Source organism: Trachemys scripta, chromosome 1 (assembly GCF_013100865.1).
Source record: "Trachemys scripta elegans isolate TJP31775 chromosome 1, CAS_Tse_1.0, whole genome shotgun sequence".
In the NCBI taxonomy this organism is placed as follows: domain Eukaryota; kingdom Metazoa; phylum Chordata; order Testudines; family Emydidae; genus Trachemys; species Trachemys scripta.
In genome coordinates, this window is record NC_048298.1 from 225,388,034 (window position 1) to 225,460,122 (window position 72,089).

At 41.3% G+C, this 72,089-nt stretch overlaps 1 protein-coding gene and 1 pseudogene across 2 annotated transcripts; one reads left to right on the top strand and one right to left on the bottom strand.

The window, feature by feature from the left end:
* Positions 1 to 23,155: 23,155 nt before the first annotated feature.
* Positions 23,156 to 34,497, bottom strand: SHOX (short stature homeobox). 2 transcript variants are annotated; one of them, XM_034759173.1, is made up of 5 exons: positions 34,125 to 34,497; positions 30,729 to 30,937; positions 26,607 to 26,664; positions 26,380 to 26,468; positions 23,156 to 24,180 (listed from the first exon to the last, which is right to left on the bottom strand). In XM_034759173.1, exons 1-5 carry the CDS (start codon positions 34,396 to 34,398, stop codon positions 23,935 to 23,937), a joined length of 876 nt encoding a protein of 291 aa, XP_034615064.1. In that variant the 5' UTR covers positions 34,399 to 34,497; the 3' UTR covers positions 23,156 to 23,934. The 2 variants fall into 2 exon arrangements, with proteins under 2 accessions (XP_034615064.1, XP_034615054.1); XM_034759163.1 differs by having other exon boundaries at positions 26,377 to 26,468.
* A 31,829-nt stretch (positions 34,498 to 66,326) lies between these two features.
* LOC117878810 lies at positions 66,327 to 67,322 on the top strand (annotated as a pseudogene).
* Positions 67,323 to 72,089: the final 4,767 nt, after the last annotated feature.

Consider the following 72,089-nt stretch of genomic DNA (forward strand, 5'->3'; position numbering starts at 1 on the left):
CATTGGGAAGGCAGTACCACGATGACGGATAACAGTCGTAATATACCATATTCTACCAAAAGGCAAGGGGCTGCTGCTGTGTAGCAATGCAGTACCACGTCTGCCGGCACCCAGATGACATATGGTAACAGGGAGCTGAGCTGAGTTGAGCGGGCTCCATGCTTGGCATGGTATGTTGTCTGCACAGGTAACCCAGGTAAAAAGGTTCAGAACTTTGGAGCTACACAAAAGAATGGCAGCATGCAGAGGATCATCCCCATCTGTAAATGGTGTTAAGTAGCAGCAGTGCTCTGTTAAGGAATGAATTTTAAGGAAGAAGCAAAACGAAGACAGTTTTCCTTTAAGCCTTAGGCTGTGACTAATTCTTAGCTGTTTACCACCTAAGTGAGTATGTAGCCTAGGCATTTTTTCCTAAAATTACCCACTGTTACCATAAGGAAGAGCTGCTACCAGACATAGCCCACCTTCAAGTGACCACACTCCTTTTCTCTAGCACTAAGTCAGATTCTTGGCTGGACTGAATCCCAACTCCCTACTATGAGGAGCTCCCAGCATGTGTCATGTTTCCCCTTCCTTAGGCCAGAAACCAGCAAAAGAGAAGTAGATCTTCAAGCCAGAGACTTAGAATGACCAGCACTTTGCCAGCAATGTGTACAAACAGAGAAATTTGAGGTCATTGGTGGAGGGAAGAGATGGGTGGAAAGCATGAGGATTTATTTCTGCCCTTGCACTCATTGGAAGTGAAGAGCCATTTTGGTCAGGAGAGTAGGAGAGGGTGTGGAAGGGGGAAGAGCAGGAAAAGAAGCAGAGCTCTTGCTGCAGAAAGGAAGAGGGGGATATGGATTCATGTTCCGCAGATTAGAACTTTTATGTTCTAAAAGCTAAATAGCATGAAAATATTAACATAAAATTCTGACATTGATGAAAGTAATAAAAATGTAACCATTTTGCCAGTTGGTATCAGCAGCAACAAGGGCCAGGTTCAATATTTAGGGGCTCCTCTTAACATTACAAAACAAACTGGATTGAGCTCCACTTAGAAATCTGGGAAAACTAAACACCATCCCTGGATGCCTCTAATAAGCAATACTTCCCCTTTCTCAAGAATTGAGTCTGTGTATAACAAAAGAAACATTTATTAAGAGAAAAGGGGACACAGCATTAATTTGGGGAAATGGTTCAAAAGTATACAAACAATAAGTATACATCTGCCCCACAGTATTTTGAGCAGTGTCCTTTGCCTCAGTTTCCCACCTTGCAATGTGAAAGTTCAAGAGGCAAATGTCCATTTACCATGCTGCTTGTCTTTTCCGTCCACTGCATCCCACTCACAGTTTGTTGTCCGAGCTCAGGGAAGTCCCAAAATCCAGGGGTGCATTCACCTCCCACCCTGAGGAAGAGGATGGTCAAATGATGCTTCTGTTGCTGCTGCCCCTGCTCACTGCTGCCTTTAGCTGCAATGCCATGTTCTGAGGTTCCATTGCTGAGTCCAATTCTTAGTGATTTCACTGGGTGATGGAGAACCTCACTGCTACTACCTCCTTTGTATTGTTTTCCATCACAATGTTGTCCCCCTACAAGGTCTGAGGCTAGGTCTACACTACCCGCCTGAATCGGCGGGTAGAAATCGACCTCTCGGGGATCGATTTATCGCGTCCCGTTGGGACGCGACAATCGATCCCCGAATCGGCGCTCTTACTCCACCAGCGGAGGTGGGAGTAAGCGCCATCGACAGAAAGCCGCAGAAGTCGATTTTGCCGCCGTCCTCACAGCGGGGTAAGTCGGCTGCGATACGTTGAATTCAGCTACGCTATTCACGTAGCTGAATTTGCGTATCTTAAATCGACTCCCCCCTGTAGTGTAGATGTACCCTAAGACTTAGCCCTTTAGACCAGCTTTATCAGCTCTAGCAATCATTGAGAAGAAACAAGGATGCTCCATTTAGTCTAAACAGCTCTGTCATTAAACTTTAGAGGGAGATGGTCAAATAGCATCTAAGGCACTTTGAACAAGAGCAACAAAAATGATTAAAGGTCTAGAAAACATGACCTATGAGGGAAGATTGAAAAAACTGGGTGTGTTTAGTCTGGAGAAGAGAAGACTGAGAGGTGACATAACAGTTTTCAAGTACATAAAAGGTTGTTACAAGAAGGAGGGAGAAAAATTGTTTTTCTTAATCTCTGAGAATAGGACAAGAAGCAATAGGCTTAAATTGCAGCAAGGGCAGTTTAGGTTGGACATTAATAAAAAGTTCCTAACTGTCAGAGTAGTTAAGCATTGGAATAAATTGCCCAGGGAGGTTGTGGAATCTCCATCATTAGGGATTTTTAAGAGCAGGTTGGACAAACATCTGTCAGGGATGGTCTAGATAACACTTAGTCCTTCCTTGAGTGCAGCGAACTAGACTAAATGACCTCTTGAGGTCCCTTCCACTGTTATGATTCTATGAAAGTCCACACCCTCTCTATCCCTCACTTGGGTTTGGAATCACTACTCCACACTTAGCAAGTGAGGTTCAGTTAGGGTGACTCCTTCAAATAGGGTATATTAAGTATAGTTCTGCTACCCTTTACATACAATAAAGATAATAACATTTCATTACCCCTGTATCCAAGACTTAAGTGAATTTTACAGCCAAAATTGATCACTTTGGCAAAATAGGTCTGAATGCTGATCACCTAGGCAAAGTAGTTGTGTCTATGCAAAGACTGTCTACTCCTGAGGTCTTTTCCCACAGTTCATTAATAAATGGCAGGAGACAGCTTATTCAGACCACTGGTTTATACAATTTTTATGGCCCATTGTAATCTATTCCTTCATTCATTAAACCAGAGTCCTCTAAGGAATGTTGCAAATGCTGTATTTTGCATTTGGGTCTCTTAGATTGCTAAAGTATGTGGAAAATCACACACGGTCAGACAATTCCCAATTGACTATGCAGCTGAGGAGGCTCACAAATGCTAGTTACTCCAGGAAGTGATACAGAACAAAGAGCGCTCATTGAATTTGCCTGTCTGGGATGACATACCATGAATAATTAGAGTATTATGAATAACCTCACACTTTTGTTCAATTTATTTGGGGAGAGGGGATGTACTAGCACAGATCGATTAGACCCACATATTTACCAGCCTAATACATTTCTTTGTAGGATAGCAGAAATCTCAAAAGAGCAACAATGTTGCATGTAAACTGCTGATAGCTCCTCAGATGCATAGATTATTCAATTTTTTGATGATATGCATATGTCAGTCTTAAAGCAAAATTGAGCCCTTAGGGCAAAATTCTCCTCTCAGATCCACACATCAATGGGAGTTCCACTCATGTAGGGAGAACAGACTATTGGAGTTGAGAGCTGATATGTGGATCGGAATGGACAATTTTGTATGTAAAGTTTATTTTTTAAATGTTACAATTTAAAATATAAATATAATTTGTTCTAGAAATAAGGATTTTAATGATATCTGGAGGTGATCTTTCAGCATCTCAGCAAAAATACCATGCAGACAAACATAAACCAATTTTCACTTTGCATTATGTCTGCAAAATGTACCCTAGCTAAAGCTAAAGACCTTGAATTTCAGCCTCTCTCTGAAATGGTGGATATCTTCACTGGGAATCACAGTAATGAAAAGCACTTTAGGTTAACAACCCCAGTGGTGGTGAGTTGTTTAAAGGATCAACTCTGAGAAATCCTTGAAAAAGGGACAAGTCATCACCAACAAGAACATTTCCAAATGAGAACTGTTAATAAGAGTAAATAGTATTAATACTTAGCCCTAATGTAGTTCCTTTCATTCATTGATCTCAAAGCACTTTACAAAAGAAGTTAAGTTTATATTTCTAACCATTTAAAATCTTTCACTTGGGAATATTCTAGTGATTTTAGGAGGGAGAATAGTTGTGTCTATTCTAGTTTAGTCTTTATAGGTTCTTATACCATAGTATAGCATTACTTTAGTATCTGAGCACCCTCCAGTAGCGTATTAAAGGACAAGTCTCACATCTGTCACCTTTTGTTTGTTATTTCATCCTTTTACCAGAGGGAGAAGCATGTGCAGTGGAGTGTCTTGTTTTTGGTAGAGTTTTGATTTGGTTTTGGGTGGGTTTTTTGTTTGTTTGTTTGTTTTTTATTAATATACCTGTTGCTATGTGTTTATATTACAGGGGAGGACAAAGAAATGTGCTGTACACTTGGAGGGAAGGTGCTGAGGTTTGCAATGGTCCTCAGTTCCTGGGGAGTACATTCTACAGTCTTGGTCCACCCCCTGGGGAAGATTCTCTCTCCCTAACAGAAGAGCTTTACCCTTATTGTAGAGAGTTCCATTGTGCCGGAAGGGCATATTTGACTACTAAAATCTTCATGTCAGAGCTTTTGGTCCTCTTTTAGGTATCTTGGGCTCAGGCTATGGGGTGATTTGAAGATGAGGAACAAGACCTTGATTTGATTCTAAATGCTATAGGAAGCCAGAGTAGAGAGTGGAGAACAGGTCTGAAATGAAGATAAACCATTGCATGAAGCCAGGGAGAAATTCAGCCATGAAATCTAAACTATTGTAAACCCTACTTGGAGTTTGCCAACTCCTGGAACTCCAGACTGAGCCTCCAGGGGTTCCGTCCCACCCTAGGGACTATCACAACAATGGTTACCAGAGCCCTGTGACACTATTACCCAGCAGGCTTGGAGTCAGGGTTGGGCACAGGATGGACTAGAAACTCCTGTGGAGGCCAATAGGGAGGATTCTGCACAGGGTGATGCGGACTAGCAGTTTGCTGTGCCAATGATGAGATAGGGCTGCTCAGCCCCTCTGTGGGAAGGAACAGCCTGACTCAGAAACGAAGACACTAGTTTAGTTTCAGGTTTGAACTGTTAAGTTTAGGAGCTGAAAGAGAAGCAGAATGGTTCAGGGAGTCTCTGATTAATCCCATTCCCCACACAAGGAGTCTTTGAACTGCTGTGGGATCTAGTGCATGAATCAGAGAGCTCCTGTGGAGACCAGCCTCCAGAATGGCAGGTATATGACCTGGTGTCAGCTACCAAGATCCAGCTGAGACCTCTACAGGAGTCCAGACCAGGCAGCTGCAACCCTGGTTATAGCTAGGAGAAGACACTAGCTTCTTGTTTAAACCAGCCAATGTTCACAGTGCTGCAGCGTTCGTTTCCGGATTCATCCACAGCATATCATCTGCCTGGGAAAGGGCCATGGGGGGAGTTAGTAGTTGGGATGAGTTGTGAGGGTTGGCAGTGGTGGAGACAGGTTTTGCAACAGGAGGTGGGGGGGTCATTGGTGGTGCCACCTTCTTCAGGTTTCAGAGTAGCAGCCGTGTTAGTCTGTATCCGCAAAAAGAACAGAATATGTTCCATTCTATATGCATCCGAAGAAGTGGGCTGTAGCCCACGAAAGCTTATGCTCTAATAAATTTGTTAGTCTCCTCCACCTTCTTCAATTATATCTATTGACTTTGCTTTTTTTTTTAAACAAAAAAAAAAATCCTCCCTCCTCAGAAGAATCTCCTGGTACCCCAGTACAGAAATTAATTGACCATTTGGTTTCATTTCCCAAACCAATAGTAACTGCATAGCTTCTTCTTCTAGCCTTGGTCCCATCTATACAGGGTTGGCTTTTTGAGTCCCTCTTCTCCACTCCAGTCTGTTTTGAAGCATTTCCTTGGAAACTCCACAGCTAATCAAATCCCTTTGTCTGACATCCATTTAGTCCTCCAACCCTTCTCTTACTCTCCACTTTTGAGTTTAACATACTATTTCTTATATATTGTTCTGATCTTCTTTTCAGAACCAACTAAACCTGGAGTACCTCAGCTTCTCTATAATTGGTGCCACCTTCACACTTCCCCTAATTCATTCATTCTGAACATGGTCCATCCTTGTAACTGCAAGCATTCATCTTAACATTTTCATTTCCCCTGTATTCAAGATTTGCACCTGGCTCTTCCTCAGTGTCCAGTATTCAGAGCCATATAAAAGTGCAGACCTACTTACCATCTTGTGGATCTTACTTTTCAATTTGATAGGCATTGTTCTACTGTAGATCACTCCTCTCCCATCTCTCCATTTAGTCCATGTCTTGCCTATTCTGCTTATAAGTTCGTAGCTGAGTTCACTGTTATCCTGTATTATTGTGCTAGAATTTCTGTCTCTTTAGTAATGGCTGGCTCCCCAGAGTTACAGTTTCTTTGTCTTCTTGCAGAATATCATTGAATCTACAGATCATATACTCTGTTTTATTTCTGCTGATTTTCATGCCCTTTCTTTCAAGTACACAACCCCATCTCTCTAAATCTTCTACCACATCCTCTTTGTTCTCCCCCACAAGAACCACTTTGCCTGCAAAAAGCATGCACCAAGTTGCCACTCTCTGGATGCTGCATTGCCACTATCCAGTTTTGCTTTCTCAGCTGTGACAGCCCAAGACTACAACTCTTGCAGAAAGGGCAAATGTAGATTTACAAGTAAAGTGAACAGACCTGTATGCATGCAGTTAAAGTTTTAAACACAGTGTAATCAAGTGGATTCAATGGCAGATGTAGCCCCCCTATTCAATGGGTGCACTCCGCCGCCATCACCGTCTCCTCCTCCTCACCCTACTGAGGGGGCATCAACCACTCGCAGCAGCACCCTCCACCCCAGCACTGCAGCCCTAATCCCAGCCTGGTGCAGAGATGGGGCTGGGTGGAGGGAAGCTTGGGCCACATCTGAGTGAGTGGCCTTGCAACATGGCACAGTGGGTTGCAGCACCACTGGACCTGTGTACCATGTGGCAATGCCCATAGCAGGGAGCCAGGTCTAGCCCTCCAGGACAGGAGCCTCCATTGCCAGGTGAGTGCAGGGTGAGCTGATTCTCCAGTCCTGTGGGAAAATGTGTGTCATACACTTCCTTTTGTCAAGTACATAATATGCTTCAAAATGTGCCACACATACACTTAAAGGGCACCATTAGCTCCGCCACTGAGCATTGGGAGGTTGGGGGATATGATTTGTTAATGTTTAGCACTTATTAGTTAACCCTAAACTTTTACTTCCCCACATCCTCTTTTCCTCCTCCCAATAAAGTCCACCTTTGTTATATTGTTATTTTTGGAGTGTGTCATTTCTTTGTTTTGTTGCTGTATTTTATTGTTTCATTGTGTACTGGACCTTATTCTCCTTACCGGTCTGTAGCAGTATTCATTCTCTCAAGAGACAGCACTCTTTGTGTGCCAGGCACAGTGAGGAGTCACTTTGGAGGGAGACACCAGGGGTCAGAGAAAAGAACCCAGGACCAAACCCAAGCAAGGAGAGGGGGAAAGCCACTCCAATTAGCAGGCACCACAGAGGAGGCTTGAGCCAGGCCTCAGGAGAGGGGCTATACTGTAAATAAAGAATATCCTCTCAGTAACAAGATTCTTCCCATATAGGTAATTCCTTTGTTCAAAGTCAAGAGAAATTCTTGAAAAGAAGTTTGACACTCTTCTTGTATACAGCTGTTTTTTTTCTCAACCTCATCATAGTGTTTCAGGTTACTAAAATAATCTCCTTGAATTAATATACTCAGGACTCTGTCCTACAAGGGGTTGAGCACCTCACAAGATCAAGCCCTAAGACTCACTACTAAAGTAACTATCAGCTTTCCTGAACATTTATGACCCGATTCAAAGCCTGCTGAAGTTTATTAAAGTACTTTTATTGACCTTAATGGGCTCTAGATCAGGCCTCAAAGACGGCATGGACAGCAACACAGAACTAGCTAAACTCCTAAAGTTCTATCCCACCATGCAATGGATCCAATGTATAAGATAGAATTAAGTTTTCAGGGTGGGGGGCAACGCAATTACATCTGTTGTTCCAACGTTCTGATAAAGAACCTCAGTGGAATCTTCATAGGCCATTACCCTCTCCTCCTGTACCTGAATTTGGGATTAATGTTAGAAAATTTGGATTTCCAAAGAAAACAGTTGGGCAAAGCCTTAGTTTTGTTATTGTACTTAAAGTGCGCACCTAAGACAGATCCATGCTCATTTTATCCCTAGGGGAGCCTATGAAATTCCATGTAAGACCTCAGAATAATTCTTATGTAGGATTTTAGTGGCACATAGGCCTTGTACTGACCCTCTGGATGGGGGGGTGTGATTTTCATCCTAAAAGCCAATAAAGTAATGATGATTTCATCTTTTTATGCTTGTAGCTTCATTTACTGTTGAAAGACTCTCTCACACTCATGCTATTTGGTCTCTTTCAACACCTTCTTGCTTGAGAACTTCTATATTCATTTGTCACTATCAAGATCATTTGCACTCAGCCTGGGTTCTCCGTAACTGCTCCATAAAGTGCCTTCTCATGTTTCTTACTGCAATTTTAGAGGCATTGATACTGCAGGAGGGTGGGGAGAAGAAGAGCTTCAGACACATACAGTATGAGTGTAGCAGCAGTCAGGGACAACATAAGGCTATAAAAAAGCAAAAATATTTTAAATTATTAAAAACAAAGAGCTAAAATAAGCAACACCGTTAACATGCTTGTAAGTACCATGCACCCCCAATACAAAAGTTTATGAATTTTTACTAAACATTTAGGTACTATTTAAATAAATAGCTATATCCCTGTGATGGGGTGTTTGCCTACACTTGCCCAGAAAGGGTTAAATCAGAGTGACCAGGTGGCTAATTAACCTAATGGGTGACAGCTGAGGGGAATCAGGTGGCCAAATAATCCCCTGAGTGAGTGAGGGAGACCAGCTGAGGAGGAATGAGCTGGGCTGGACTTATAAAGATAGGAAATTTGAAGCAGAGGGGGCTGCCAGGAAAGTCTGCAGTCACTCCCTGGGAGAAGGGAGATGCATTTGGGCTGGCAAATCCAGAGAAGGGGGAAGCCAGGAAGGTAGGATGGGGCTCAGGCAAAGGCAGTAAGATCTACCAGGGAACAGACCTTGACTGTAGGCTAGAGAGTCCCTGAGCCAGAACCCAGAGCAGAGGGCAGGCCCTGGTTCCCTTGCCAGTCATTGAGGGAGTGGCACTATGAGGCAGTGAATAGGAAGACTGTCTAGGACTGCTGGCAAGGAAAGACTTTGATACTCCAGAAGAGGAAGCACGCATATGGTGACCTGACTGGAGAGCCAAGTCACAAAGAGACAGCAGCATCTTGTGGAGGAAGAAATGGGCTGCAGATCCAGAAAGGAAGGCGGAGGACAGCATGCAACCATGGGAAGGGGTGTTGATCACACAAGCTATTCCCCAGAGTGACCAGGAGGTGGTGCTAGCCTAGCGGTGAGTGGACCACCCCGTCACAGTTTGGTGGGGAATGCTGGCAATGATGGTTGCCCCTGACACAAGGGAGTTTGAAAGACTGTGCGGGTGATTGCCCTGATACAAGGGGGAGTCTGAGAGATTAAGAGACTCTTTAAGATAGCTGCCCCTGATATAAGGAGGATGGGAAAGGTGGTAGAAGAGACACTTGAGTAAAGAGAAAATTGAGTCATCATGTGCAAAGGTCTTCTTTGCGGAATGCAACTGTACCCTCCCAAGCTCTGCCACAGATTTGCTGCTCCCAGTGAAGGGAGCTGATGAACAACAAAGGGGGATACAGGCCCTGATGAGACAGATTCTAGAGAACCAGTGGAGACACTGGGAGGCGCAGAGATACTGCCTACAGTTGGTTCAAGAACAGCTATATTTGTTCAAGATCCTCCAGAAGGTGAGCCAGGGCCAAAGAGTCCGGGGCAAGAAAAGGGGTCCCAGGGTCAGGAGGCCAGAAGCCCAAGCAAGGTGTTTTTATGCCTGTGGGAAGAGGGGAACCAGGACATGTGAGGAGGCAGTGCCCTCACAGACAGAACAATAGTCCAGGGAAGGGCAGAGTCCTGATGAGGGAAGAGAAAAAAGAGACAAGCCAAAAGAAGGGTAAAAGGTCCAGAAAGGACCAAGAGGAAGTGCCAGATACCCAGAGGGGGTGCACTAATGTGGTGGAGAAGACCAAAGGGGCTGGCAAGGAGAAGAGAAATGAAAAATTGGAGAGAAGTGTCTCTCAGAGGTTAGGGACTCATACAGAGACTAACCGGGTTGAGATAGGGATTCAGACCCTGGGAGAAGGGGTGCTGAGAGAGCCTACACTACAAGGCAGTGAATAGGAAGACCATCTAAGACTGCTGGCAAGGAAAGACTTTGATACCCCAGAAGGGGAAACACATATATGGTGACCTGGCCAAAGAGCCAAGTCACAAAGAGGCAGCAGCTCATGAAGCAAGAGGGGGACCACAGATCCAGAGAGAAAGGCAAAGGACAGCATACAACCATTAGAAGGGCGTTAACCTCACAAACTATTCCCTAGAGTGATCAGGAGGTGGCACCAGCCTAGCAGTGAGTGGACCACCCTATCACAATCCTATTTCCCCTCTGGACATTTAGTTGGAAATTTCTAGTATTTTGCTAGACTAGACATGAAAAAGTTAACACCCTATTTCCTCTTGAGAGACTTCAAACTTTGGTTTTGTTAAACTGGTCTCTGGGAGATGTATTTTTAAGACATTTCTCTTTAACTATGTTTTAACAGGCTTTTTCCATAATACTCCTTAATAGAAATAAAATGTTCTTTGAGTATCAGTATTAAATGTATCCCATTGATTGCAATGACTGTACTTTTTAATTTGCTTTGCAAAATTCGAGGTATGCATAAATCAATAGTTGCAGTAAGTTGTTCTTTTCTAACTTGGCGGCTGCTCATGTTTCCCATTTGAAATACAGTGAGTATGTGTTGCCATAGTTACATGGAGTTTCTGAAATAAACTTTATTTCATCATCATTCTTATATCCATATGCAAACAGCTGAACTCTGTTTGCTTCTTCGGTTCCAAGCAGCATAGGTCCAGCGAGTCAGTTTAGCTAGTTAAAACAAAATGACTGTATTTTCACAAAATGCAGATATTTAAAAGTGCAAACCCTATGATGGATAATAATCCTCAGACATTGCCAGTGATAAGTGCTAACACAACATTGCATGTATAGATAAAACTTTCATAGCAAAAAGGACCATTTGGAGTATTCCCATAAACAATCTTGGAAAATATGGTGATGATGATGATTTTAAGTTAGCAAGAAATTTTTTTAGAAAAGCAGATTCTTTAAAGTTTGCTTGTTTTGCAAACCTAAAATCTCTTGTGAGCTAGTCCAATGGGAAAGTGGGTAAGTGATGTTTCAAAAGTCAGAACAAACAGCTGAGAAGGGAGTACATGCAGTGCTACAGAGGAACATACAGTTCCTGGAACTCAGTACAGCTATAGTCAAGATGACAGAGATGTGATAGTCTCACTCTCCAGACTGGAAGTGCATTGTTGGACAGGACTCATCTCAACCTGCTGGATTTAGCCAGGAACTTAAGCTTCAGAGGATTCTTCCTTTTGCTGATTGTATTTTGGGCAAAATGTGAACTGCTGCTCTGGGACTGATGATTATAAGCAGGATGACAATGGCATCCCAGAATAGAGATGGATAGAAATACACTTGAGGCCAGATCATTCTCAGAAGCCTTGGTAAAGAGATGTCTTGCATCATTCCTTCAGAGACAACAGACTAGAGCTATTTTGGACTAATGCAGGAAGTAAGTTCCACAGTTGAGGAAATTCCCTGCCAGCAGCTCACCTCTCTTATATACCAAGTAGAGTCCAGCTCAAGCACCCCCACTGACCAGTAATACACAGAGTGGTCTCTGAGGTAAGTAGATCCCAAGCCATTAAGGACTTTATACGTTGAAACCAACACCTTAAACTCCAACTGGAAAAAAAAAACAGGCAGCCAATGCAGATATCACAGAGCGGCGGTGCTATGTGCTGCCAGCAAGATATACAAGCTTCCATTTCTGAGCGGATTTAAGTTGTAGCCTCATGTAGAGCACATTGTAATACTAGCAGTCAATGCTCCATCTTCTTATGAGTGGAGGACCATTCAGCTCAAGATGGAGTCTCACATGCTGAGACCTGTAGTCTCCATAGGTCATAACTCCATGTTAAAAAATAAGAAAAATAAGGCCTGCACTATACGGCGATGCCCAGCTGTGGAATTAGGTGAGTGATAGAAGCATGTGTGTGACCCTTTTAAAATAAGACATCGGAAAGAGCAGACATTGAGAGGTGAAGCCACCTGGGTGGAGTCTGGTGTTAGCAGAACAAAAGGATATTGAGTAATTGACAAGGGAAGAAAAGTTAAAATAATTAGATTAGGATCAAATGCCAGAGTCTGGGGGGTTGATTGTCTCTGCCTTGTAGCTACAAGCAACTTCAGTGGAATTTACTCATATCTGGCAAGGAGAGAATCAGAGTCCAGACATTTAAAGGAGATAAGAGAAACTCTGGTTTGAAGAGCTAGCCAGGAGATTATCCTCCTCTGCTATCACCTTCTTCTAGTGGCTGGTTCACATAGGCTATGTCCTCCTATCCACTAATGCAGTGATTATCAGCCTTTTATCATTTGCAGCTCCATCAAAATTTCAAATGGAGGTGCAGACCCCTTTGGAAATCTTAGACATAGTCTGCGGACCCCCAAGGGTCTGAGGACCACAGTTTGAAAACCATTGTTCTATGGTAACAACATTTTGTGGACCCCTTAGACATAGTCTGCAGATCCCCAGGGGTCTGTGGACCACAGATTGAAAACCACTGTACTAATGCAATGAACTTTGTATTTCACTTGGTGACCGTCTAGATTACAGTACTGAAGGTTGAGGGATCAAACGATAGTGATATGTGCTGGGGTGGAGGTTTTGCAGGGGTGTGGAATAGAACTTTGTTTTTCCTTTTTCTTTTATTTATAAATAAAACACACACGCAAAACTAGGAAATTACACTCACCAAAACAACAACAACAAACAACCCTGTTTATAGAATTCCATTACGGCTGCAAAAGCAAGCACTCAAAAGTTAAGAAATGCCAGTATTGAGGTTGACTGTGCAATCTTAATTCTGCCTCTTCTCCTTATGCATTATGATACAGTCTTTAATTACATGATGAGTCACATACCATTTTGTCCACAAGACCACTGCCTTTTTCAGTGCACAGTGCTCAGTAAATAAGACAGCTGTTCAATATTTTTTTTTTAGCCTCATGCTTTATTTACTGCACATCATCCAACCATTGCATTGAAGACAGAGCTATTAGTTACCTCATGGGTTTTGATATGGTGCTCAGCAATGTAGTATCTAAGTGTATCACAAACATTAATTTATGTATTGTCACAGTCCCCCTGGGAAATAGGAGAGTATTGTTATACCCATTTTATAGATTGGGAAACTGAGACAAGAAGACAAAGTGACTTGCTTAAAGCAAGGCAGTAAATCCATCACAGAGCCAAGATTAGACCTCAGGACTGCCTGAATATAAGTGTTCAGACCTCCAAATCACACTGCCTTACTACTAAATGTATCGAACACCCAAAACTTTGGTTGACTTCAGTTTCAATGGTGAGTGCTCTGCACTTCTGAACATCAGACCCCAGGTGTCTCAGGTCAGGCACCCAGATAATGAAGAACACATGTTTAGTGACCACATGCAAAAATTTTGGTGCCAACAATTTGCCCAGAAGCACTTAAGAAGTCTGCGGCAGAGCACAGGATAGAACCCCCTCCTTCTGAGGGAGGACGGGGGAGGGACATTCTCAACTGTCTTAAGCACAAGACCAGCCTTTATTTTTCTGCATTAAATTTGCTACCTGCTTTATTCTCTACACATGCATACCTTCCATTTTACAGTGAATGAGGAGGGGTCCTACAGAAAACAGCACAAAACCTTGACTGAGACCATTCTATGCACTGAATGAGGCAGAGGTCCTGTGGAAAAATATTGTGTAATCATGTAATTAAAGACTGTCATGATGCATGGGCAACCGTAATTCTATATTTCATTTCCAAAGGCACATATAGTCCCCAATCAGAGTTTTCTATAACCAAAAAAGAACAGAAGATTGCATCAGGTGTCTTAGAAACCTAGCTATGCAAGTCTAATTTACCTAGAAAATGCTTAGATACTGTAGTGGTGGGCTGAATAGAAACCCAATAGATAGGTAGACAGATCTTCCTTCCATGTACCTGCATAGGAAACAGCCATAATTTGGTTGACTATGCTCCCAGAAGACACACTGTGAAGAACAGCCAGAGCTCAAAATGTCATTCTCAGCCCAGGAGAGTAGCATCCGCATCAACTCCATCACTAATTTGTGTCTGCGGAGCCATGCTGGAGACAACATAGTCTGTTTGCAGACGGGCATAGTAAATTCTGCTGCTGGATATCTCATTGCCCCCTAGGTGTATGGAAGCATTATGCCTACTCCTAGCCTACACAGCCATAGTGCCTCCAGCTAACCCCACTGGAGATGTGTACTTCCTCCTTCCTCCCTAATACAGCTCTGTAGTGGTCCCTCACTCTCAAGTCGTGAGGGAGGCCACTGTGCCTCACTGAGTCAAGCAGCAGCACTCGGGCTCCAGTCCTGCTGGTGGGGCCACGCAGTAAGCACTCTACAGTTCATAGCCTTCTAGCAGAGGCAAACAATTATTAACCGCCTGGAGCTCTAGTCCCCTTGGGTGGGGCAGAGCAGTAAGCAGTCTTTAGCCTGGAGTCTCCCAGCTACAGCTGCCACCAATCAAGAGTCTAGGGCTCTGGCCCCCTAGGCAGGGCAAAGCATAAGCAGTCATTAGCCCACAGCCTCTTAGCTGGGGCAGACAGCAATTAACGGTCTATAAGGGAAGCTCTGACCCTCTGGGTAGGGCAGAGCAGAGAGCAGGCTATTGCCTACATCTCCTGGCTAAGGCAGCCAGCAAACATACAGTCTGGGCCCACAGTCTCCTGGCTGAGGCAAGACATGAGTAAAGCACAGGCCTTCTGGCCTAGGGGTGAATAGGCTACCACCCCAGGGATGAGGTTGGGGGCAGGGGATAGGGGACCCAGGCCCACCCTGCTCCACAAGGTCCCATCCCAGGGCCCTAAAAGTGGTGAATGGTTCCACCATGGAGTCAGCGGGTTTCCTACCAAAACACACTGACCCATGGTCCAGCAACAAAACCTGACTAAAGTCTGATTTCCCAGGGCTGCTTCCTACCAAAGTCTGGGCAGGGGCAGGGGGATCCATAGTCCAAGAGTCCTGTCTCCTCGGCAGTACTGGCAACCCCTCTCCAGGGTCGGTCTCCTCTGGAAGGGCGCTGCACAGCTCCAGCATTCAACAGTGGGCTGGAGAGGTCTGTCTTCTTCCTGACTCCACTCAGCTGAGCTGCAGGGCCCTCCCTTTATACTTCCTGTCCTGCTCCAGTACTTCCAACAAGAGGTGCGGGATGGGTATGGCTCCGCCCACCAAGGGGAATGTAATGGTCTCTCGCTGTCAAGTCTGGAGGGAGGCCACTCCACCTCACTATCAGTTCTCACCCTTAGGACACAATCCATCTAGCCCTGAAATCAATAGGTTCTTTCTATTAATCTAATGGGAGTTGGGTCGGCCTTTGGAGACTATATTTTTTACAGCCAGGCAGTAAAGTTTGTAAAGCATTTTGAGAGTCAGTTAAATGAAAGATATTATGTCAGAGCAGGATTATTCCCCTTAATGATATGGTAATGAAGTCTGGGTATTTGGTTTGGAAAATGGAAATAAGGATTCCATACATTTTTCTTTGTTTTGGTACTCACTCTATACTCATTTGCATGTGGTACTTGAGCTCAGATGATCTATCTTTTCTAGGCTGATCCTGCATATCTTAAATACTCAGATCTCTCATTGACCTCAGTGGGAGTTTTAATGTGCAAGGAATGCAGGATTGGGCCATATATGTGTGAGTTTTTCCATGTTTCAGATGTACTATGGCCAACAGCTACCCCATCCCGTTTCTTCTCTCCTCATATGTTCATTACTATATTTCTGTACCTCAGGAAAAAAAGGCTGAGAGAGAAGCTCCTCAAGAAAGAAAGAAATACATTTTTACTGACAACTTTTAAGGACTTTATTTTGTTGCTGTGTTTATTCTTATCCAATTCAAATTCTACAAAGAGAACTAGAGACAGTATCCAAAAATGCTAATGGCAATAGGTCAAACTATAACTTTTTGGAACTGAAAATAAATTCTCACTTAAAGCAGAAGAAAAATAAATACAAAGTCGGGCGGGAAATAACCCTCAAAACTGCCAATGATTTCAGAAAACAATCAGACAAGTAATATTTGAAGGAACGTACTTATTCTTCTCAACAAAAATGGAGAGCAAAAGGATGAAGCAGTTGAAAATAAATCACTTCCTACAGGCCAAAGCTCCAAAAAAAAGTGTAATTGTATTTTTTGACATTACAAGATTTCCTATAACCATTGTTTTCTTTAGTTCTCTTTTAAATATTTTAGTTGAATATGAATAGACTCAAAAAGAGAATTAAAAACACTTATTTATAAATTGCTATGAAATTATCTTCTGCAGGAGCTGCTCTTTTAGCACAAAGTTATGTAGTTTATATTTTGCCTGATAGATCCTATAGTACACATTACTGATCACCATCCATTGTTTGAGTGCTTTCAAGGAACAGAAAGTAAAGATTTTTTTTTCATGATATCCCATCTCTTCCATAGTTACTGACTTCATAGTATTTTTTAGGAAAAGCAGGATATCAATGAGTAGTATTGGCTGGATGTGAAACAGGAATTGAGATATGTAGTGACGGCACTCTAACTATATAACAAAGAGCAAATGTAGGAGCCTCAAACAGATCTAGGCACTAGTAGAAAGAGTAGGATTACAAAAACCAAATTCTTGTTCTGACTTCAATTTACATAAACTGCTACAGAAAAGAAATAAAATAAATATGGCTCTAAGAAAAAGGCACACTGGCAGGAATTTGGGGAGTTCCAGTATAAGGAACAACCACTCTTGTAAGGCTGATTAAGCTCAAATACAACAAGGATATCATGGACTGTAGTTCCAGAGAGATTAGAAGTATGGTTTAACTCTTGAATGATCTCTGAATTTAGGGCCTGGTCAAAAGCGCATTGAAGTTAATGGAAAGACTCCCATTGAATCCAATAGATTTTAGACCAGGCTGATAATGAAGTTATGCAATGAGCAGCGGCAAGAAGGTAAATTGGGTATACCTTTCCACCTCAGGGTGCTGGGTTTACTGCTAGCAGGGGTTAAGTTCTGAGAAAAAATTGCATCCAGTATACAGACAGTGAGGGACATGGCAAATTTCTTTGTCCCTGGCCAAATGAGCATGACTTCAATGGGTTTTGGATCAGATCCACATAGTCCCAAAATGGACATGCATGCATAGTCAATTGTTTAAAGGGATGATGCTAGAGGAAAAGTTAGCAGCCCTAAAAAAAAAAAAAAGTCATAGATATAAAAGTAAAAGCGTAAAATTGTGGCATCTGTTCATCATCGCTGAGCCATATCTTGCTATCAATTTCTATGAAAAACTTCCATTGACTTCAGTGAACACAGTCTGATGGCAGGGTATAGCATATTGTATTCGTTCTCTGAACAACCCTAAAGAATGAAAAATGGTAAATAAATGAAAAGCTCTGTGTATGTTTAATGAAATAAATGGTCCACTATTAAATAATCACTTTGGCATCAGTTATTTTGAGTATTCTTTAACACATGATTACAAATGTTTATAAGTTTATTCATATCTCACTTTTACAAGATGTACATTCATATCATGTGATTCAACATAATACATTCTGGAACCGGAACTCAACGTGTCTGGTGAATTCATGTAGGAGCATGCTGACATAACCAAAATCTAAAAAAGGTTTCTTCCACAATAACAGAAGGGTACAAACTTTAAGACCAGTTGGTTTTGGAGAGTTTTTCATTTTAGCAATCCCTGAAATGTCTGTAAACTCAGACATACTATGTATACATAACCAAAACAATGCAATGGTACTGTAAACCATACTGGCTTCTCATAATTTTGCAAAAGCAACAGGTTTAAAAAATATAAAAATAAATGCAAAGCATTGTCAAATTTACACTCAACATAATTAAAATATTACAGATTTAGAAATTTTCAAACAAAATAATAAATAAAACATCCACATACATCAATACAAAGAAACAGAGATATTTACCTGTCTTTGATGTAATTAATACATATCATAGGCCTAGATTCATGAAAGTATTGTCTTTCAATAAATATCTTCAGCTTCAAAATTTGATATTTTCTACATTCTTCAACTGATTTTAATTAAATATCAAATTTCAATAAAATGTGTATGAACTGCATCAAGTTTTAATCTTTACTGAAAATCAGCAAATTCTTAGGCTGACTTTTAATAAATTAGGCACCGGCTGATAATGCAAACCTTGTCCAACGGACACCCAATATTCAAGGGACATTAGACATTGTACCTCTTTTGAAGAATGCCTCGAACACAGAAGTCCATGGCCTATCATTGACCTTGTTAGAGAAGCCAACTGGCAAGAAATAACTGGTATAATATAAATAGCTGGATTGTGTCCATGTGACCTGGGTCACAGCTTTGCAGGAGGGAATAACTCAAAAGGAGGCACCATTTTACCAACAAAGTGAAAGGTTATATTTTCTTCTTGGTACATATAACTCCCATTAACACTGAGCAGTGGTTCAACTGAGAGGGTATGTATTAGTACAGCATATAGGGCTTTTTTTTATTGTCTCCAAAGAATATCAGGCCCTAGTTGATTCCACCACATCCTCCTGCAACCATTGTATGTTTTTCAAGGTACTGAATCAGAGGTTCTTCCAAATCACTATATTACCACTGCCACTTGGAGTTGTGACCACTTTGGGAATTACATGCACACTGAGGGAAGAATGCAACATAAAGGATTTACCAAGCTACTTACAGAAGAGGAGTGGGCACGTCACTGTCTGTTTTAACTGTCAACAAGGAAGATCTCCAGCCACGTGGATTGTGTCACTTTACAGAGCTGAAGATCATTAGTGATTCAAGGATAGTAGATGTTATAAAAATAAGTATGTTTATTCAGAAATATGTCATTTATTTTTTCTGCTTTTTTGTAAAATGTCCTCAGAAAGAAAGGGGAAAGGAGGATCCTGCCACTGCCATAGTAATAATGTCTCCATAAGTTGTAACTATCTATAAAAAGAAATGAAACAATCCTTTTGCCTAGCATAATTTAAAGAATAGAATGCATATGTAATTTCTCCCACCCTCCAAAAAATCTGTGTTTATCCTTATTGTCTCAGATTTCCACAGGACTGTGTGTACTAAAGTATTTGAACCAATGGCCCCAATGTGTCAACTCAAAATTATGTTGCTAGGGCTTTTTTTTTTAATCATTTCATGGGCAAATGTAGAAACAAAAAAGGGCAGAACAAGCACGCAAAAGAGTGACATCGGGGTGTTTAGTCTGTGTGAGAAATTGTTAGTAGCTGAGACTGGCAGTCAGGGTATTCTAGTGACTTGTGCATGTAATTAGGCGCTAGGAAATTCTGAGTTCTAATCATATTTCCACCACACACTAGAGATCTGGGATGAAATGCTGGCTCCACTGAGGTCAAAGGCAAAACTCCATTGACTGAAAGCGGCTTTCGATTGGGTGGTAGCTGCATGGTCTTAGGAAAGCAAATTAAGGCTTCCTTGTCACCCATAATCATGCTGAATATTACCTTTGGAGTAAGGTACTAGACCATAAGCTCTCTGGTGCAGGAACCCTTTTTGTTATATGATTGCACAGTGCTCAGCACAATGGAGTCCGATTCCTGATTGTGGCTTGTAGATGCTACCACAATACAAATAATAGTATTCAATATGATTATGAATGGTAGAATCTGGTCCTTAATTTCTATGCCTTAATTTCTTCCTCTGTAAAATGGGGATGATAATTCTTACCTACTTCACTTAAAGGGCATTATATAAGTGTTAAAGGTTATGATTAATAAACCAAAAGATTACTACATCTATGGCCCTACTAAGCCAAATAATCTGATCTCGTTGGTTTCTTTCTTGACTTTCCCAAGTCAATAAAAACTGAATTATGGAGTCAGCTTCTTATTCAGATTGATACAAATACTTAAGCATATTCTGACACTTCAAAAAAAAAATCTGTAGCTGAGTTTCATCTTTTGATTACAAAGGGCTGTGTGTGATTAATTGGGCCCTGTTTTGAATTTTTATATACTTGTTTCTAGGCAAAATTATTTATTTTGAGGTGGTTCAAGTTATTTTCAAAATAGCATGCCCAACTTTTGAGGAAGACCTTTGCAAGAAGCCAGTTCACACTAAATGAAGACCTACACCAAGAGAATTCCATCCAATGCACATTGTTCTGATGATCTGTGGAAAGCTCTCGTTTCTCAGAATGGGAGATTATGCAAAGACTAACATGGCCATTGAAGTCCAATAAATGAGGCTCAGGCTATCAGTGAAATTAATTCAGTAAAGATAATCTTTTAACTTTACTAAATATCTCAGAACCTTAATTGTCTTATCTTCAACCACTTACCTGTTGAAGAAGTTCACGATAAAAAGAAAGAAGAATAGACCACAGCAGTTGAGATAGAAAAGAGACTGAGGTCCAGATCCTCACTATGTGCAGATCAGGGCAGTCCCATTGAGGTTAACAGAGCTACACTGATTTACACCCACTGAGGATTTGGCCCTTACAAGTGCCAGCTGAAGCAGGAGTTCTCACAAGGCCAGGAAGAAAGAAGAGAAGGCCAAATGCATGTCCCATCCAAAGCTGGATCCAGTGAGCCTTTTGGACCCAGTGTCACTGCGACTATTCTGCTCTTGAAATAAGAAAAGTAGAAGCAGTTTTGGCAGCAGCACCTTCATTCCCTTGTCAGGATTGCATCTGGCATGTGTGCTACGCTGAATGAAATGCAGGAGCAGCATGTAGCTACAGTGAGGCATCCTGCCCTTTTCCCAGGATGATCTATTGTTCCTACTTCAAACCCTGCTAAACTAGTAGCTGCTGCCACTTGCCTCCGGTTCTCCAGTGCAGTTTAGATCTCTCCGAGACATCCACTGATATGACTTACCAGTCTTAAGAAACTGGTAGAGTTTTCAGTAATGCAAAAAAGATGAACACCAACCCAGACAAATTTGGAGAAATCTGACTGGCATATGAAAGTTCTTACTGTGCTGGTATTCAGTATAACACCAAAGGTCAACTTGTTAGTAGGCAACTGTTTTCAAAATGTAACCAGATATATTTTATAAATGTAATACACTTCAGGAAGTGCAGTTAAGCAGATAACTTCATTTCTAAGATGGTTGAAGGCTCTCAGGGCCCAATTCTTCCCCTCACTTGAGAAGTTTCACTGAAGCCACTGGAACTATTTGAGGGTGAAATTCACTCCTGTGTAGAAGCCCAGAGCATGGCTGATGACCACTCAAAATAGGGGCTTAAATGGGATGTGAGTAGTGCATAAGCTTGTCCTGGCCCTCTGCACAAAGGTGAGTTTCTATCCAAGTGAATAAAGGCTGCAGGATTGAGCCTTTAGCCATCAATATTGTGCAACATGTACCCCAAAGTATTGTGGGTAGCCAGTATAACTGCTCATCTGTTAGAGGTTAGTGCCTCCTTATGGTGAAATTCCCAATCTGTATGTTAAAAATATGGAATTGAAAATGCAGCAGTTGTTGTGGGGGAAAGTATTTATTATTTTCGTTGTAAAATGTGATATAATTAACAATATTTGAACTAAGATCAAACTTTATCTAGAAGTATAAACTTTATACTATATCATTACTATAAATAACATTTATACATTCTAGATAAAGTTTGGTCTTAGTTCCAATCTTGTTAATTGTCTGGGTTTATTCCCCATGTCCCTTTACAATGGTTAATGTTAGATTAGCATTATGGCCTTGGTTTAAAGAGATATTAGGCTTTCACAAAGAGGTAGCAAAGACAGGTAAAATTTATAGACTCTAACATGTCCAAAATATAACCACTTTTCACATAATAAATAGGTGGAAAATGGCAGCACTTTGACATTTCAGAAAATTTGCTTGTTATAAAGTATCAAAATTCGGGGAAAAATGCAAATGTCTAAAACTGAAAAGATCTAATGCATTACTTTTTGCCCTGTGGAAATATTTGGATTTGATAAATATCAGCAAAAGCCAAAATTAGTAATGGATTACTAGATGATAAATACACTTGAGAAAGAAAAAACAGTCTTACTGGCAGTACTATTGAGAGGATAAGCTTTCATGAATTCAGGCCTTGATAACAAAGGCAAAAAATTGAGTTATCTTGTTAGAAGTAGACAAGAGCAGTATTTGTTCTAACAAACAAACCCACAACATAATAAATTGATTAGAAGAGAATTACATAACAAATAAAAACATGGGGGGTTAGTAAACCCAGACACTTTGGTAATATAATTTCAAGGGAGTTTCCTCCATTTAGACTAGCTATGCTGCTTAGACAAGTTTGTATTTGGTGTCTACATAACTGGAAAAAAGAAAAATTGGCAAAGACTGAACTTGTCCACCCCTACAAAACATTTACTTTTTTTGTTTTGTTTTACTTTAAATGATTGCAAAAATGTCATACAGGCTTTTCATCTTACTTCCCAGAAATATGGCACATTAACTTGACTAGAAATCATAGTATCTATCTTTTTCCATATGTGATACATATATTTTTATCCATTCCTAGAAGACCCGGACTGTCATTTTGGCACTAAACTGCAATGTACCCAGTCTGAGCATAAAGGACTTAAGTTATGGTTCTTGCGGAACTGGTTATTAACAGAATAAGAATGTACGGCTATTTTTTAATCTATAATATTTACAGTATTGCACTTTACTGCACTTAATTGCATTTCACTAAAAGTAATGCTGCATCAGTATTATGCCCTAAAACCATATGTCCATCTTTGTTGTGTGAGTCATTCTTTCTATATCCTGTAAAATAGCAAGATTTCAATTCAAAGATCCAGACATTAGGGAGAAAAAAATCAGAAAGTCGACCTGCTCCTATGGCACAACGCATCTCAGCTAATTCAGGTGATTCTGGATAAAACAGGTGCATTCATATTGTTCCCATCATTCAAGTCACCACTAATGGTTAGTAAATTCTAGTCTGTCTCTTTTTTTTTTCTTCCTTCCAAAAGACTTTTAGCCATTTGAGACACACTTTTTTTGTTATTGCTGCTTTTTTTTTCTGAAAAAAAAAAAAAAAAACCCTGCCTCGCCTCAAATCTGAAATTCCACATTTAAATTCAAACCAGTTCTTCAGCAGCAGCTCCTCAGCGATGGAAGATATTCATGGCAGTGAAATAATACTGTTGGCAACAAAGAAATGTCATCTTTAATGGAGACCAGCCCCAAGGATCTTTTTTATGTTTTTGTTTGTTTTGTTTTAATAGATGTTAGGATCTTTAAAATGTGTTGAGTTAGACACATGCACATGGTCGCAGAACTGACGGCAGCCGATGACCTCACGCTGATGTGATCACTTTTGCCAGGGTCAAAATCCACATGTCCCACTGTTCACAGATTAGCATAATTTAAAGATTTTGTTCCCCACCTACTTTATCCTCCGGAAAGTCTTTGCTTTTGTGTGTGTGCGTGTGTGTATGTGTTTAATCGGATGACTTAAGTCTGATTCGGGATGGTCTCACCCTACCATTGCATCTGGGGGAGCAGTTTTAACTGTGGAGCGCTAGGTGCCTGAAAAATAAAAAAGGACAGGCAACTGGGCCCCCTCAGTCTTCAGATGAACCGGGTCGGGTGCGCAGGCTTTGAGCGCGCAGGGGGAGAGAGGAAAGCCAAACAGAGGAACTAGGGACAGGAGGGAGCTGTCGTGATCGTCTTTAAAAGTACTCGCAGGCCTTCCAAAAGCCAGCGACCCTTGTTCCCCCGCAGGCCTGGGGCCTGCAGAGAGTCACGTTGGGGTGGTGCGGAGGGCAAGAGGGAGCGGAGAGGGAGTCCTGGCCACACACACAGGCACACAGCACGGCGGAAAGTGTCAGAGCCCCAGCGCCTCGGCATGTTTCCTGGCCTTGAGTCGCAGGTCGGCGATGCTGGAGTTTTTGCTGTTGCTCTTGGCAGCAGCAGCCACCACCGCAGCGGCGGAGGCGGATTCGGCCAAGGAGGCGATGGGGAGTCCGAAGGGCGGCGGGGGGAACATCAGGTAGGGAGCGTGGGCGGCCAGGTGCGGGTGGAGGTGGGGGTGGGCGTGGGCCACGCCTTCCAGCTGCAGCTGCGCTTGGACCTGGGAAAGCAGAGCGAGGGGAGCCGGGTGAGAAGCTGGGTGCGGGCTCGCCACCCAGCGCGGGTCAAGAGCTGCCCTCTCCCTCCTCACCCACCCCTGGTAGGGGATTAGCAACCTCCCGGGGCAGCAGCAGCACCCTCCACCTCTGGCGGGCGGGGTGCGTCCTATACGCTGTCAGCAAGCCACATGCTCCGAGGGCGGGAAATGGACTCGGTTTATGAAGCCGATCCACATGGCGCCCAGTCACCTCTCGCTACCCACCGTCCCTGAGCAGAGGTTTCAGTGGTAGCCATTTATTTGCCGTTTCCTCCACTGCCTGCCCGCCGACCCGGCCTAGTTTTAGTGCGGTTCCACCTTCGGCTGTCTCCGCAAGGGTGACTGCGCATTGGCGACAGAGCCGCTCGCGTGGTCTGGCAGCACAAGATGTGAGCTTGTGGCAAGAAAGCGCAGCAGGGCTCGGCGGGCCAAAGAATTCGGATCGGCGCAGTTCAAGAGGAATACAATGTCCACAGCCCTTGGCCTCTTCCCCAGTCCACAGCAGCGATTGTGCAGGTCACTGCGTGCTCAGGGAAAGGACTAGAGCTGCAACTGGGAAAGAGGGGCTTGTGATTGGAGTCACCGATTTAACCCCTTGCACGCAGCAAATGCGGGGAGCATGAATAAAGGAGACAGCTAGGCACTGGTTTGATTTAAACAGGTATGGCAAAGCTGGACGAGAACTGACTGGTTGATATTAAACACTCCGCTCAGCACTTACACAGAGAGAATAGAGGCATATTTAGGCCTTCCAGTATTTACAAAAATGAGTTGGCCATCGCATGGGCGCCAACAAGTGCTAAATAGCATTTTTCCTAGGGATGTTTATTTATATCTTTCTAAAAACTCTTTAACCTTGGAAAAGGGACCAGTCGCCAATGTTTACTTTGGAGCTTTCTAGACCTACACAAACACACTGGATTGACAGAGAGATCTCCGCCTCGGGTGTGGGTTTTCTCCCCCAAGATATGTGTTTTTCAAAAATCAGTAGCATTAATCTATCTCTTCTACCTAGTTTGCTTTTGGGAAACCGATTCCTCGATCGGTTATGTAAAGACACAAAAAGGAAATGCCACAAACTGTAGCTTGCGCTGTTAAGTGGTATCTGGGCGGGTTTGCCTCTCTTCTCCATTGTTACCTGGGTTGTATGCCAGTGTAACTCCACTGACTTCAAGGGGGTTGCTCCTGATTTACACCCATGGAGCAGGGAGCAGACTTAGGCCCAATATATATAGACAGAGTGAAAGGGAAAAACTTTCCCCCACATAGAGGTGCTGGAACTAGAGGTGTTGAAGGGGTTTCCATTATATACAGGGTTTACAGTTTGATTCAACATGAGCGCCCAGCGCTTGAACTGGGAGCAAAAACCAGCGCGTTATCACCCCCCGCGCCCAGGTTTTACTAAGGAAAATGGACGCAGGCAGCTCCAGGAGCATTTTTGTTCCCTGGACTCTCCGTGGTGGAGTCGATTTTGCAGGGACGAGGCCAGCTCCGGGCGAGTCACCTTCCCTGGGTTTGGACTTGGAGAAGGGACAGCTCCTAACGGGGCGGCTTGTCTTTGCCACGTCTCGGCCTAGCGAGCTGGCTGCTGCACAATGCACAAGGTTTCATCCTTCCGAGGGCGGCCAGCGCCAGTAGCCCAGCCCACGTCTCGCCAAGGAAGAGGCTCCCCACCTTCCCTTACTATTGCCCTGCGTGCGCTCTGTCATCATCAGGGGACCGCGAGGGAGGATGCTGGGCAGGGCTGGCCAACCCTTCCCTCTCCTAATGCAAGGGCCGGATTCGGCAGCCAAACTCCCTTTCGACTGAACGTAGGAGACTTGAGCCTCCAGGGGGGTGGAGGGGTTTGGCTGGGCTGCTGACTCCTTCCTTTGCGCATCGGGGCTCCCACAAGGCCAGAGCACACCGGGAAAGGAGGGGCAGACCTACAGCCGCCTGCCTCTGCCTGAGCAGGAGAGGCGAGAAGGGGGGGGGGGTGTTTGGAAAGAGGCCCCTTCTGAAGTTTTACAGCGTGCTTTTAATACGTGCCAACTTCGCTATAAATGGCACTTGTAAACGTGTGTCCCACTTCCTCCTTTGGCGGTGAAAAAGCAGCAGAGGAGGAGGGCAGGCAGGAGCTCCAGACATTGGGGCAGGGGTTTAACGGGAAGCAAAACGAACTACCTGTTGGAAAGGCATCCTCAGGGCTCCCATATTCACATAAGGGGCTACTCGGCAGGCGTCTAAATGGCTGGCAGTTCCCAGGATCACACCTGCAAGAAGAGACATGGTACGGTCAGCCCCGTGGGTGGCACTTTCCCTTCATGCCATCCGCGGCCTTCTTCTCCAGCACTCAGTGACCAATGACCATCCCACCCATCCACTCCCTGAATCCGGGCTCTCAGACCCACCTTTATGCATCTGATTCTCCTGCTTTCGGCACTTTGCTCTCCTGTTTTGGAACCAGACCTGCAAAAATAAAAACAAAAAGGGGAAGGTAGACAGACAGCTGTTGAGAAGCGGGACTAGCAAGCGGAGGCCAAGCAGTTCGTATAATTTTAATGATGTGTATAAAATAAACACACACACACACACACAAGGCTACTGAGTGGCCACTGCGCGTTGTGTGAGTGATTATGGCTCTTACAGTCCTGTTAGACTGGCTTAGAGAACGTGGGACCGACACCAAAAAAACAATCAACATTCGTTCTCCTCCTTTTTTGATTGCCAGTATATCGAGCCTGGCCAGCACATCAAACGTTACCGTAAAGCCTCTACAGTCCTGAAAACAAACACTTCGGAACCGTGGCCCTCTTTCTAAACCCACGGCCCCAGTATTCCCCAGGCTTGCAGGATTCAAGGCTTTCACTCCCTTGTGCCACCCATAGAGGGTGAGCACTCGCGATTATTAAAGCAAATACCAACATTGTGTCCCTCACAGATTTTCCTTCATGATGGATCTATCAGTCTTTTTCTCGTCATATTTAAGCCAAACCAGTAACATTTTACATTTTGTCAAACTTCAGTGCTCGATTTCTAGCCCATAAAATCTGTTACCAATTGGATTATCTGTTCCAATCCAAAACTTCAGTTGTATGGGTTTTGAGAGATTTTAAGGTCTCACATAAAATAATAAATCCAGACTTGGGCAAACGGACTGAATTATTCTCCATTACATTAACTTTTTATTTGTTTTAAATGTTCCTGCTGACGTTTTAATGTTCTTACTTGCAGGCAATAACAGACTCTTTCCAGATTTGGATTTAAGGAATTATTTATACTACCACCAGGAAAATATCTATAATCCAATAATCCTCATCTAATTCCAGTTATTATAACTGTTAAACAAATGCAAAAATCCAGTTGTCATTGTTTCTCTTTGACTTCTGTTCGAGAGTATTTCAAACGTTTGAGTTTATTGTTTTCTCTCCCTTCTCAGATGGCTAGTTTAATAAAGTGAGTTGAGTTGATTGTCAGACGCTCAGATTCAAATGTTTTTGCCCAGTTTTATTCTTACGCAAAACCTACCAAATGTGGACAAACATTGGCTAGCGGTGCTGATAAAATCTTGTAGCTAAGAAACACCTTCAACCTTTGATGTTCTTACACTTGCCAAGTGATCATACGGTTAATTAATACTAACTGCACTTCCTACATCAAGTTTTCCCTTCAAGCTTTCTTCAATTGCCTTAATGATGGTCATTTACAACGGAGTAATTAGTGCAAAGAAAGGCTTCCAAAGGCATTAATTACCCAGGGTACCTCAGTGATTTTCTTAAGTAGGAATTGGCCTTCTCTACTCTGGAGCGCAATTCTTTCTGCTCAGGGTCGCCAGATGATCGCGTCAATAATAGCTCTTCAGCTGAGCAAACCCTGAGCTACGGGTCTAACTGAAAACAGTAACCTGGATTTTTCAAGAGCACGACCTTTCCGTGTGCTAATAAAGTATCTGCCTTTCAAATTCGTATTATTGTCACTCTGCTTTCTTGAACTACAGACTACTGAAAAATCGTATTTTTCAAACCAAAAATATACCCCAATACTAACATTTAAAACTTTGTACCAAGCTACTGCAATTTCGGGTGAGGACCCGTGATGCAGCGACCACAATGTATTTGGTACGGCTGTGATCGTTGCATGTCTTTTTTTGGGGCGGGGAGGCGAAGGAGTTTAAATCGTCATGAGGAATTTAAGCAGTGTGTAAACAACTTCCCCTGCAAATCAGAATATCCGTCAAACAAAAATTATATTTAAATCTGCAAAACGAAGTGCCCTTTCCCTTTAGCTATGAAAAATAAGGTTAAGAGGAATAAAAGTGATGAATTAGCCACTGCGTTAAGCGATAATAAATCAGGCTTGGTGTGATTCACGATCAATTCCAATTAGTCATGAATATGCTAAGTAAAGCACAGTACACTGTTTTAGACAGTTATTTCTTCATTAAGGATCACTCAGTGATTTCTTTCACAAATGCTCTAATCTGATTTCCTTTTGATTTCCATTAGAGACAGTGAATAATGACATTTAATTTAGCCCTGCACCATAAACCCAAAGATATTTGTTGTAATTGAATTACTGCCTGCTCCTCACTATGGTCTCATAACTTTCAATTATAACCCTGACAGCTGGGTGATATGAGTTTCCAGTACAACACTAAAAATAAAAGGTTAATAAGGACTAGCTACCATAGGAGCTTCAATTTATTTACAGCAAATTTCCACACTAAATTGAAACTATATCCTTTAACAAGGGACAGGCGGTGCAGACAGGGATTATAGAACAGTTCTGGAAGTATTAAAATATCTTTCCTTTCCTCCTTTCTTTTTTCTACTCCCTCTTTTTAACTATATTGCGTCCTCTGATTTTTTCTAATTAATTATCTTATCTAAACGCTTTCTCTTCCTATTTCCCTTTTTTTACATTACTATTACCAGCCTTTTTCATGCTGTCCTCTTTTTTAAAAAATAAAAGAATTAAATTTTGTTTTGCATATAACTCCCACTTGAATCGATATCATCATTTTTAATTTTTTTATATTTTATTTTTGGTGTGGTATTTAAAGATCTACAAGCTCTTGAAGCACCAATTTTGCTGTAACTATGAACATCCTGTTAAGGTGCTGCTACTCAGTAATAAACTACTTGAAAGAAAGAGTGCAGAATTCAATTACAAGTAATTTATTTTTATAGAAACAGTACATCAAGGCCCTGGAAAGATATTACAGAGCCAAAGCAAGAAGATCTGGGAAGATGACATAAGATTTGATGTCCCCTTCAGCAAAAGTTTAATCTTTTCATTAATTTATATGGTGCGGTTAGATCAATCTTCCAGGAGAATGTAGGCCACCAACCCTTTCAACCCCTACAATATTCCCCTAGAAGTCTCCCTTTTTAAGGCATATGGTCCACACGACAAGATCCCTTCTCCAGCTTGTTTTATACAGAAAGACCCCACAGTTGAGAAAAAAAAACTAGCCACAGTATTTGTATCGGGAAATGCCTCAAGGAGGTACTTATTTAAAGCTAGATAGCCACTTACTCAGATAAGTACTGGAAGGATTTGGAAGGCACAGATTCTCCCTCTTTGCTTTCCAAAGACTAGATGTTTATAATATTTAACGGGGGAAAACAAAGAGAATCCCTCTGCCATCCGAAGCCTAGTGTGTATATTTATTTACATATATATGCATATATACATATATTAATTTTTCTTCAGAGAAACTGATGTGATTAAAAGGTAAGAGGATGTATTTCCTGTGTAAGCCATGTAGAGAATAATAACCTGATAAGAGTTTTTCTTTAAATTTCTTCGCCCTGTGCTCTTGCTCAGAGATCCACAGGTTGATCTTATTAATTCTTTTTTACGTGACATTCGCTTTTGGAGTGGATTCCCTAATTATTTCTTTTTTTTTCCCCGCCGCCGCTATCAAGGAGAAAATTAAAATATTTTTTTAAAATCGATTCGAAGACACAATGAGCAATTCTGCAAGGTTTTGATTGCCATATTTTGTGGCTCTGTCTAAGGATTAAAAAAAAAGGCGGGGGAGGGGGAAATATACCAGATGGGGTGCAATGAATTCATATGCTTGCTATGCGAGTCAGATGGGAGCACCTTACCCCCGGCTCTAGATAATCCAGCCCCAAAGCACCCAAACCGTCTAGCCTTATCCATGACAATTGTTTTCTGGGTTTTTTTTTTATAACGTCCCCATAAAAGGAGAGCAGTGCGAAAGGAAAAGATGGGGATTAAGGGAGAGGTTATTGAGTGATCAGATGAGTTTGCAAAAGCAATTCATTATGTTATTAGATAATTACTAAAAACGTGCCCATTAAAGGCAGCAATGGAGGAGTTTAAGAAATATATTTAGCAGAACAAGTACACCGGAAATACAAACAGCTTCCCATCAGACGTGTCGTTTCTGCTTTCACCTCCCCTGCTTTGAATGAAACAGGGCACTGTGCTAGAATCCACTGGCAGACAGGAACTGAGGTGAGGACATTTCCAGGAACATAATGCAAGAGTCTTTCTCTTACCTGAACTCTAGCTTCAGAAAGTCCCAACCTCTGGCTTAGTTCCTCCCTCATGAAGGCATCTGGATAGTGAGTCTCATCAAAAAGTCTTTCCAGCTCATTCAGCTGCTCTAGTGTGAAATTGGTTCTGCTTCTCCTCTGTTTGAGCTTGGTCTGTCCATCTTCATCCTCTGACTTCACGTCTTCCCTCTTCTCTTTGCACTCGTAGATCCCTGCCGGGGGGGGGGGGGGGGAGCGGGGGACACAGAGCTTTGCATTAGTATCTCACAAAAGTTTCTGTTGCACAGGAGACTAGTTTCTCTTTTCCTCTCCTCTTCCCTAACCTGATTCTAAACTAGAGGAAAGTGCCATTAAACAGAATCACTCCCATGTTGTCGCGCACAGAATTTTTGCTTTGGGGGAGAAGAGAGGGCAGATTTTTGTGTCTTTATAGGGAAATATTATTTATTACGTATCCCCATCCCATGGCACCGTACATCTTCTAGCACTAGCTACACCCTGCCACCCAACTAGAGCAACAATGTAGGGAAAGCGTAAGCAATCGATTGGAACAGAAAAAAAAAAACACCATTCCAGAGCCATGTCAGGGATGTTACCCCAGTGGACTACAGTGGAAGTTATGCCTGAGTGAAGACTGCAGCATCGGGCCCCAAAATATAGCTGCACTCTAGGGGAATGCTGCAAAATATTTGATCACTGGGGACCACCATCGCTCGTTTTAAATAGCAGGAGGGTCTGAGCCACTGTTTCAGGAACAGCGAAGGAGAGGGAAAAGAAGTGGCTTGGGTTTTTTGGTTAGCTGGTTAATTTCGCCATGCGAGGTCCATTTAAAAACAAGTCACTAACCAGCGCCTGTTATCCGCTGGTAACTGCAAATGAAGGAGGGTCGCAGACGAATACTGGGAAATCATTCTGCTAACACGGTGTAGAGCCAGTGGAAAGGAGCGTGGGGAGGGGGAGCTCTGTGTTGCTGTTTTCTTTAGAAGTAAATGATGTTATGCAGGGCATTGCCCACCGCTGTTGGGGTGAAGGCAAAACATTTGCGTGGTAAGATAAATTGTCCATCGTTTAGTTACACGGGCCTGGGCCGCTTCGCCAAAAATGGTACCTGGGGAAACCTCGAACTCCAAGCTGTTGGCATGGGCCGCTCATCTTTCTGTGTCGCTGGAAGAATCTGGCCTTGTTGCATCAGAGGGGGGGGGGGAGCTGACCCCCCTCCCCACCCATCAAGGAATAACTTGTGTCCTCTCTAGCTCCTCACCCCTATCTTGCCCGGCTTTGGGGAAATCGCTAGAAAAGAAGGTGCCCGGAACGGAGTAGCCTTTATAACCTGAGCTGATGCATGTGGAGATTTACACTGAAGAGGGGAAACCATAACGAGGCCAAAAACAACCCCCCGCGTTTTCTTTCTGGAATGTTTTGGAAAAGGGACCTAGAGCGCAAATCCTCTTTTAATCATCATAACGAAAAAGACCAAAACCATTAGATCAGCAGAGAGTGTCTATTTTAATCACGCTTGTGCCAGCCAGCAGCATGCCCTCAACCAACCCTGATTGAATAGCCTCGAAAAGATTCCCCAGATTGTTCCATCGCCGCGCTATTTAAGGAGTCCCAGCAAGTTCTTTATTTCTTTTGTTCTGATCCACCTCACAGCCAGTGTGGGGCTGGGAGTGAGAATAAATATTCAGAGATAATGTTGAATTGTATTTCTCCTCCCCCCCCCAAAAAAAATATGGTGACTAAATGAAAATATTTGAATGAAGTGGGGGTCTGTGCCAGTGGAAATCCAAGGGGAAGGGGGCACAAGAACCCAAATGTTTGTTTTCACTTCTTCACTTAAAACTACAACAGTTCAAATCAATTCACTGCCCCCTCCTCATAGACTGCTGTTCCATTGCTTAACACTTTCACGTGTGCGTGCCCTTTGCCGAAAACAGGCGTTTGGCCCGCATTCCTCATTGTAATGTGTGTGGTTTTCATGAAGCCGTATTTAAATAAGATATTTCTGACTAAATGAATAAATAAAGATGAGCCCTGTAGAAAGATAATCTGCGTCTTGTGGTAGATGCATGCTCTGCAGAGAGTCAAGCGTGCCCACAGTGTATACAAAATATTGGATAGTCAGATCGGTGGGACTGGAATAGCATATTGAAATTAGACCGAATCCTTACCTGAACAGAAGTTGTCACAAACGCCTTCATCTTGCACAACTCCGCCCTCTCACCTCCACCCCACCCCTCTATACATAGACTGATTAGATTAGATAAACACAGTCTAACATTTATATGCACAGAACAAAAAAAAAATGGGGGAGTTTTGAACAATATCCAGGTTTCGTTTTAATAAGACTTCCTCTTTGGATCATTTCTATAAATGGTGTCCATGCTTTGTAATCTTGATCATTAAAAATAAAAATAGCGAAGTGCTAAGTGAAATATACGTCTGCAGAAATACATACCTCAAGTACATTATAACACTTTAAAACATTAGTTTTACTTAAAGAATTATTCTAAAATTTATTATATGGATTTTTGACTGTGAATTCAAGTGTCTTTCAGTCAGCGTTTCATTAAACGATTTTTTTTTTTTTTAATGAAAGGTTGGTTGTTGTTCACAAACCCATTGAACGATTTTTATTATCGCCAGGTAGCTCCCTGGACAGGTCAACCTGTCCAACTTGCCCGGAGACACTTTCTCAGCTTTTTGTCCCCCCCATGTTTTGTGTGTGTGAAACTAGTTTGACAAAGGTGAGATTGCCCGACAGGACTGAATGTCCTGAACCTGATGACAGCATATGTATACAAGGCTTGGAATGTTTCTCTGTCTCCATGATTATCTGCCCCTTCGAGTACACGCACAGCCATGCTGCTTTATGACTTCTCACTACCCACATATATCCGAAAACAATCTACTGCCTGATCTGTGTTCTGAAATACAAAATTGTCCAAAGGCAGCGCCTTAAGGTCCAGCTTTCTTTCAGAAGAAGCAGCATCCTGATGGCCCGGAAACAGGAAGAACATGTCTTCTGTTACATTAAAACTCCCTGGACAAGATTTCCTCATTTTCCTACACATGGAACTTCTCCCCCGCATTGTTAAGGCACCTAGAATCTGTCCTATTTCCGATTTAAATGAGGGGATCTGGCTAAACTAAAGTGACTACTTTACCTTTCACTGTTAAACCAAATCTCTCTCTCTACACGCACACGCGCGCACACAAAGGCATGAAACTGATGAGCTTGTGCTCTCATCGGGACGCATCGGTTTCAATTAATTGAGTTTCACCCCTCATTTAAGGCGACCGGCAAAGCTGAAGGGCCGCAGTGTGGAAAGAGGGAGAGGAAGGCTCCCGGCGTGGAGCCGGCTTTGCAGAGGGGGCAGCCGCCTGCACAGTGCTTACCTTCCGAAGTCCTGCCCGTGCTGAACTCTTTCAGTTTGTCCTTGTCACTCTCTACATGGTCTTTGAAAAGATGCACTGGGCAATGGTTGCTGCTCTCAGTAATGTCCTGCAGGTTAGTGTCAGAGTTTCCAAGCTCCCTAGATCGAGCCAACCCACTCTCCAAAACTTCCCTGTACGTGATAGTCTCCTTCTTGCTGCTGCTGCTACTGCTGCTGCTGCTCTCTTTGCTTTTCTGGTCAAAAGATTTGGATACAAAAGCTGTAAGTTCTTCCATAGCTGCCCGGCGATCTTATCCACAGAGATCCACTTGTTTTCAGTAGGAGATCTGGCCGTCCTCTGCACGCTTTTTTTGCACGTAGACGATGGGCTGTATAGAGTTAGATCACTCCTGCTGTTATTTATGCCTTTCAATTTGAGATCACACTATTTATACATGGCTACCTCAGCCCAACCCCCAGCTTTCCCTGTCTCCAGCAATTACTGACTGCTCCATAGTCGCAGGCGGACTCCTAGCAGCTATCTCCCCCACCTCAGTCCAGCAATTGGCTTTCTTTTCATTTCATCACTGTTTGGCATCTTTGCACCTTGATTTAGGGAGGCAAAGAGCACAAGCAAAAAGAGAGAGAGAGAGAGAGAAATAAAAGGGGGGAAAGAGAAAACACAAAAACAGGTATCTGCATTCTGTAAATGGGTTGCAGAAATGAAAGTCAAGGAAGACTTTATTGATTGTAAGGACATCCTAAGCTTACCAACACTGTGAGTAAAAACGGACCTCGCTAATCAAATAAATCTGTTCTTGCCATTAAATGTATAGATATCAATGGGAAAAGAAAATGATTGTCCAATAAAAAGGTAATTAATACAAGCTGGATATGTGCATTTGCTATAATATTTATGCTTCGACATGATGACGATTTTCTGTTTTAATTAAAAATTGTCAGATTATTCAATGAACAAAAATGTTGTTTTAAAGTGTTGTCTATTACGGAGAAAAACATTTCTTGCAGTGAAGCCGGTTGTTGTAAATCTCTGAGATCCTTATCAGTTTTTGCCTATAGGTACAGGCACCTCCAGATGCGTGTAAACATTACAGGATCAGTTTTCTGGCTAATGCTATTATGTTGCCCGAAGATGTTGTCCGGGAAATTTAGGATCTAAAAATGTCTAATTTTTGTCTAATGCAAACCTGTCCTGGTGAGTGGTATTGAAGGATGATTTGTTAGCAGGAGTGGTCCTGTTTGTACACATCAAATAGAATATTAGATTTGTCTACATTTTTAAAGCTAAACGACTATTGTCATATTTAAGATGGAGCTGTCACTAATTTTTCCATCTTATTCATGGTGGGCGGTTATTTTTGTTGTGCACCGTGTCATAATTACCACCCTGTAAGTTGGAATAACCGCCTGAATGTAATGTCCAGATAATAGCAGTGACATTTCTAACTCCTCTCTGCACAATTCGATCGGAATATAAAGCTGACTTCTCCCCCCCCCCCCCCCCCCCCTTGGACTTAACACAAAGGATTTGGCATTTGGGGGAATTTCTAGTTACCATTGGCGTTCATTTTGCATTTTCTTGTGTCGGGTCCTCAGCGCGAGCATTAGTTAATCAAATCACATCATCATGCCCACTCTCTGCTCTGAATTTTATCCAAACGAGATCTCCTTGCGTGAGTCAGGGACCATTGTTTCCATTCCAGGAAAGTGTGCGATTGCTCTGAAAATTAACAGAGCATTAAAACAATACAAATGTGTTTAATTAATCCAGGGGTGCACACCTTCCGCCACCCCCCACCCCACCACCACACACACACACACCGGAGTTAACACCTCCGCAGGAGGAGAAAAGAACATCGAGGAAACAATTAATAAAGCACTTTAAAAAAATCAATTCCCCCTGTGTGATTTTAAAATGATTATCAAGGGGACAAGGATTGATCGTTTGATCTTGGCACTGCCGATATCCCTGACATTTATTGTATTGTTGCGTCTCAGTAGCCTCCTACCTATAGAGTTCATTTAACAAGCGAGGGAGCCAACTGAAGCCTTAGAATTTAACAAACAGATCTTGTCTTCTCACAAGCCAATCAGATCCAAGGTCCTAATATATATCACACGGAACCCTGCCAATAATAAATGGAAATTACCTATTTATGGATAAAAAGATATAGTCAAAATACGTTTATTTTATTTATATGTGTGTGTGTATCATATATACATATATGTTGCTAACATATATAGACCCACTTTTTTTTAGATTAGGTTTCTAGTAAAACACACACAAGTACCTATTCGAATAGATATTCCGAAGTTAAACTCTTATTTATGGGAAAGGAGAGGATTTGGCCAGGATGATCTTAGAACGCAGTTTCCACGTGTCTTACTGAGCCATATGAACTTTCCTGAGCTGCAATTTTGTACATCAATGAAACTTTCCAAACCCCTCGACTCCTTAATTATGGATTCCCCTCCGCATTAACAGACAATTTGTCTCTCTCACTGTCTCTCAAATGAAGGGTAAATAGTTGGGGTAAATATTTGTTCCCACACCCTCCTTCCAGTTTCAACGTGGTGTTTCATAGCCCCGGTCTCCCATAGTTCTAGCTTAGTTACATTATCTCGGATAGTTTGCAATAATCCCCCCTCTAGCCCTATTTTGACCCTCGTGTTCTGTTTTCTTCCCCTGGCTCTGAAGGGAAGGATGACTTCCCGGGATAGTAACCTCCCCCCCCCCCCCCCCCCCCCCCCATGCGTTTTTCAAACCCACCAGGTCCTTAGCTGGCTCCGTCCTTTACTGGGCAAGTGGCCCTGGGTTTGCTTCGGGCATTTTCACAGAAATGCAGACCTGGATGTGGAGTCAGTCCCACCACAGCCAGCTCCTCAGTCCCAAGAACTCGGCAGTTTTCTATCAGAGCCCTTCTGAAATAAACCGGAGGGAGACAGTCCATATTGTTTCCAGTGACACGTTTTATGAGCGTCCCCTGGAACACATAGTTTCGCTTACTTGCCCCACAGATTTTGACGTTGTAAAGTATGTGATGCATTAGGTAATTAAAAATCTGCATACGATAAACATGTGCCACTATTTCTTTGGGCTACTTAAAGTCAGTTTAACTATTTGACCCAGCATTGGCAGAGAGGAACGTTCATCATACAGCTTGGGAGTTTGTTAGTCTTTCTGAACGTGTGGACTTTCGGAAAGTCGACGCGTTTGACTTTTAATGGGGAAGCGCCAAGTATTCTGTGCATTGCTCCCACACAACATCCCAGTCCCCCAGACAGCCAGACGCAGCAGCTTTTGAGAAACATTGGCATATATGCCTGTTGAGAAAGAGCTAATCTCCTATCCGAGACATGTTTTGCTGTGTACGCCTCTATGCTCGCCAGGGGTACCTAAACACATCCAGTGGGTGCACGCACACACGATCCTGTTCTGACACACTGCACATTATCTTGAGAGCATAATATCCTCTCAAGTTGTTAACTGCTACTCAAATTCAAATCTTACTAATAAAAAGTGGGTGACATTCCTTCGCCCAAAAAATAATCACTTCCAATGGAGTTAAGAATAATAAAGAGGCGAAACTTTGACTCCATCACAAACTTTTAAATCGCTGCAAATTCAGAAAGAGAGAGATTTTATTGCCACACAAACCCCTTTGCCTTATCAGGCACTAAACTCCCTAGACCAGCCTGGAAACAAAAGAATCTAAACACCGATTTAACTTTAAATTAGGCATTTTGAAACTGACCTGAAAACTCTAACAAGTTGTGCTTTCTGGATATCTTGGTGTCTGGACGACTGGGATCCCAGGGCCCCCGTCCCACAAAGCACAAAGGAGGGCAAATCTAAAGCACCAATGCGTTGTACCCCCTGATTTAAGCTTTGACCGGGAGACCAGCAGAAACCGGGAATTGTCAGGTGATAAACTGGACATTTAAAAAAAAAATCTTTGTTCAACAGGGTTTTTTCAGTCACTTCGGAGCATTGCCCTAAATCACCTGCACGGAGCAGTCACCTTAACCACCTCCCACCCCAATGCTCCGGGTTAAAGGAGTGAGTCATCTATCTCCTCTGAGCTAGGATGGGATAACTGTGAAATGAGACTGCTAGCCATGCTCTGGTTCCTGTGTAAACGGGATCTCACTTCATCTCGCTTTCCTCTCCCTCCCCTTCTCCATTAGACATTTCTCTCTCTCCCTCCCCCTCTCTCTTCAGAAGTGGTTAAATAATTGCTAAATTATTCTCTCTTGCACTCGCACACGTTCACGCTTAATAACTTTTTTTAAAATTCTCCCCCCCCCCCCCCCCCTCCACTGGCCCGGCCTTTCAGTCTCACCTCAAGAGGCCAGCGCGAGCGAACGCAACTCGTTTAGGTTTGGGACTTTGTCCTGTACCCAGGAGATTTCACCTCCTTCAAAACAGCTCCCCCCGTCCCCCAGCCTACCCTATTCAGAGGCATCGAAGAACTAAGGAAGAACGTTAGCTCAGGACAATGACAGTCGTTGGGGTTTCTTTGCATCAGGGCAGCTGGGTCAGAGTAGTACAGCCTTTGCGAAGAACAACGTTGAAGGGGAGAACTAGGAGAACAAATATGTCATGATTATTGACACAGGCTCCTCAGTGATTGCAGGCGGTCACTATTGTTTTTTAAGGCATTGTACTAGAAAAGTGTCTGTCATCATCACTATAATGATCCTGAACAATTAAAGTAATGCTTGTCTATTGTGAACAATAGCAATAGAGAGAGAGCATATGTTAATTACACAGGCATACATACGTGAAAATATAAATATATACATATACATACGTTGTATTTTATGTGTGTGTGTGTGTATATATATATATATATTGCTGTTAGTTACATGACACACACACTGGGAATATACTGGACATGAATCCATATAAACAACATAGTTTGTGCATAAAATGCAGCAGTGTTAGACAACAGCTTCTGAAGGGGTATCACAGAAGAGCAATTATTTATCATAATATGTATATCTATATATTATTCTTTTTCTGCGTTCAGAGGGACCTCACGATCATACAGCGGTTTCCTTTAAGTAAATCAGGAAAATAATTATGAACGAATAGTTCATAGGTTTAAGTATTTCTAAGGCAAAGTGTGTCTGCTATTGAATTTAATATTTACAAGGGAAATTAACATTTTCAGTATCCTTTGTATGACTTTTAGTGAAACTGTTTTTAAGTCCCTTCCAGTCCTGTGATTCTATGATTTCTGGTCAAAATGAAGTAACTAGCCCAAAACTGTTTTATCAGTTTAATCCACACCTTAATTAGCCCTTAAATGAAGCTCAAGATTTTGCACAGCAGCTACTGAGTTCTCTATGTGCTCGTCTCTCTTTCTCTCGTGATTAATTCAGAGACTGTAATCATGGACATTATACATCAAACCTTTCTCCTCATTCTACAGATTCCTGTAGATTTTTATTGGTTTACATGAAAGCGAGTAAACATATTTCAGAGGATGCCCTTCAATCTGGCTCCATTTTCACAGCACATAATTCCAAGGACAATTTGTTTTGATAATAAGAATGGATGCAGTGTTAATGGTTTTCAATTTGTGTTTTTTTAAAAAAACATTAAATATTTATAAGTATCGATCGAGGGTTTCAGGATTTTACAGACGTCTTAACACATTTCATAGATGGGATTTTTTTTTTAATTTAGAAACCTGCGTCGTATTCTCTTTTATGCTTTTTATTGATTTAAGCAACATCCGTGTCTCAAATGAGGAGCTAATAGATTTTCATTAAAATAGGCTCTCTTAATTCTGATTGTGAATGGATATGATTGATCCATCCAGCACAGTACACATTTATAATATTAATAAAGGACATTATTATGGCAGGCTTGCATTTCCCTCATCAACGCACTTTTTTTCCCCTATGCAACCTTAAAGATTTATTTGGGGGGCATAAAATGGCCCACAGGAGGGAAATGCATTGAGATTAATACATTTTTATATTAGAACATTTTTGGTTGATAGCTTCAGTGAAAAGACTTAAAAAACAAAAAACCCGCAGTCCACTGTGGGTACATATGGTGAAAATTAAACTGTTTCCTCGCAAATTTAATCTTAAAACATTTATGTTGAGCTTTATTTTTAGAAAATCATTTTTAAAGGGAGAGCAAAACATTTTAGATGAAAAGCAAAATAAAGAATATTTTAAAGGCTCCCGTTTAAACTAATAGGTTACTTTCCAGAATGAGCCTGCTTTATGAACTATCCTACTTGATGAATATATTAAGAAGCTCTGCAGACAGCAGTTTCTACAGTAATTAATAGAGAGTGACATAAACGTTAAGGGCTTAATTTTGTCTTTATTCAGATTTCTAAGATGGTAGCAAAAGAAAGAAGAATTAAGCCAACACAAAAAATAACAGAGAGAATCACACAATCTCCCTTCTCTGTTATGGGCTCATTTTCTGGATATATTCATTATTCATATCGTCCTTAAAAGGAAGCGAGGTATGTTCAAATCCATCCTTTTTGAGAGTTCTGCAAAATAAAATACAGTCATCTATGTGTGTAATTCATTGTAGTAGACTAGACCAAATCCTGCTCGCCTAGCTAAAGAGACTAAACTTCAGCAGGACTAACTCGAGCAGGATTTGGCACAGAGACTGGCATAAAAACTACACCAAAAAGTTCTGGGCTGCAACGTTTGTACTGATTTAGCAACACACCACACAGAGAGAGATTTGTTTGACTTCTTCAGTAATATGCTGCAATGTTGAACTCTGAAATAATGATTAATAAGTCAAAAGGGCATATATCTCTTGTATGGTATGCAGCGCTCAAGGGAATATTATTGTATGTCTTTAAAACGAAGTAGGAATATTTACACACATGTGTGGAGTTAGCAACAGCACAAAAAAAGAAAAAAACACGAATATTTCAGTGACCTATTACATTTTTTTCAATTATTTCCCAATGAGTATTTCAATGAACTGTTACATTTTCCCAATTCACAGGGAAGATTTATGGGATTATTAAGATTTCTAGTGGAAATATTATACAGTGGAAGTTTATCGTCTCTCAGGGATTGTACACGATTTGATATCAATTTCCAGATGTTGTGATCTTTTTCAAAAAATAATTGAGTATATTAACTTCTTTCCTATACGAGAAAAGGTATTTAGTTATTTTTCTGTCAAGGACACAACTATCTTCCTTCTTCTTCTTCTTCTTCTTCTTCATCTTCCTTTCTTTCTTTGGTGGAGTGAAATCATTGAAACATTAGAGAAAAGTTGAATCAGATAATGATTTAATACCCAGGGGAAAGAATAATTCATTTATGGATTTATTACAAACATAAGCCTATGGATTTATCTGTATTTTTATACTATCACATTTGGAAGATACAACATAAGATTACATGTCTGTAGATTTTATTATCGAGAGGTGCGTGTATATATAAATGACTATAGGCTATAAATATGTGCATACAGAGAGAGAGAGAGATGGACAAAGGTGTACTCAGCTTTGCTAATTAATTACACTTTCACTTTCCGCTTTAGAGAGTTGCAAACAAAAAGTAGCACTGGAGCTGGATGGCTGGAGGTGAATTTTTTCCGCCCTATTTTGCATCTAAATGCTGCCATTGCCTGAACTCGGTCCCTGTTCCACCAGAAGAAGGAGGCAAAAGAGCTGGCACCGAGCAGAGGCAAACAGGGCTGAAAGGAGGGCTGCCTGCCGCACTAATAAGAATACCGGGGGTCCATCTGCAGGTAGGGGGCTCCTGGTATCTCCTGGTATTGGAGAGGCTGACCGGGGAGGGCTGTCTGCTCTTCCTGGCTATTTGCACCCGCTGCAAAGCCTCCTGGCCTGAGGCGAAGCTCAGGGCTAAAAGAACAGCTCGAACCGGCTGGACACCAGCCAGCCGCCCACTTTGGTGCACAGGGCTGCCCTTAAAGCACAATTTGCCATCCAAAGCGGCTGGGGGAGGGGGCGGAGCAGTCTGTCAATGAGAGATTGGTATAGGATAGGTGCTGTCGAGCGAAGGCACAGAGTGGATGCTTCCCATCATTGCAGACAGCAGAGTGGGGGATGGGGATGTTTCCCAGCTGTTTTCCTGGTGCTAAAATGGGCAATCATTCCCAAACTGTTAAAGGGGCAGGGCTTTAAGAGGCAGAAGGTGGTAGCGATTGCGACAGCTCTCTGTTACCTAAAACCAAAGGTCTCGCCTCCGAGAGAAGTAGGAACGTTTCATCTTCCCTTCAGGCTCCAGCCCCTGTGTTCAATACACTCCCCAATGTATGCCTCTGCGTCTAATCCCCGGCTAAAGCAGGAGAGTTCACGGGGAAAGGGCCGGATCCTGCATGTCCTGGCCCCCCAAATGCCCAGCGGGAAGGTCGGGATCGGGCCCAGTCGCCCCCAAATGCGGTCTTGATCGCACACAAACTTCACCTACAATCGACATTTTTGCCACCTTGCTTCTCAAAGCAAAAAGACACTCTTCCTATTCGCTACAGCAAAGAAAAGAAAACTCCCGTGCTCGGTTTGCGAGCAAAAGTGCCCTTCCTTGGCCAGTACAAGACCTGCTCTCCTCAGCTGTGTGTGCACCTCAGACCGGTAGCCTGATGGAACTGCTCGACAGCCTACTCCAAAAGCCACCACGCCAGCCCAAGGGTTCCAGTGTAGGCACTGAGCAAACAGGCAATTTGCTGGGGAGACCGGGAAACAAAATGCCACCAGGTAACCTGCCATTAGAAGAGCCCCTTCGCCTTCCGACCACCCCATCCCCTTTCAAAAGAAAGCCACGCAGGAACAAGGTAGTGTAAAAACATCACGAAGTTGTTCAGACTCTGCTATCCTCTAGGTATCAACCTAGGCCTGGTGGCCACGTTCTCTTAAGAGGCATGGAGCTGAGTGAGTAGGTCTTCAGAAGGTCTTAATTATAGAACAAAGAGGCGGAAGCCAATTCTGTAAGTAGCTATACTCCACAGGTTGGTGCGCTGGGCATCAATATCATTGCATGCAAAATGGGTTCATTTTAGTGGAAGCCGGGAAAGAGGGAAGCACACTTTCCACAGATTACCTCGCTTTGGATTTATCAAGCCAGCTGAGAAGAAAATCAACTTTAAGAGTCCCATGGTTTAAATAACAGCCTTTGTTGTTTTGACAGTAAAATGGCAAACACTTAGCAAGAGAAAAGTTTTAAAGTCGGAGGCTGGCAGCGTCCCTAAATTATATTGTCCTCCTTGTTGCTTCAAATTGGACCCAGGACCTTATAACATTTGCCTGGGTCTTTAGCAGCTGCTTTGCTGATTGCAAAAACATAATTGTATCGTTTTACACCAGTCAACGAAGCAAGGGCCAGTGGAATAAAATCCACAAAGTACACACATACCAGCTCTCTGGCTAAAGAAGTCTGTTCCTTACAAGCTGTAAAGGCCTGCAAATTAAATACCAGTTACTGGAGGCAATAAAATGCTTTTTTATTGCATGAAGTCTACTTAAAACAGAAGAGAATAGTTCTTTTATTTTCAGGAAGGGAAAGAAGGGTGGGTCACGAAGACATATATTGGCAAAGAAAAGAATACATACAGTGCCTGAATAGAGCCATAGTGGAGAAATTCAAACGCCTTCGGGAGACAGGTTTTTCTGGTGTTATACAGAGGCGGTGTTATGCAGAGGTGGTTATGATGGGGATTATTACAGGTGAGATTATGAAGGGTGGGGAGTCAAACGACAGTAGTTCTATGTAGGAGAGAATGAGTGGTATAACTGCAGAAACTCTTCTGACGAAACTGTGTTTTAACCCCCTTAACAAATATGACTCCAACAGTTTCATGGTCACTATAAATCGTGAGGATGGTACTATAAATTGATTACTTTCACCTGCCAAAGTATATTCTTTGGAATCTTGGGGAGGATCTGGCTTCAGTCTTTCAGTCTTTTGAACACTAAAATAAAAATAAATGTTAATTTTTCCATTCAATTTTTCAACCCACTGACCCCCCTGGGAGGCGCAGAAGGAACACAGAATCGGGAGTAAAATCAATAGTGATCAAATCGGCACTATCCTCTGATAAGTGCTGTCAGTATCAAAATCTTGAAAATGGCTACTAGACGGCTAGATTTAATATGCAGAGGTGCTTAACTTTAAGAAAGCAAATAAAAGTGGCAACTCAATCGAGAAAGGGCAAGTTTACCTAGATGAAAAATAAGGCTTTGTTTTTGTTCCTTTATTATCATCTATAAGAAAGAAAGAAAGAAAGAAAGAAAGAAAGAAAGAAAGAAAGCAGGCCTGGGTTAGGTGATACGAGGAACTTTGTATTATTCTTATTTTCTTATCTAAATGTCTCTCTTAGATTTTACCAGATTTATCATTTTGCTAGTCGTTCACTCCTTTATTTTATTAGCCTGGAATATCCCATCATTGTAGTTTCCCTCTATATATGTTTCACACACTTCAATGTTTCAAATAATTCTCTAGCACAATCGTTTTGTGGGACATACTCTCCAGTGGTAATACAGTATAAGTAGTAGTGTCCTCTTGTGATGTTGTACAAATGTAAGGGAGCTTGTATCCGTCACGTGTAAGCATTTTTTGAAGGGCGTATTTTATTTTTTCCAATGATAGTAGCATTTGAGAACTTAAAAACTTGTTTTGTAACATGACCCCTGCATAATTTCACTACATTTTCGTACTGACTAGGATGTATTATACAGATCCAAACTGCTGCAACAAAGAACTCTTCCGAGCTAATTATCTGCAAGAGGAGAGGCTTTCTGTAGATGAATTAGGCTTAGAAATGTTTGAAGATTAGACTTGGAAACAGGCAAAACTGAATCTATGCCATGTGTCCTACAGTTATTTCAAAGGTTTCTTTCTCTTGTCACACCAATTCGAAACTTCCAAAACAATCGTTTGAAGGAGGGTCCATTTTTGTTTGCATATGAAATTCTGTTATTAACAGAACGCCACAGGCAGGGCACTTTGGTTAGAGATGATGCACTCCATGAATCACAAACATTAGGCAAAGTTGCCTCGTTAAAATGAATAATTGCTCTAATATGTTCTTCATTTTATGGAGCCATTTGGCAGGCATTCTGATGTGCCAATGCGATTCCAAAAAGCATCAACATGACAGTTTGGGATGACGAAAATGATGGCTCCAAAATACTATTGATGGAAACCACAAGTTGTAAGTGAGTAACTGCTGATTAAAGGCCATGTGAATATGTATCCCTTCGGAACGAGGGGTGACCAACCTTTACACTCTGAAAGTGGTACAACAAGTTTCAACAAGCAATGACTTTTAATGAAATTTATAGAGGGGAACCTGTGCTCAGAGCTTCTTCTTGTAAATAGGAGCTAATATGGAGAGAGTAGAGAAGGGGGACTGAGGTTGGGAGAAAGATCCTAATAACATTTATGACGAGTAGTGAGTTATCCGGTGTCTCATCAGAGTGAACATGATGGGAGAACTAAATGTATGTTGAAGGGGGGTGGGTTTGCCTCTTTTGTGTGTGTGCAGGGAATGATTCCGATGCTATCGAGGGATTTTCTTAGGTGCCGTGCAAGACAAGACAAGAACAACTCATTGACCTCTGTTTGAGAGCGAGAGGGGCTGGGCTATTTAAGGACCCGATCCTGCCCCCATTGAAATCACTGGACATTTTGACAACTGACTTACATTAAGGATCGGAGCCTAAACTATTTTCTCCCTTCTTCTGACCTGTCGTTTTCCCAGATGAAAAATGTTCCCGCTTTTCCCGTCTGCTGCAGTAGTAAATGCCATTGCAGTTATTCTGTGATTGGTTAAGTCTCAATGCTCAGGTTGGTTAGGCGTGTGTAGACGGCGGATTTCAGAAATAGTTGTGGTGTCTCTTTATCAGCTACAAGGAAACTGAGGCCTCAGATTGCATTTCCAACTCCCTCATTATAGTTAATCCCTCTTGATGTCATTAATTCTGAAACGTTGGGTGGGGTGGGGGGGACGTAGGAAGAAAACCCCGCCACTTATGACATACCAATGTCAGCGCTGATGGGTGTTGCAGACCAGCTAAGGAGAATTGTTCCAAAAGTTAGCTTTGTAATAAACGTTTACAAATAGCTGGCACCTCCTCACTTAAACTGTGCGCAGCCGGTACACACACATACAGATCGTGCGGTGTACACAGAACCAGTCGCGTTTACATTCTTCTAGGTACCTCTACACTATTCCCCCATTCTAAATGCCAGGGGGATTTCTGGTTTTTGTTTAAAATTGGCTGTCTGCAGCCTCTCTTTGGTTCCTCGGCGAGCAGCTGGGGAAAGCGGTAAAGCTAGCCAACAGCCCTTGTAGCCCCTACAGATGTCAATTAGTTTCTCTCGGGCTTCCTTCGGATTCACTGGGGTCTCGAGACCTCCGTGTGCTGACTTATTTGTACAGCGTGCGTCATTCACCGACTCCATGTTCTTAATTAGAAGATTATCAGCTCTCCGCGGTTAGCTTGTCTGCTGGAGAGACGCTAGCGCAGAGCTCGGTTAAGGAGAGTGTCAATCGGTGACTGAACCATTCGAGGGACAGGAAAGGGCTCGCGAGCTTTCCAGACCCGCCTATCCCGGCTTAGTTGCAGGTGGCTGGTAAAGGCTAGCCAGCTGCTGGTGGAGAGAGTCCAGGGACGGAGGCCAAAGGTCTCGTGCAAACGTGCAAAGAGCCAGTGTCAGGGTTTAGGAGAAAAAAAATCCTGCCTAAACCCCAGTGGCAACTACCAAAAGACAAGAAGCCGGACGCTAAAAGGGCCAGGAGAGAGGGAACAGCTAAGTACATTGCCTCTAGACACCCTGGCTTTTTAAACTAGTTAAACTGACTAGACACCTCTGGGGATACGTTTTAAAGGAGGCAAAAAATGAATGCATTTTAATGTGCCTCATTTTCTTCATCCTATATATTGCTCCTCCCTATATTAACAAACCCTGGCTGCATTCCTGGGAATGCTCGTTAGTATTAGCAACGCTCAGTGCCTTTATCCAGGCTATCCCCGGGACTGTGGCTGGCTGTGGAATTCAAGGTGGGGAGGCTGCGAAGGGAAAAGAGGCTGCTTCAAATTCCCCGGTTTGGTTGTTTCCGGTGGCTGAACACATTTCAGTCTACAGCTCAGTACCAAACATAGGCTATTGAGCCAGGAACCTGACCTCCCGTAAGGAAACAAGACCTGGAGAAGCCAGCCCCACAGTAATACGAAGGTATTGGTGCATAAACAAAGATTAAGTCACCACTAACTAGAAATGAGAGCTGGATTCCATGCCTAGTTCTACCACAGCTTTCCTGTGTGACCTTTGGCAAGTCATTTTTAATCTCCCTGTGACTCTGTTGCCCATCTATATAATGGGGATAAAAATACACCTTTTCTCTATTTGTTCCTTTGTCTGTCTTGGCGGTTTTGACTGTAAGCTTTCCAGGGACTATCTCTTAGTAGGTGTTTGTACCATGTCTATCACAATGTGGTCCCATCTCTCTGGTGGTCTCTAGACACTACCACAATACATTTAACGGGTCTCTCTTTTCTGCTTCTCCAGTCTTACTGTTCATCAGATCTTGTTCTCATGTGCCAAGAAAGGGCATGTACCTTTACATGATCTCTGGGAAGTGAATAAGGTCTTACCAGGTTACAAGTAAATACACAAGTAACTAAAGATAAAAATAATGAATTATTATTATTATTATTATTGTCTAGCAAGTTGACCCATCTGAACTGTTCTGATAAGCTACCTTCTCAGCATGACCGGTAATTCCAAAAGGAACTACTTTCCTTAGCTACCCTGTCCAAAGAGTGCAACTTTGAATAAAGGAAGATGTTACCATGATTGATAACAGGTGATTCATAAAATGAGATGAGCAGTCTTAGCAGAACAAGAGAGAATGTAAATAGTTGGGAGATGAGGCAGGGTTGTTTTTTCTTTCTTTCTTTTTTCTTCTTCATATTCAAGAGGAACCTCTGGTATTGAAGATTTTGGGCTTTCAGCAGGACGTAAGAAATATTTCCCACTGGAAGGCATGGGCTGTTCTGTTTCCTCCGAAGCCCCCAATCCTGCGCAGGGATATGTCTGCACAAACCCTTGTGCCTATGCAGAGTCCCTGCCAAGAAAAAGGGACTTGGCAAAGCAGGCAGGTTCCTGTGCAGGAGCAGAATCTAGGCTGCTATTAAAACAGATCTATCTTTATTAGGTGTGACTGGGAAGAATGCAGCCCAGGTTTTCAAAAGTGGCCAGTGATTTTGGATTTCTCAGTTTCTGAGTCGTGCCCACCTTTAGACACCTGAGCCAAATTTTAAGAGGTGCTCTGTGTGTGACAGATATTGCAACCCCGTGCAGTATCTTTGGGGACCATTGTATTCATTTTATCAATGGCTTATGTATGATTGTGTTCTACACCATGGGGGAGAGTTACCAAAGCTCCTCCAGGAACTAAAGACAGTTGGGGGCAGGGCTCCAGAACAGGGGGAGAGTGGGGAGAGTGTCAGAGGGTTATATGCTTGTGTTCTGAAAATAACTTACTTTGGAAAAGATGTGTGGTAGCTTGTAATTGCTGGCATACACTGGTCAGAGGTCTTTGAGAGAAAGTAAAGTGCGGGTGCTGGCCTTTAGCAGACTGTCTTGCTGGGGTATCACAGTGTAAGGCAGGGAGCTGTGCAGCCTCGTCAGAAGGGAGTGGGACATGGGTCCCTGCCCAGAGACAGGCCATGGCTAGAGGCCTGACATCTGACTGGGCACTCCTGGCGTAGACCACAGAGGGGGGATACAGGCTCAGTTGCCCTGAAACTATGACATTGTGCCTCTTCATTCCCATTGACTTCACCTGGAGGTGTAAGTGTCCTGTGCTTCTGAAAGTCAGGCCCACAGTGTTTCATGTCGGACCCCAAAAGATGAGGCACCAAAAATTAGTGAACACTATTGGAGAATCTGGGCCTAAATTATTTATGTAAATGCAAATGATATTTGAGATTATAATGACACCAGCCAACCACAGAAATATGAGTTTACACCAGCTTTTGGAAAGTTTTGAAAAGAACATCCAACCGCAAGAGTGCCATGGCAACGAATTTACATATATGATAAGAAGTTGAAATCATTAAAATACTAACCTGTAGAAGAAGGACACCTCAATGTTAGTAGGATGAGGAAATGGACATAAGGAAGAGGGGAGAAACCCCTATTGAATATGCATGAGTCATAATGGTGTCAGGCTAACGTATTATAAAAGTTGCATCCTAGCCTGTGGGCAGTGGAAGAGAGAGAGAGCTGTAGCCCTTGGGAGGTGCCAGAAAGATGGCCACTGGTGATGATGAGGAAGATGACGGTGATGAGGCAGACAAAGACTGACATTTCAGGTTATCCTGCAAGGGATGGTGAGATTATATGGATGTTCAAATGTATAGTCTCTAGTCTCTTTATCTACCTTACTGAGTTACAGTGTTTGTAACTTTGCTAAATGTATTCATGAACTATTTGTAAATATAGAAGAGTTCATACAGTGTGAGTGTTGCAACTGTGCACATCAACATTCCCAGTTATATAGTAATTTTAATAATATTAAATTGTATAATATATATACAATTATTAAATATATTTATATAATAAAAATTAAATATTAAAAAAGCCTGATCTTGGGACAGGAACCTTTCAATCCTCAAAATGATAACTGAGAATTCTTAAGTAATCAATATAATTAATACATAATCTATAAGTCAGACTACACTAAATAGGTAATTATTAATTGAGATGGATATGTTTAGTGATAAAATATATTTTTGAAGCCTCATAAATATTCCTTGACAAAGAAAGGCCAGGAAGAGGTAAAAAAAATCTAGCTCAGTATCTTAGGGATATCTACAGTACCTATCACCCCTGATCCTGCAAAGTTTTCTGCACACATTTAACTTTGCAGATTGTGAGTAAATGCCATTGACTTCCATTAGACTATTTGCAGGATGTAAAGTTAAACATATGCATAAGTTTTTGTATGACTGGGGCCTTACTGCTGACTTAAGAATTTCTCTATTTATTAAATATATAAGGAAAATGTAATGGAGAGCTCTGGATAATTTTCTTTTATTTAAGTATGTAGGTATTTGCTCATGGAATTGTTTTTCCTGAAGAACGCAGATTTAATTAATTTTAAAATAACTTCCTAGCAACAACCATGGAAGATCTCCATGTTGTTTGTTCCTTATTTTCTAAGATTTACTAAACTCTCTCTTTTACTAGTTTCTTCATTTTGTTTTTCCAGACATGTATGTTTATCCATGGCTCAGTGATCACTGGTAAGGTTCGAAGATCCAAAAAGTAATTTCTCTTATTTAAAGAAAGAGATATAAAAAGATACTGGCCTTCTAAGAACCATAAAGTGTTTGAGAAAAAGGAAAGTTCCTTTAATAGTCAATTCTCGCATTATCAGGCAAGTTTTCTTAGACTCAAGACACTTTGGATTTGAAACCCTGACCTTAATATTTCTGTGATAGGATGGAGTTTCTCTCTCCTAGAATGGATTCAATGTGAAATATAGGTTTTGTAAATTTCAAATTTCTAAAGTTTTTGTTTTGTTTTGTTTGATGAAACATCCCTGTAAAGTTTAATTGGGGTGGGTTTTTTTGTTTTTTATGGGGAAGGAGAAAGACTTGGTAGTACATCTGCTAAACCTTAACTCCAACTTAAAAACGTTTATAGGAATTTCTTTTTTTTAAATAAATGATTCCTCAGTAATAGGGCTCCAACACTCACCCACTCATGCCAGATCCAATTTCCCCCAAACCTTCAAAACATTTTTTATCCTCAGGTTAGATGTAGGATGTAAAATTTCAGGTGGATTAGTATGGTTTTCATGGTTTTCAAGTTAGGGAGGGAGGACAAAAAAATGATCTGCTAATAGGAAGTCATCTTCAACTTTAAGAATGGATAAACAAGTGACTCTTCAAAATAATTTTCAAGAATTATGAAATTTGTTGTTTTCCAGGTGAAACTATTGCAAAAATAGTATTAATATTTTCTCAATCTATAAAAAATTTACATTTACAAATCTCGAATAACATCCTGTTCTTTTAGTATGCATAGATTATATCGCCAGTATTAAACTAAATGCATCACAGTAAGTTTCTATCCCTCATAGTTACAGAGGAAAGCTTGAAAATGTGACTGCTAAAGGCTCTAAAACCAGAAGGCAAATAAATAGGTTCCCAATTTTATTTATTTAAAAAACTTATAATTTTTAAGCCAATCTCATGGTTATTTGGAGCTTGACTATAATTTTTGAACGCTTGGAGTTAGCAATACTGTTATGTGTGAGGGTAACAATAGTACATCTATATGGATGCATAAGATAAACACTACTTTCATATATTGGGTCAAATTCTGGCCCTTTGAAAGTCAATGACAAGAGTTCATAGAGACCAGAATTTGTCCCAGAATCATTTATAGTAAATCATTCTCTCTAGAATGTTTCATTCTCTGTTATTCCCTATAAGTTAATTTACTAAAGAAAGGATTGATTTTGAAAACAGGATTTTGATTCACTGAGTGTATTTAAATATTTAATCTATTGACAGCTCTTCTTCTTCTTTTATTATTTGTATTATTGTAGTGCCCAGGAGCTCCAGTCATGGACCAAGACCCCATTGTGCCAGGTGCTGTACAAGCATAGAACAAAAAGACAGTCCCTGCCTCAAGGAGCTTACAATCTAAGCATAAGGCAAGGGACAACAGATGGAGACAGACAGATGGGGGAGTACAAGTAAATAGTGAGACTACATTGCTCAGTATCATAGGCTGTTGTCTTTGTACACCAGTAGATTAACTCATATAATAAATAAACAGTTGTTTGCTTGCTGGCTGGTTTGCCTTTCCAATAAGGAGTACAGATAAAGAGGTAGGGTGAAATCCTAGCTCCACTGATATCAGGGGCAAAACTCCATTGACTTCAATAGAGGTGGGATTTTACCCTTAGTTCTTTCCCTTTAATGAGCCCTTTGAGAAGGGAGAGGCTTAGGAGACCATTGGTGGATTTTGACTGGTTAATGGGTAGACGTGTTTGATTACAATTTTTGATTGAGTCATGTTGTAAAATGAGTATTTGTTTTCACTGCATATGCACATTTGAAAACTGGTGCATTGAACTCACTTTGGCTTCTCAAGAGCTCAGTTACTCATGTGCATGTTCACATGGAATGGTGCCTGAGGCAGTTAGTGAAAAGGAGATTTTAGGTTTGAAAAAGACTGACACAGACACTGCTAACACAAACCATTTTAGTGAAGCAATTCCATGTCTAAGGGGGAAAATCTGAAACTTTAACCAGCAATTAAAGCAATAGTGTGACAAGTACTGGCAACCATAAGTGATTTTGCCCGATAGCCAAGCCAGGTCCAGATAATTGCCCTCTGCACAAGTGAGCAGCCTTTTCCTGGCCAAAAACAAGCACACATAAATTCAGACACACAAATGTTAGACATACAGATTTGGAAGGTGTTTCTCAAAATTTGGCCCAGGTCAATGGCAGAGACAGGATAAGACCACAGGTATTGCTGGCTCCCAGTCAGTTCAACAGACACAATGAAAATAGTATGATTACACTTCAACATGACCTTCCTTCCTTATCTATTTTCTTCTTGCTTAACTGTAGGGAGATTTGTTTTGACTATTGAAATAAACTCAAGCAGGTGCAGGACTTAATTACAGTGCTTGATTGTGCACTAGGAGTCTAACAAAAGGGAAACAATTTGCACACACACACACACACACACACACACACACACACAAAGGCCTGATAGCAAGTGTTTTTGTGTTAGGGCAAATGTACTTCATAATTATTTTTGGTGTGAGTTACTAGCAACAGTTTGGAGGTAAACACAATCAACAACATCCTGAAAGTGAAAACAAGACCTGAAAGTGAAATAGATGCTTACATGATTAACAATTTCCAGGAATCCTTTTCTGTTTGTATCTCTCGAATTGGAGTTCATATAAAAAAAAGAGCACTGGAGAGTTAAAATCCAATCTGAGGATAATCTGCAGCTGGGTTCTAAGCAGTCTGATTGTGCTGAGATAGTCTCAGGTGGTTGAGGTAAAGCCTCTTATCTGACAGAAAGTGCCTGGGAGTGGTTCAAAATACATGACTCACAAACTAGAAAGCAAACATTAAATGTTAAAAAATGACATGTTTATCTGACTAATTGAGCCTTTAGAATGAAACACAACACAAAATGTTTTCAGTGATCAGATCCCTTCCTCTGGAGCGTCCTGCCTCCTTTGGTCTCACATAGACCAGTTCAGTGCGTGCTGCACACCATAGCTGGGTGGGAGGAATGGGATAAAGTGAGATGAGAAAGGAGGATTTTTATTTTTGGTGGGAATATATCTTGTTTTGGATACTGATCTATATCTATTTTTGAATCTGTTCTCGTAAAGGGTGCAAATAGCCTAAAATTTCAGACAGGCATTTCCAATAATTAAGGAGAAATAAATAAAATACTGAACAGTATCAATGCTGTAAAACTAGCCAACGCCAATATAGTTAACTTTATATAGGAAGAGAATAACAAATAAACAAGGATCACAGTCTGCTCTCATTTATATTAGTGAACAGCTAAAGTAATTCCATTTAAATCAATGGAGTTATTCCAAATATACACCATAGTAACCAAAATCACAATCTGGCCCTAAAGTGCATATTGTCACCCAGAAGTGTTAGGGGCAGATCCCTAGTTAGTGTAAATTGTCATAGTTCAGTTGACGTCCATGGAATTTTGACAATTTACACAAGCTGGGGACTGTCTTTTAGATGATAACTGCCAATGATATCAATGGGAATCGCACACCCATATTCCCACTATGCTAAAAGTAGAATACCCTTTTTAATTCAGAAATGCTATCAGTGCCCTTGAAACATGACAGGAACCTTTGAGCACGGGAAAATAGTGTGTGTTTTTCTCCCCACTTTGTACTGCTGTTCACTACCAGAATCTGATGTGCTTATCCAAATTAAAGTGAGAGAAGCTAAAGGGCTTCTTCCCTTTCCCATTTAATTTCAAAGTACATTATCATGTCAGTTAGTCTCAGTATATAGACTCTGTGGGGATAAAAAGTTGCTACCAAAGTGAACAGGAGGACCTGAAAATACTTCAGTGAGGTCAGTTTTTCATGTAAAGTAAACATAAACATTTCCCATCAGTGTTCAGAGGAGGGTTGTACTGGGATATGAGAACCAAAACACGGAAATCACTAGAAAAAGTGAAACAGTCTAATCTGTTTCCTTTATCCAAGCTGAATGAAGTGCACAAAATAAACCAACAACATAGCTGGTGAAAAGTAGAGTAGATTTTTAAATGTATAATCTCAGACAGTAGTTCTCAAACCTCAGATTTTGAGTACTTCACTTAAAACTCAGAAGTAGTTGTCACAACACCTTCTGTGCAGTTATAATGGAATCTTATTCTGATTCTATGCTAGACTCTTTTAAACTATCCCACATACGACCTGACTGTGGCCCATGAACGCCAGTGGTACACCTACCACAGTTTGAGAAGCACTGTTCTGAGAGATTATAACAGTGGTGGGCAACCTACAGCCTGCGGGCCACAGGTGGCCCGTCAGGGCAAGCTGCTGGCGGGCCACCAGACCGTTTGTTTACATTTGCACAGCCGCCCACAGCTCCCAGTGGCCACGCTTCGCCATTCCCAGCTAATGGGAGTTGTGGGCGGCCGTGCAAATGTAAACAAATAGTCTGGCAGCCCGCCAGCGGCTTCCCCTGACGGGCCGCAGGTTGCCCACCACTGGATTATAATGATTCTGGTAACTGTAGCACTGCCCTCTACTGGGTGCAATCAGAAATGCACAAGTGCATATCATCGCAGCAATACTGCTAACAGCTAACATATTTATATATATGATTTTAACTTAAAAGTGTCCCTTTGAACATAAATATTTTGAAAGCCATTTTCATTTTATTGACTATTAGTTTTAGAATTTGGGGTTACCTAGGTGGGTAAGTAATTGTCACAGACAAACAAGTAGCAAATGTTTCACTAACTGTACACTTTTACCTAAAATTCTTACTCTAGGGCAGTGGTTCTCAACCAGAGGTGTGTACCCCTAAGGGTATGCAGAGATCTTCCAGGGGGTACATCAACTTATCTACATAGTTGCCTTCTTTTATAACAGTCTACATAAAAAGCCCCAGTGAAGTCAGTACAAACTAAAATTTCATACAGACAATGACTTGTTTATACTGCTCAATACACTATGCACTGAAATGTAAATACAATATTTATATTCCAAATTATTTATTTTATAATTATATGATCAAAATGAGAAAGTAAGCCATTTTTCAGTAATAGTGTGCTGGGTCCCTTTTGTATGTTTATGTCTGATTTTGTAAGCAAGTAGTTTTTAGGTGAGGTGAAATTTGGGAGTATGCAAGACAAATCAAACTCCTGAAAGGAGTACATAGTCTGGAAAGGTTGAGAACCACTGCGCTAGGGCATTATCCAGTAACTATGGACTTCACTTATGCCTTCTGTTTTGAGATGATGATTTATATTAAAGGTAATCTTAAAAATGTTGCTTATTTAATCTCTGCTTTTGAATTTTTTTACTCAGTTCATCTCAAAGAAAGAACAAATTCATTTAATGCAGAAGGGCAGGTGAAATAAAGCATGTAGTGTAAATGATTCAAAGCAAAGAAGCTTAATCTGTATACTGTAATAATGAAGCCACAGAAAATTATAGCTAACTTCGTTTTGCAGCATAGCATAGGGCAATGACCTCCAATAAAAACTCCTCAATACAGTCCTTACCCTTAAGTTGCCAACTTGCCACTAAGGACCTGATTATCTATAAATTTATGGGAACCTGCAATAACTGGTGTTTGTCTCCTGATAATGTTTTCTGACACATATCAGGAGATTCAGCTGATCTGTGTTAGAGATTATTGTACAGAATCTGCAGTTTATACAGGCAATAAGTAGACAGAAGGTCCATTTGAGACCGTTAGTTATAGAGAAGCACATAAGGAAAACGGTTTCCATAGTAACATGCCCCACAGCTGTAGTTAGTATAGGAAAAATAGTTTTATGATTATTTCAATGAAGTTTTACCTTTTGTTTTCAGTACAAGACATATGCAAAAGGTTGTTTCATAGGATGTGCTCAGTGGGATATGGAGGTGAAATTTTACCCAGGTATGGAAGGCCCACATAAGATCCCAAGTTAAAGTCTCAAGTGAAACTTAGAGTGCATTAGGCCCTGTACAGACCGTCTGCACCAGAGTGATTTTCACTTGACATGGGTACAGCTTTGTGCAAACATTAGGAGATGGCTGCTTTTACTTTAATAAATGTACCATCCAGAAATTCTATATTAAAAGTAAATATTGCTTCATAGGGACTTGATAATCCAGGTCCCCGGAAAGCCAATGGAGAGAATCCCATTGACTTCTACAGGAGTTGGATTAGGCCCTGGTTGAGCTGGTAGAGAAACGGGATGGATGAGGAGGAATTGCAAATATTTTTGCAATGCTTTTGTCAGTTTCATTCAGATGGAAAATTTCTGGCCAGTGAATTGGCAAAGTTGGTGCTTCCACAAATCGGTTAACATGTTCTGGTTTTAACTGAGTTCTTGGTTTCACTTTTTTGCATGATTTCATTGGCATAGGCACTAGGAAGACTCTCTCTGGTGAAGGTAAGAAGACAGAATGCCCACCCAGGTCAGAGTTTTTTCTTCTTTATTTCAAAAGTGTTACAAGGCAGCAAATCTTCCATTCCTGCTTGGCATGAGTATGACATCATTGGCTACCACCAATGTATATGTGAGACTGACAGAATAATGTCATGCCTTGATTTTTTTTAAATCAACCTGAAATCAGCCCTTGATTATCCTACTCAATTTGTACGATATGTAGCAGAACCTCACTAATGCACACTAATGCCTGGGAGACCCAATGCAAACTATTGGATTTTGTGAATTAGTAAATAAACAAACACAAAAAGCGAGGATGATGCCGCACAGAATGTACTTAAATCTGTTAGTTTGTCAACTGCAGGGTAGTTTTAAGTATTTATCATAATAACACTGGTTATTTTGCTGCTTCTGTCACTATCAACAAACAGGAATCAAGTCATATCCTCCCAGGATAACTTTGTTGATGTCAGTGGATTTATAGGTATGTCAAACTGGTTTAAGTTGGATGAGTATCTGGCCCAGTGTCTCTAGAAGGCAATTTTTCCAAAAACTCACATTTCATACAATAAGTAAACTCAGGCCCAGATTTTTAAAGGTGGCATTGTCCCACTCATTACTGCAAGGCCTAAGTAACATAGGCCTTGTCTACACTGCCCCGCAGTCCTGACTGCATGGGGGTATGAACAGCAGTGCGCACCGAAGATCTGCAGTGAAACTCCACCACGTGGACATTGTGGGCGTGAACTAAAAGATTCCTACTTCACCTTAAGGTAGTCCTCTTCAAACAGGATTACATTAATGCGAACTGGGAATCTTTTAGTTTGTGCCTGCAGCATCTACACAGGGGAGTTAAAGTGCAGCACTTTGGTGCACACTGCTATTCATACCCAGTAGTCAGAACTGCAGGGCAGTGTAGATATAGCCTTAAAGAGCTAAGTCCCATTTTCAAAAGTGACAGAGGCACTTAGGAGCCTAATTCCCATTGACTTTCAATGAAACTTAGGCTCCTAAGTGAAATCTCAGCGTCACTGCCTATTTTTCAACACAGGCAACAGATGCTGTTAAGTTACATAAAGAAATTAGAAACATTTGGTTATTAGTACATCAGGGGCCTGATTCTCTCCAGTTCACACAAGATGTGAGTGGAGAATCAGGCCCAAGAAATGACAAATGGGTATATTTTACAACCAAAATAAAAATAACCCACCAAATTTCAGGCCCCAGATGGCTTGGTATCAATTAGTGGAAAGGCAGGATGGTGGGTAGGATACTTGCTGATTCTACAAAACCACCAACAGTACATTATAGAAAAGGAGAAACATAATTCACCAGCTTTTTGGGTATTCCTTTCTCAAAGACAAAACCAGTACAAGCTGGTGTCACTACAGAAGATTTAGAGACAGATCAGTAGTGAGTGAGTTTCCTAATCCACTGATACAATAAACACTCCACACATTTCCAAAGCAGTGAATAAAATTTTTCATTCCAAATCAGAGCTCAACAGTTTTGTCATTTTCTTTTCCTTTTACGGTTTAAAATCTAACTCATTTTGGTTCTTCAATAATTAAAGCAAGACATCTAGAAAATGATTTTGCCAACCACACTTGATTTGTTAGTGGGATTTGTGGGCACACCTCCAATGCACTATCAAGAAATTGACCGTTCATTGTTCGTGATAGCTAGACAGGGGAAAGAATAATGTGTCATACAGAATCCATCCATAGTGTCACCACCCTTTGAAATGAATTGGCATAATTATTCAGTGGAGATGTAGAGAGAGGGAAGAGCAGTTCAGATTCCACACTCATCTGAGGGATTAGACTCGTGCTCAGCTGTAATGGTTAGTACACTATTACTTCAGGAGATCTGAGTATCATTGCTTTCCGTGCCTTGCAGTACACCAGACTGCATAAAATTGTATGTATTATTTAAAAGCTTTCCCAAGAAGGATCCCCCCAGGCTCCTCCATTGGGACTTTGTCTTTCAACCATAGCACACAATTTTTTTATGCTATGAGCCAAATCCTCTTATCCATCTTTCCAGGTGTTTATATCATGCCCATCACCATAGGGCAAGGATTTGTTTGCTTCCCCGCTAAAAGTTTTGAAAAGCTACCACTGAGCTCCCAAAGTAGGATTTGATTTTTTAGTATGAGACAGCTGATTAGGAGCTGAGGGTAAAAAAAATGGGATGGCTCTTGAGAAAAGCTACATCATGACACAAGGAGAACAATAGGTCCTGGAAGTCTGTTCCAGATAGTGAGAACAGTATAAGAGAAAGAGTTACCATTCCCTGTGCAGAAGAAAGGATATGGAATAAAAAGAAATGCAGTTTTTAAGGAGCACAGGGAGCAAATGACTGAATAGGCAGAGAGGATGTCAGAGAAGTAGAGGAAGCAAATTCATGAAGACCCTTGAACACCAGAGGTGAAAGCCTGCTCCCGCTGAAATCAATGGCAAAACTCCCTTTGACTTCAATGCAGCCAGGGCTTCACCCTAAAAGGGAGCAATGCTTAGAAGCCAGTCATGATTTGTGAGGGTGAGTGTGATGAATACTCACGTCCAAGTACAAGTGAGATGAACTGCCACGTTTGAGCAGAAAATTAAATGTGGCAAGCTGGGACTGGCAGGCACAACAAAGAAGGGAACTGCACTGTTAAGGAACAAGCTAGACTCCTCGGTTCCTGACAAAATGGTGGAATGAAAAATTTGGCTCAAGGATGGAACGGAAGTGGACTTTGGATTGAGGAAGTCTGGGTAGAAGCAAGACATGAGTTTGAAGGAATTTATAGCTGACCCAGGAGCTAATTAGTGGAAGTTTCAAAAGCACCTAACTGATTTAGAAGCCTAAAGCCCATTGGTTTTCACTTAGGGGCTTTGGAAAATTTTACCCAATATATACAGCTGAATGGATAGTGAGAAAAATTATTCACAAATAGAGCTGGTTGAAAATTTGCAAATGTTGAACATTGGAACAAATTTCTTGCAAAAATGTCACAATTTTCTACCAGCTCTACTGTACTCACAAACATTTTGGTGACCTCTAAACAAAATCAGAAACAGAATCACTCATTCCCTTCTGATTTATTTTTCATGAACATTCACATAAGAAAAGCTTTGGTCATGCAAATGTTTGCCAAAAGCAAATTTAGGGCTTGTAGCCAAGCTTTGTTTAACCACAATCTACATATGTTTCATAGAATCATAGGACTGGAAGGGACCTTGAGAGGTCAACTAGTCCAGTCCCCTGCACTCAAGGCAGGACTAAATATTATCTAGACCATCTCTGACAGGTGTTTGTCTAACCTGCTCTTAAAAATCTCCAATGATGGAAACTCCATACCCTCCATAGGCAATTTATTCCAGTGCTTAACCACCCTGACAGTTAGGAAGTTTTTCCTAATGTCCAACCTATACCGCCCTTGCTGCAATTTAAGCCCATTGCTTCTTGTCCTATCCTCAGAGGTTAAGAAAAACAAAATTGCTTCCTCCTCCTTGTAACAACCTTTTACATACTTGAAAACTGTTATCATGTCCCCTCTCAATCTTCTCTTTTCCAGACTAAACAAACCCATTTTTTTCAATCTTCCCTCATAGGTCATGTTTTCTAGACCTTTAATCATTTTTGTCCTTCTTCTCTGGACTTTCTCCAATTTGTCCACATCCTTCCTGAAATGTGGTGCCCAGAACTGGACACAATACTCCAGCTGAGGCCTAATCAGAGCAGAGTAGAGTGGAAGAATTACTCTTGTGTCTTGCTTACAGCACTCCTGCTAATACATCCTAGAATGATGTTTGCTTTTTTTGCAACAGCCTTACACTGTTGACTCATATTTACCTTGTGGTCCACTATGACCCCCAGATCCCTTTCTGCAGTACTCCTTCCTAGGCAGTCATTTCCCATTTTGTATGTGCGCAACTGATTGTTCCTTCCTAATTGGAGTACTTTGCATCATGACTAAATGAAATTCATTTGGAGTAGAAATGAAAGTCATTAATGAAGATGGTAATAACAATAATAATAATGATTAATAATAAATAAAGGCATAAAAACAGGGAAGATTGTCATGTGACACAGGTGACCAGTCATATAGCCTGAATATTGAATAATGGATCTGGAGTATCCAAAGGAACATCACAGTGAAGAATTCACAAGCAATCACAATTTGAAATTTCTTGACAAAAAATATTGTGAACAGTGAGCAAATTTGTGAAAGTTATGGTCTGATTGTGGACAATGCACAAACAGAAAAGACAGCTAAATTCACAGAATAAATTGAACATTGGGAATTGTTCTCTGAGTTCTTTCATAAAGAGATTGAGATGGACAAGCTATGCAAAGGGCCATATCACTGAATTGCATATCAGAAATGAGCTACATATGCCAGGGTCAACTCTTGAGCTTCTGCTGGTTTAGGAAGGCCTACAGAGGGCCTATGTTTGTTCAGTTCTAGCACAAGGGGGTGAAACCTATAGGCACTACCATGATATATATGTTAAATAGCAACAACAATAATAATGATTAATAATAAATTCACAACTCTCAATCCATAGTCACCTGTACCAAATTATTGAATGTTTCTTTGTGTCTCACTTATTTCTCCCCTAAGTAATTGTCTGTTTTGCCTGAATTATTATTAGATCACAAAGTATTGTCTTTTTTCCCCCCTGGAGTTGCTGATCTGTTTTGTTTTCACATGAAAAGTATGGCAGGTGAAGCTATTTTTTTAAACTTCCTTTATGAAGTTAAAAAGAAAAAAAGTTGCTGCAGATGAATATAATGAAAGGGCACTGAATATTTTTAAAGATGCCAAAACCAGTCCACAGACTTAGCCAAAGATAGTACAGACAGAGCCTTTGCAGAAAGCAGCAGCAAAGGTGGCTTTACATCAGCCCTGCACTGGGAACCACCCTGAATGGACTAGATGACTTAGTAGTTCTTTTCTTTCTCCAAGTTCCATGATTCTGTGATTAAGTCCTGTCCTTGCATCCTACTTCAGTGTTATAGCAATGGCCCATTTTTATGTAAGTTTAAAAAATTGTGGCATTATACATATCCAGTGTGTAACTGGAGAGGATAGAGATCTCACAGAAAAACAAATTGATTTTCTACTGATGAAAATGTACTACCCTTTGGGAAGAAAGGGAAACAATTATTTCTCCAAAAGAAGGTTCTGAATGTCTGACCATCAGTTTCAGACATAGACATATCAAGTGAGGGGAGGAAACCTAAGTAATCTTGCTTTGCCAGCACAGTCTGAACAAAAGCTCATTGAAAACATTCGATATAAACTCTGAGATAGATGCATTTACTACTGTAATCAATGCAAAATTCCCATGTAATTCAATGGAAGTGGGAGCAGGCGCAGGATCCTATACTTCATTGAAGTATTAACTTCAAAAGAATATGATTTAGGTTTCAGTCGCCCTAACAATGTGGTATTTCTATTTGTCTCTTTGGAAAAACTCATCTTAACGTCACCCCTGCATAAACAGATTTTGGGTTCAATCTTGTAACCCCCACTCATGCAAATGGTCCTTGTTGAACATTAGAGACTACTCGCATGAGTGAGCATCAATCATATGAATGGTATTGGGCCCAGGATCTTCAAGATTGTTTCATAAGCTACATTATTAATGATTAAGTATTATTATTACTTATTAATTATATGACTGTAGCACCTAATGATCCAAATCAGGGATCAGGGACTCCTTTGTACTGGTCATCAGGCAAACAAGGAATACAAATACAGTTCCTGCTCTAGAAAGCTCACCATCTAGGATACAGCTCACATAACAACAACAACAACATATTGAAGCAGTCTACTCAAATCTGCTTTACTTGAAATGCTCTCTCCTAGTATTGTGCACAGTCTGGGACTCTTCAAATGAGCCTAGATCTGCAGTTGCATTGTACACATGACCTTATGAATCCTGTAAGATGGAGAAACTTTTTTGGAACGCTTGCACATTATGCTCTGATGCAGTGCTGTCAACACATTCAGAGTTCTGTACTAGAAAATCCAAATACAGTTTGCAAAACCATTGGAGGTTTTCCACAGAATGCTTGAGAGAGCAGCTCCTAATTGAATTGACCAAAATTCACATGGGTTCAGCTTTAATCCAATCAGTTCTACATCACTTGTCTTTCAACATTTACAAAATATTTGTTTTAATTGCAACTCTCTTATGGAACCAAATGAATCAGAAATAAAACTTAAATGAAAACCATTCCAGATTGTTCTACACTTTAACCTTACATCTGTGCCTAATTAGGATGCTCAATTTCCCTAAACTCGAGTAATAAAAATGGAAGTAATCTGTGGCCTGTTTGTCAGTCATTATAGGGCAGCAGACTTGCAAATCAAGCCAGGCTCAAGTGCACAGGGTCCTGTTCTACGTGGCCATTGAATGAAACATTGGAGGATTGAAACAAATCAGGAGACAAGTTTACAAAGAAAGATGTGTGTGAATGACCTGCACTGCTGGGGATGTGGCTGCGCCTTTAAGGAAAAGAGCACATTCATGTGGAAAACATATGTGGTAATTTAGACTTCTCCATTCTGACTATAAGTGGGGCCCTTATGAGAGATCTCATAATAACTAGTGTTAGACATTATTTTTTCCTCCAGAAAAGGCAGTGAAATCCTTCTTTATAACCAAGTGATTAGGAGGAAGAGTCAGTTCATTCAGCTGAAGTGCAACACAACCTTTAGTCAGCTCCTTCCACATTGCCAGCAGAATTAACCCAGAAGCTGATGCAGAAATACATTAGGAAGAACTTGGCACTTGTCATCTACAGCCATTAAAGATGCAACATTTGTGGCTGTCAAATACCAATGGAGGAAAATAAAACTTACACACTGTGGTCATCATTCACTTCAAACACATCAATGTATTGTACAATTCCATTGCCTTTTGAAATTCCAAGATCTGCATGAAAAATCCCAGTAGACATGCTGTAAATCCATATCTATGAAAGAAAGTTTTCATTGCATCAGTATCATATATATATATAATTTGGTCGTGCTGAATGAACAAATAGCCTTGAACTCCTCCTAGACTATTAGGTCATACCACAAGTCAGTGAAAAGGTAATTTTCCCTAGATTTGTAATAAGGTCTGGGATTTGACCTATGACCTTAATGTCACAAGATATTCATTAGCTCCATATAGAAATATACATTTTTTACAGATCTGGCAAAAAGCTATTTGATGGATACATTTTATTTGATGGATTTTATTATCTGGATAAACTGAATTAGCAGACCTCATTAATTTCTAAAACATAATTTATTTACACTGAGCTATAGCTATTCTTCACATGGGTAGCTAGCTCTCTTAGTACTTACTATATAAAAACATTTGCTAGGTAGAGAGCCTTTCACTTTAGTCATACTTCATAAACAGAATGAAGTAGGCATAAAGTTGTAATTGGAATAATTCCTTTTGGGTACAAAAATCCAGTATAAAATTTACAGATTAAATGAATGTTAGGCATCTAGAGAAGGACTGTTCTCTAGAAACTACTGTCACTGTTTTAGTATTTTGCTTTGTCCATGGGGCAGATGCTACATACACAGCTCAAAATTGTATTAGCCTTATTGGCCTGAAATTTTGTTATACCAATCTTTATTAAAATGAAGTAAAGGTTTTAAATCCTTACCGGTCTCTTAAATGGCAGGGGTGTGGGGGGTGAGGGAAGGGGAGAAATTACTAGAAAATAGACAAGTTGAAAAAATAAAAGAGAACCAAGTGTTTGAAAGCTTGAAATTCAAAATTAAGGTTACAATAAAAAATGGAGAGTATGGAAATGCACAGTTAAAATACACCAGTTGTTTTTAACTCTGTCCTCAGCACAAAATCATGAGACAACAGTTAGGGTGACCAGATAGCAAGTGTGAAAAATCAGGACAAGAGGTGGGGGTAATAGGCATCTATATAAGACAAAACACCAAATATCAGGACTGTCCCTATAAAATCGGGACATTTGGTCACCCTAACAACAGTACATACACATGCCATACCACTTTAGTAACAATACTACGACCTACAGCTATATATACAGGGCAGGTCCTGGCCTCCATTAAGGCTGCTTTGTCCAACTTTAAAGTAGCTTATCCAGCAACATAGGGATTCCCTCAGCGTAGGGGGATCTCCAGGTGGTGACATTGGGCTGACTTATTGCTCCTGGCCTTGTCATAGGTGGCATTTTAAGGGTATGTTTGGCAGAGGCTTCTCTGCGCTCCAGCTATCTCCAGCTGCTAAGTGCCACTTGTGTGGGCTGCTGCAGTCAGGTTTAGTTTAGAGAAGCCCATAGGCTATCTTATCCGCTACTGGGGGCTTTACTTGCCCCTGTTTGGGGAGGAAGGCTGACCTGAAGCCTCCTGTGCCACACACTACTCCAGCGTTTCTGAGGAGCTAGCTCTCAGAATGCATAGGTGCTGGAACAAGGAGTGCTGGGGGTACTGCCTCACCCCCAGGCTTGAAATGGTTTCCACCATATACAGGGTTTATAGTTTGGTTCAATGGCTTTCAGCACCCCCACTATAAAAATTGTTCCAGCGCCCCTGGATTCACCATCAGATTCTAACTGTGATTGTTACAAAGCAGGTCAAATTTTCAGACTAAACTACTTGGGTGACCGTTCAATGAGTTCCAGTTAAAGGATTAAACCTGATAAAAGGATAAATATCTATCACACCGAGAAGCAATTTAGAGTAGAGAAGTGACCTATAAAATGAACACATTCCAGTGTGCTAATCCAAAACATATTTCATAAAACAACTCTGAACTCTGAAACAGGTCTTGTTAAAACAGCTGACCTGTTAAAATTACGGGTTCAGTGCAGCAAACTTATATATTTTAACAGTTCTTCATGTGTTAGACTATGGCTTTAGGAAATGCTATAAAACATTTACCTCACAACTTTTCCCCGCCCCCCGCCCCCCCCCCCCAAAAAAAAACCAGTCAATGAATTCAAGGTATAAGGCATGTCACTGAAAGAATTCTGCCCCTGATGCCTCCTTCCATCATTCTTTCCCCTATAACTGAAACATTTTACCTGTACTTATCTGCCAAGTTTTTTTCTCTCCTCTTCATCTTCAAATTCCTCCTTATCACACACTTTTTCTTGGGATTTTTGAATCCAGGTGCCCCAATTCTCCCACCACAGAACAGATTTCCTCAGGGGTGAGAACTGGACCCCAAGAGTGTGTATTTGCCAATTACGTCATTAAATACAGGATAATCTAAAAGAGACATGTACACAGATGTACAGTGATTTAGGATGAGCCACCACACTCAGAACACGTGTCTCTTATCATCGTCTAACATGACCACTTTCAGGAGTGACCCAAAGAACTTGAACTGGGATTCTCCCAAATTTGCATAGGAGAGCAAAGAGTTTGAGAGACAGAAAGGTGAGATTCTAATTGTCATGAAAGCCAATTTTAACTATTTGAGGACCTAAGGCCTAAGGAGGGAGGGTTCCGGCTGGCGGGCGCGCGAGGAAGATGGAGACGATCCTGGAGCAGCAGCGGCGCTACCAATAGGAGTGGGAGCAGCTCATGGATGTGATGGCCAAGGAGACGCTGATTAAGAAATCCACATTACGTGACCAGATTAACTCTGATCACCGCACCCGAGCCATGCAGGACAGGTATATGGAAGTGAGTGGAAATCTGAAAGACTTGTATGATGATAAGGATAGGTTACGGAAGGAGGAGCTCAGCGCCATTTCAGGGCCAAATGAGTTTGCAGAATTCTATAATAGACTAAAACAGATCAAGGAATTTCACCGGAAGCACCCAAATGAGATCTGTGTACCGATGTCAGTGGAATTTGAGGAACTGTTGAAAGCCAGAGAGAACCCCAGTGAAGAGGCACAAAATCTAGTGGAGTTCACAGATGAAGAAGGTTATGGCCGGTACTTGGATCTTCATGATTGTTACCTCAAGTACATTAACTTAAAATCATCAGAGAAACTGGATTACATCACATACTTATCCACATTTGACCAACTCTTCGATATTCCCAAAGAGAGAAAAAATGCTGAATATAAAAGGTATCTTGAAATGCTTCTTGAGTACCTGCAGGATTACACAGATCGGGTGAAGCCACTGCTGGATCAGAATGAACTTTTTGGGAAGATTCAGAATGAGTTTGAGAAGAAGTGGGACAATGGAACGTTCCCTGGTTGGCCGAAAGAGACCAGCAGTGCACTTACCCATGCCGGAGCCCATCTGGATCTCTCAGCCTTTTCCTCTTGGGAGGAATTGGCCTCCCTGGGACTGGACAGATTAAAATCTGCTTTACTGGCTTTGGGTCTGAAATGCGGCGACACTCTGGAAGAGCGTGCTCAGAGGCTGTTCAGCACAAAAGGCAAATCCTTGGAAGCCCTTGATTCTTCCTTGTTTGCCAAGAATCCAAAGACAAAAGGAAGCAATAGAGTGAGGTCTTATTTTGTAAAAGAGTTCTGCACTCAGCAAATAGGCTTGAATGGAAAATAGATCTCAATGATCATTAGAAACCCCCCCTATATGCACATATATTTTCACAAGATTTGTGCCAATGTAACTCGAATAGAAGGCCACTGCCTTTAAACCATATCTGAGACAATCAGAATTGGAGTTTCAGTAAAGCTAATCAATTCTTCTTTTTTCCTCTCCCTCCTCCTAGATGCTAAAGTTATGAGTGCAAAACATCACTTATAAAAAAATCATTCACAAAAGTAAACAGTCTTACAATATAAAAGTGTGTAATAGATGACTTTTTAATTATTTGCTGTGCAGCCTATTATCAGATACACATAGTTCACTATGGGCCAAATTCTGCTGAGGCAGTGTTGCCAGCTGTTACAATCTTATCACAAGTCTTGCAATATATGTTTTTTCCCCTAAAAGACCCAGCTCCTAGAATCAGGTGATTACGAGACTCTCCATTTTCATTAAAGAAAAAAATATTTTAGCCCTCAGAGTTGCTGAGAAAAGCTGCAAATTTGAACCCTGAAACTTCAAAAGCCAGAAAGCAAATGAAAAGACACCACATTTTATTATTTTTTAAAATCTCATAATTTTTAAGTCAGTCTCATAATTTTAGGGTCTGACTCATGATTTTTGAACAGTGGGGATATCAGTAATGCAGTGGGGAATACACGGTCCCTTGCTCACTGATCCTGAGACCATTGCCCCAAATCTGACGGACTATGCTCCGGGAAAAAGGTCAGCAATGAGCAGCTCTCTGGTTGTCGTTGTTATGTGACCTCGTGGTCTAGTCATTGGTGGATTTGCATAAGCAGGTGCTGCAACAATGACACAGGCACAAGCTCACTAAACAAAAGAACCTCCTTTGTTCATTACTGCAAGAAGGTGCTCACTCCATGCAACTGTGAGTGCTGTTACAAAATGATACCCTCTCTCCCACAGTCAGGAAAAATAGAAGCACCCCTGCATTTCCAGTTGGAGTTACTTCCTGAACCAGGGGTCCATCCCATTTCTCAGGAGCCACACCCTTAAGGGACAGTCTGTGGGTGTGCCAAGAAGCATTCAGTCACCCAGCCAACCTATTAACTCTGTTACCACCATTCCCAGCTGTTGCCACAGGGAAGTTCCGCCAACAGGGAAGGTTATGAGTGGCTGTGAAACTAGGAGGGTCCATGGAGGGTCCAGCCGGAGGTTGTTTTTTGCTGGATAAGGTTCTCTGACTAATTCAAAACAAAGCAGATCAAATCAACCAGCAAAGTTCTTATGACAGAGGCACAAGCCTGATTATTGAACTACTGTCTAGTCTACGCTCCAAAGCAAATACTGTGCTTTCTCATTTAAAAAAAAAAAGCTTTGAAAAGACTCTACATTTCCAATCCTTTAAAATTGTTAAAAAATGTATGACTAAGTAGACTTTAATGTGTTGAACAAATTTTTAAAATGTGGGAATTTCCTGCCAGGACACTGAGCATAGTATAAAAAAGTTTCAACACTTATTGAAAAAAAAATTAATGCCTGTTTGCTGATGTAGGTGACATAAACCAAATATGCTCTGCTGTGATGTGGTGTAAAATGATTATTGGCACATGGCTGGGATGACACACATAACTCAATCACGGCCCCACCATTCAAGAGTAAAGATGTCATCCTAAATTTGTGCAAATCCCACCATCACACCATCATGAATTCCTTGTCTCCCCCTCTGATGACAAATTACATCTCCATCAACCATCAAATCATGTAACACAAAATCTGAACACTTTGACTCAGATTCTCTCCTCGGTTGGGGGAGAGCTAGCAGCTGCTCTAATTCATGCCAGCTGGCTGTGGTCGACATGAAACCACATGGCAGTTGAGAACTGGCTGAACATAGGTCTAGTACAGCTCACCCAACATCCCTTCTTCCACTCTGCATGCCAAGGCTGGGGTGAGTTGGTGTAGGAGCTGACTATGCTACCTTATGACAGCTAAGAAGTTCTGTACGCCAAAGCTACTCTCAGCTGGGTACTGAGGGTCAGATTCTGTTCATTTTGCACAACATGAAAGGCAGAGAGAATTAGGGAGAGAGACTTTTGGCCCTTTATCTTGAAAATGGATTAGAAGAAGAAGAAGAAGAATGGCAAACTTTTAAAACTAAAGACATGAAAATGTTTAGGAGTGCCTATGAAAATGAAGAAATGTATCCCAAAGAATCTAAAGAAAATGACCCCTTTGAGTGAAACATTAATAAAAGTTTGCAGAGATATACAGATGATCTCATTCCCATGATTATTTCCCCTTCACAATGCTTTTTCTGTATGTATTTTTACTTCCAGGTGTGGTACAATTCATTATACAACATTTGTATATTACAATATGGAATAAAATATACTAGAGACATATAAGTCATTGGAGTGTGACCAGGCCAAAGGCAAAAGCATTGATTTGGACTCATAAGATAAAGGGAGTTCCTATACACCACCATAGCTAAACTGTTGGCAATGAGGGCCAGATGGTGTCCTTTGAAAGAGACAAGTGCTCAAGTTGAAATGTCTTTGGGTCTCCCATGTGCACTAAAATGAGCTGTAGAAGCAGCATATCCTCTACTAGATTGTACCCTTCAGGTTAGTGGTTTTCCAGTTGTGGCTGTCTGGGGGAAGGTTTTACATAGTCCCACTTCATCGACTATCGTCAATGTGCTAGTCCCATATCTATGACTAGATGTAAGCTTGTGGAGCCACATTTTTAATAAGTGGAGGCTAAAAAATGTGTACCCATGCACAAACCCACACTGGCACATGCAAAATCCATGCGTGCCTGCAAACTGGATAATTATGCATTCAGATTGGTACCGATTTCTACATTCAGTTCCCTGATTTGCACATGGACCTGAGAGATTTGCACATGGTAAATATAAGTTAATTTCTGGAAAGTGAAAGTGGGCCTCCACTTTTTGAAAATTGGACCCTTTATGTTTATTTCAAGAGACTTGGTTCTGGTTTCAAAGTATTTTTAACTAAGCTCATTCATAAACTTTTGTCTGTGTGAAATTACTCTGATCCTTTCCGTTACTACCAAGAATATTGCTGAGGACTGAGACCATTGAGACTAGACACCAATTTATTTAATTTAAAGAGAGCACAACTTTTCCATTTCCACAAATGGAATAGGCCTGACTGATGTGTGGTGAGCATTATAGAGCTGGAGTTGCAAAGTTTTGTTACACCAGTTTCTCAGTTGTGACTTGTGTCATGTCCTTGGATAGGCCTCAAGTCCAGAGGCTTTTGCTATCATCTTGCGCGTAAGGAGATCTAGTCTCTTGCTGGAGCACTTGAGAACGCCCCTTAATGCTAATGGACCTTATGTGTGTGTTCCAATGAGAGGGCAGACTTCATTTAAGGCAAATTCTGCAGACTGATAACATGAATCTGACAGAGCCTCTGGTTTTCAGTGACAGCATGGAAATTAGAATGTATTTTGTCAAATAAGCACCTGTGAGAGTCAAAAGATTTCTACAAAATAAAAATTCATAGATTCATAGACTCAGAAGAGCAGACTATTGTTCCTCATGTCACTTCATTCATTAACAACATTTTCCCTGACTTTCTGCTCCTGTAATGAAAGTCAAAAGTGAACTTTAATACTTCTGAAAGCTTATGGGTCATCACTGCTGCCTGGTGAGATACAGTGGCAGTTTGCTTGTCTATGACTATTTAAAGTTAGCACTTTGACTAAGCCATAAAGCTTTGGGAGTTTTGTTTTGTAAAATATATATTTTTAAAGACTTTATGTTAGACTTGTCAGGTGATAACACCATTTTATTACTATTATTTCTGGGAATTCTGGAGAAAACATCCATTCCTAAGGGTTTCCAGCTAATAAAATCTTAAAATAAGGAGCTATATCCAGTGCTCATACCTCTTGTTATTGCTGTTTTCTAATTGAACTAAGTCCTGAGGAAAGAGGAAGTAATATTTTTCGACTTCTGAAAATATTTACAGTGCCACCAACTTCCACAATTGTATCCTGAGTCTTAACTGGTCTGGTATTTTAAAGCCCCAACTCCTGGAATCCTGTGATTACATGAGCATCTCAGCTTCCACTTAAATAAACTCCAACCAGAGTCAGGGCCCCATTGTCCTAGTAACTCTACAAATAAAACACAAGGAAGGGTCCATTTTAACTGATTTTCTTCTCCCAACCTTAGATCATTTTAATTCCTATATTTCACTGTGAAAATTGAAATATATTATCATTTTACAAGGTTCTTATACAAATTACAAAATGTAAGCAAACAAAGGCCATGGTACTTGTTGTGCTTAGATACTGTGGTGGTAAATACTTTATAAATATAGACAGACAGAGAAACTTTATATGACAGTATTCAGTGTATCTTCAGATGAATATGATTTAGTAGATAGAGAAGAGAATTTAGGGCATGTCTACACTGCATTTAAAAACCCATAGCTGGCCCGTGACAGCTGACTCAGGCTCGTGGGGTTCAGGCTAAGGGGCTATTTAATTGCAGTGTAGACATTTGCGCTCAGGCTGGAGCCCGGGCTCTAGGACCCTGCGAAGTACACTGCAAATAAGGGATGCACCCTTAGCCCAAACCTCAGGAGCCCAAATCAGCTGGCACAGGCCATCTGCCGTGTCTAATTGCAATGTAGTCTTACCCTATGAGGTAGGAATCCTGAGTTCTGTTCTAGGCTCTGACATTCCTTATATGTAAAATGGGTACATTAATATTTTCCTGATGGGGTGTTCAAGGCTTCATTCAATAAAGTCTGTATAGCTTAGAGACTGATGACAGAC

Coding starts and splice junctions, on each gene's coding strand:
- SHOX (XM_034759163.1), bottom strand. CDS start 34,398: ATGGAAGAACTTACAGCTTTTGTATCCAAATCTTTTGACCAGAAAAGC. Junction 30,938..34,124: donor CACGGGCAGGACTTCGGAAG/GTAAGCACTGTG, acceptor CCCCCCCGGCAG/GGATCTACGAGTGCAAAGAG. Junction 24,181..26,376: donor GGATGCCTTTCCAACAGGTA/GTTCGTTTTGCT, acceptor CTGCTTTCCCAG/GTCCAAGCGCAGCTGCAGCT.